At 50.6% G+C, this 70,903-nt stretch overlaps 1 protein-coding gene across 1 annotated transcript; it reads right to left on the bottom strand.

Moving 5' to 3' along the window:
* Nucleotides 1-22,535: 22,535 nt before the first annotated feature.
* On the bottom strand, nt 22,536-52,366 carry RSPO4 (R-spondin 4). The gene is made up of 5 exons (XM_082743759.1): nt 52,212-52,366; nt 25,848-26,036; nt 25,035-25,175; nt 23,430-23,615; nt 22,536-22,750 (listed from the first exon to the last, which is right to left on the bottom strand). The coding sequence occupies exons 1-5, from the start codon at nt 52,288-52,290 to the stop codon at nt 22,650-22,652; spliced, it is 696 nt and encodes a 231-aa protein (XP_082599885.1). The 5' UTR covers nt 52,291-52,366; the 3' UTR covers nt 22,536-22,649.
* Nucleotides 52,367-70,903: the final 18,537 nt, after the last annotated feature.

Raw genomic sequence — 70,903 nt, 5'->3', positions numbered from 1 at the left:
GATGAAGTTCTATGGGTGACAGAAAAACTCAAACTGGCCTATTTTCCTAAGTAGGGTATTTTTTTCATTTCATGTTGGTGTGAGCGGAATGTTCTTGGCCTAGGAGTTGCTGTATTAGGTTCATTCATTAATTTAGGCATTCCCCGTGCGTAGGTCATGTAAGACCAACCTGGGGGGCTCTGTATTTGCTGTTCCTTCCATCTGGATCACTGTTCCCCCTGTGGGCATCTTAGCATTCTAGCTAAGCTCAAATATCTGCCTTTAGAGGGGTCTTCCATGGGCACCCTATAAAACAAACTCTATCCCTTCCCCACTGTGGTTTCTTGATGGCCCTTTTACTATCTGACATTGCGTTTTAAACACATTTGTCTGTTTGCTCTCTGTTTTTCCCATCAGATCGTGCACCCCTGAAGAGACAGACCATCTCTAAGCCATTCACTTCTGTATCTCCATGGCCTACCACATATCTGGCATACAGCTGGTACTCAATAAAGAGTTGTTAAATGGATGCATGAAATACAGTATGCTCTAAACCGAACATTTCCTGAGCACCTATGCTCTATGGGCTGTGGATATGGAAATAAATCAAATGTAGTCCTTGGCCCCAAAGAGCACTTTGTCTAAGGGAAAGGGATTTTTGACAAATGCCATAGTAAAACATTGCTGGGGAATCCATTTCCAGCTTCTGCAATCTTCATATAAGTGTGTGGAAGGAAGGAGGGAGGCAGGACTGTGTGCTGAGAGCCCACTCCATGGCAGGACCTTTCACATTCACGTCTGACTCAGTTTTCACAATAGCACATTCTACAGATTAATCATAGGGTGAAATGACTGAGGCAAAAATCAAATTCACAGCAGCACCAGGATGGAACTTGCGTGGCCAGGTACTAAACTCTGAGTTCTATTTCCTCTGCCACCAAGGCCCCTCTTGCTCAAGAAAAAGAAGTTAAGTCCAGGCTAAGGGGGCTCAAACAAAAAACTATAGATACCATTTTATATAAAATATAGGCATTTTGTACATAAACTACTCTGTTAAGTATTTTATCAAATATATTCTCATATTTAACATTTTACATTAATATAAAAATTTAGAATATAAATGTAATAATTTATTATTATTATTTATTGATAGAACAGCTATATCCAGGAATAGTGGCCTTCAGGCCCAGCTGGTTCTAGTATCTCAAACAACATCAAACAACAAACTGGCTCCATTCCCAGATGACCTCTCAAGTCATGGGGGCAAAATGGCTGCCTTCAATGCCTGCCCTCCCAACCGTCAGAACCAAGAACAAGCCCCAAAGAATAGACCCAAAGAACCAAGCCTTGAGGGAAAAAGAGCCTCTCATTGCAGGCCTTGGGGTTGGCTAATCCAGTACCCATTCCCATCAGCCTCCGCCCAGCATGGAAGCTGTATAGCTAAATACTGATCTTTCCAGTATCTTCTACAGCTGGGGTGGGGGGCTCGTGACACAGTGTTAGGTGATGAGACAAACTAGGGTCAGCTGGCAGGAGGAGAGTTTGTGTTGCTCCCATAACAGGGGCAGCTGTGGCCAGAGCAGCCCCTCTCCCCGCTTTGTCTTGTCTTGAGCATAAGCCTGGTGTTGGAGCATAGAGCATCCTGCAACCATGAGGAAGGGAGGGTGGGAAACCACATTACTCTTGACACAGCTAAGCTGCTGGATTTCTACCTTCGGACTTCTTCCTAAGAGAGAAAAATAAACCTCTACTGTTTAAGCCAAGGCATTAAATTCCCTGTTACTTGTAGCTAAAAGCATTCCTGCTGCTACACATCTCTGTCAAGTCCCCATAAAATCCTTGTGGAGGTGACCCATTGGCTTCGATGGCATCCTGTTCCCGTTGCTGAGCCAACCATGATGGCCCGCAGGGATGGGATACGCCAGCGACCACTCCAGCCAGCACCCTCGCCCCATAGACTGAGCATGGGCAGGGACGGATCCCCAGGGAAGTGTGGGGGTCTGCCAGCAGAGGAGGAAATGCTGGCTACGCTCCCTCCACCCCAGGATCTGTGGAGACAGCAGACACCTTGCTCTTGGCTTAAGATTTCTTCTGTCATTTCCTGCAACATGGGGCTTGTTCAGCTTCCAGGCTTTTCACTGGGTAGGTGGAGGGGATGATCGGGGAACTGTCCAGCTAGGGGATCTTTCTGGGGATAAGGGACAAGCCACACAGTCTGCCTTAAATGCAATGTTTGCACAGTGCCCTTCTGTGCCCTAGGACCAGGCCATGACCTTGCCCGAATACATTCTATCCCGCCTCCATCCTTGCTACCCTGAAAAAAGAGGAAGGCAAACCTCTCCCCTTCTCATTCCTCTCCCTTCCTGAAAGACTTTGCCTCCAGACAGGTTCAAGTTCAAATCCACCTCTGTCATGGCAGCACGTGGGCAGCTTCAGAATATTATCTTAACTCTCTGTACCTGCATCTCTAATACAGGGGCTTCAGGGGACAGAAGGACCCTCCACAGGGGAGGACAGCGTGAGAAAGAGTACACCAAGTGTCTGGCCCACGTAGCCCTGTGGCCAGCAGCGATGCCTAGAGCACTTTCCCTGCAAACCCTTCCTGATGATCCCAGGATCCCAGGTAGAAAATCTGCAGCTGCCTGAAGCACAAACCACCCAGTGGTGAGCAAACCCAGGCACATGGCTAAACCATAGTCCACAGCCTCCCTTGCATGTAGGAGAGGTCACGTGACTGAGTTCCATCCCATGCCACAACTTCCCCTTCCCTGGGCTTGATGCACACAGGCCTGGAGACTTCAAAGCCACGGTACAAGACGGTGGGGCTATGCGATGGAAAGAGCTTGAGTCTTGGGATCACTGCTCGAGAAAGCTGCTCACACTCACCGGGCGTTCCCGTGTTGGACTTCTGATGCATAAGAAATAAACCTCTATGGTGTTTGGTGCATTTACACTTTGGGCTTACGAACGTTGCCCTAAGTTATCCGCTGCCCAGGGGGTGACCTAGAAAGGCGCAGAGGATGGGGGATGCATCTCTCAAGGAGAGGCCTCCTCCCAGGACTGCCAGATCCCAGGCGTGATACCAAGCCTCGAGTGAGTCAGTGTGAAGACTGAGAACAACAGTAATAATGATGGGAGTTGCTGCCCCTTCTTGAGAGCTCTCACCACTTGCCAGGCGCTGGGCTGATGGCTGCAGACTCTGATCTCTCTCACGGAATCCTCACGATGACCCAGCAAAGGAAGGCACTGCTGGTGTCAGCCCCCTTTTGCGGAAGAGCCCCATAAGGTGTCTGGGGGAAGGTTTCCGAAGGATGGAGTCTTTGGAGGAGCGGCATTTCCCTGACATTAGCCTCCTTTGCCCTTTCTGCGGCTGGGCCCTCCTTCTTCTACGTGCCGGGCATTATTCGTGGGGCTGGCGACACAGCAGCAGAAGAAACAGATGGAAATCCCCAACCTCGTGATGCTGATATTCTCATGGGGAAAACAGGCAATAAACACACAGGCAAATAAACAAGAGGAGTTCAGATGAGGACCAGTAACATGAAGACAGTAAGTCAGGAAGCTGCGAGGGGGCCAGGGGAAGACATGGTGCCGTGAACTTGGATGTCAGAGGAAACCCCCACCCCTGCCCCCGACACAGAGTTGAGAGGGAAAGGAGGGAGCCACATAAAGATATGAGGAAAGGTGTTCCTGGCAGAGGGAACAGCATGTGCAAAGTGTGAGTACAAAGGCCCCCCGAGGCTGAAATGAGCTTGTCCTCAGGGCACAGAGGAGGGCAGGGTGGCTGGAGTGGAGTGAGTACAGGGGGAGGCGCATGATGAGGCTGCAGAGGAGACCCGGATAAGACAAAGGGCAAGTCTGGGTGGGCAGTGGTGGGAGGGGCAGAGGACTTTGTTACAGGGTTTCATCTGGGTGTCAGCTCTGAGGGTACCAGGAGGGAGGATCGAAAGCAGGAGAGAAGAGAGGGGTCTCAGCCCAAATTTACCTCCCCTGCCCCACTTGACTTGTTTTGTCTTTGTGTTTTCCTTGGCACAGTGGAAGCTAAATCCCTTGGGAATATGAGGCCCAGGCTTGGATCCACAGGCCCTTGGAATGACGGGGGCACACTCCTGCCCTCCTGGAGAGCCTGACGTGGAACAGAGGGAAGGGACAGGCAGCGTTGAGAGAAAGGACCCTCAGAGCCCCTCCCCTGCCTCTCATTTGCTGTGACCTGTGACCTGGGGCTGGTCACTGACCTTCTCTCCGGGCCTCCCTCTTCTTCCCTGTTTAAGGACAGGGCTGGTCTAGTTCCACTGCTTCCCAGTTCCTTGTCCTTGGGCAAGCTCTTTAACCTCCTTGGGCCTCAGTTTCCACATCTGCACAGTGAAGATGGCCCAGTCCTCGGGGCTATGGTGAGAAGTCAGGGTACAATGGCCAGGGTGCTCATAACTGCTAGGAATTCCTATTATTACTACTATTTTAACATGCTATTGCTTTTGTTATTTTTGTGTTAGCATTAACGCGGATCTGTTCTGAGGCCCTTTCTGGCTTTCAGCGTGGCCTGCTTATTTCCCCCACCTCTCCCTCTCTGCCAGCATAAGGGACAGCGTTCACCGACCTCACCAGTGCTCTGTCTGGAGCAGGGGTGGGGACAGGGATTGATGTGCCTCTTGTGGATGGACCCAGCCCCTATCTCCTTTGTAGCTCTTCTGGCCCGGCACCCTTCAGCAGGGACCCAAGCTTTACTCCCTTGAAAAGGATGGTTTCCCACAAGAGGAGAAAACAGGACCAGAAATCATCCCTGAGACCTGAATGACTACTCAGGTAGAATTTTGTGAGAGCCTAGAGAGAGCAGGAAGGGGGCAGGAAGGAGCCAGGGAGGACATAGAGATGGGCCTGGGAGCCAGCTGCCACTCCTGGTCTTCATCAGGGTCCAAGGGAGCAGCCTCCTCTACATTCTTTGTGCTTCCCTGCCCCGCCCTGGCTCCTGTCCCATCCTCCCACTGCTTCCCTCTCCTCTCCTGAGAGGATGGTCCTTCTGTCCTTCCATCCTGCCTCAGCCGCTGGAGAGCAGCCGCCTTGTCTCTTGATGCCCCACTTGATTAAAATGCAGAAGGTGCCTTGGTCCAAAAAACGTGGCTAGGCCCTAATCGCTCCCAGCCTTCTTGGCTGCGCAGCCTCTGGCTGCTGGCTGCCCTCATCCAAGACTGAACAGGACTTGGAGACAAGGGAGCAGAAGCCAGAGTGGACCACAAGCGGGGCTTCAGTCTCCTGGTCCAGTGCAGGCCCAGAAGCAGTGTGAAGGGAGGGTGCGGTGGGCAGCTCATTGGTCCCTCCCTGGGCTTCCATCCCTCCATCTGCAAAATAGGGCCAATAAGGGAAGAGTTCATGCTGAGAACAGTGCCTGGTCCACTGTAAGCACTTGATAAATCCTCTATAAGACTATGGCCTTCAGACTCCCACAATCCCCTCAGATGGCTTTCCCCCACTGTCCCACCACGTCCTTGGAGACCACTGTTAATTGGGCACTTGAGGCCACAGCTGAGGGGAGGAACCTCTGATTGTCCTCTTCTCAGCTCTACCCCAACACTCAGCAGGCCCAGGGGCTCAAAATGCCTTTGGCAGTATTGGCTAAGCCCCCTCCATGCACTGGGCTCTGAGATGCATGGTGTTCTTTGTTTGTTTGTTCCAATAAAACAATGACCAGTTCAGTGAAAGAGGTTCTAAAAGGGTGTCCAGCCACGAGTTAAAACTGTCCAGCCAGTGGCTCCTGGCCCCTTCCCGCCCCTCCCTGACTGCGCGCAAACAGCCCTGGCTCCCTGCACGCATGCTGCCCTCTGGCGCCCTTTGACCGCTGCACAGTGGGACCCCGGAAGAGCCCGTCAGCAGAGCAGCCCTGTGTCAGGCTTTTTCATCACTGCGTAGTTGGCCACAGTGTGGTGGGGCCACCAGCAGTGGGGACCGTGCTCCTGATGGATTGCTGGGCTGCGGCCTAGGTCCTTCTGTTTCTAACAGGGCTGCAGGGAAAGCCCTCATCTGCGGCTCTTTATCCACATGGGGACTGTCTCTAAGACAGTCTCCTGGATGTGAGCTGACAGATGGCATGTGCTCTTTATGTGTGGGGTGCTGCCAGTCCCTGGAGGCTCTTCTCCACCTGCACATTCACTGCCCCACTCCCCCATCCTGGCAGTCCAGAGCCTGCTTGCCCCTTCATTTTCTTGTTCTGTTGGAGGCAACCAGAGGACTGGGCACCCTCTCCTGGCCATCCTCTTGCTGCTTATCTCTTGGTCAGCCAATCCTGGTTGAGATCAGCATTCATCTCTACCCAAGGGGACTGTATCATAGGCACCCACAGGAATTGGGGATCAGTGGGGAAGAGCTTTGGATCCACAGAGGCAGTAGAAGGAGAGCTTTGGAGTGGGGGTTCTGGAGACAGATAGCCCAGGGGTTCAAATCCTGGTATGCCCTTTGCTGGCTGTGTGACTTTGGGCAAGTTACTCAACATCTCTGAGCCTCGGCTGTGTTATCAAAGAATCCCAACCAATAGACGCATCTAGCTCAGACGGCGGTTGTGAAATTTGGATGAGTTAGTACATACTCGGTGCTTTGAGCAGCACTGGGCACATTAGTGTCCAGTGTTTGGGCCCCTGTAGTATCATAATGAAACCCAGAGGGGCATGAGAAGATAATCGCAGTGATTGTTTATGGAGGGCGGACTGTGCCAAGCGATTTGCATAAACTGGCTTATTTAATCCTTCCAGCTGTGAAGCCCGAAGCGCAGATAGGTAAAGGGACGGACGTGGAGGCCTGAAACTGGAAACCCACCGCCTGCTGCTCCTGGGACCTTGTTCAGGTCCCAGTGGGAGGGTGGCTGGCGTGAGGGTGGCCTGGCCCGCCTGGGAAATGGGATTTCCAGGGCTGGAGCCAGGGCCATAGCACCAGTCTTGATGAGGAACAGATGCACACAGAGTCGGGGGCCCCGCCCACCCCTCCTCTGCAGCCCAGGATGAGGGGTGGAGATAGCTTCCAGATGGGCCTGGCTCTGAGCAGCCCCTCGAGTGATCCCATCTGGTTCCCCATGGAGCAGGGCTTCGGGTCTCCCTCCTCCCTTGCTCTCAGCCCCGCGGGTCCTGGCAGATACCTGACAAAGTACCTTGCTTTGGGCCAGGCGACCTAGGGAAGGTCTGCTTTGCTCAGAGCATCAGTTTCCCCATCTGAGAAACCAGCATTCTCCATGAAGCTGGCCCGGAGAGCTGTTGTGTACTGGGAAAGCTGAGAAAGAGCAGGAGAAGATTTCCCAAACTGTGGAGGGTTGTGCCCATGGGACCAAATCTCCCAGACCAGGCACCCCTGGAAAAGTGGGGCTTTTAAAGTTGGTTTTACTTATCTGTTTGTATTTATTTTCACACTCTGCAATACACAGCCATAGTACAAAATCTCAAAGGTACAAAAGGGGACAGAGTGAAAAGTGAGTCTCTCTCCCACCCCTGTCCGCCAGACACCCAGACCGCCCCCCCCTTCCCTGAGGCAACCCTTGTCACTAATTCCTTGTGAATCTGTCCAGAGATATTTTATGTTTATTTTATGTTATGCTGGAAATACCCAATGATGGCAAACTTCACATCCTCTTCTGTACTCTTTTTGTTATTTGATAATACACTTTAGAGATCTTTCTACTTCAAACCATAAAGAGTGCCGCCTACCTTCTGACATCTGAAGGCGAGGAGAGCCAAACATCAGACAATTGCTCAGCATGGGCACTGACCAACCAGGACGGAGCCCAGCGGCAGCGCATGCATACTAGTGGCCGGGGCTGGTGGCGCGAGGCAGCCTTGCGCCTGCGCAGTGTTTGCATCGCGCCGATGTGCCCACGCGTAATTCACTAGGCTTCAAGTGATGGCATGTGGGCCGCTTCCAATGTTTTACTTTTTCGATCAGGGTTGCAAGGAATACCCATTTTGCACATTTGTAGGAGGGTAGAAGGTAGGATGATTTTCTGGAAGTGAAATGGCATTCTACATCCATATGTTAAAAAAATTATTTTAGCTCCTATCGCACATCATACATAAGAATGAACTCGAAATGGACCGTACAGCTAAATGTCAAACCGAAATCCATAACATCCAGACAAAAACCTTAGATCAGGCAAAGATATTTTAGACAAGACACAAAAAGCCTGAACCATGAAAGACACAAAAAGTCTGGACCATGAAAGAAAAAAACAAATGATATATTTGATTTGATCAAAATGTGAAACTTCTTTTCTCATGACACCATTAAGAAAATGACAAGACAAGCCACGGATCGGGAGAAAATATTTGCAAAAGTCCATATCTGGTAAAAGACTCATGTCCAGAATGTATTTAAGAGCTTTCGCTACTCAATAAGAAGACAAATAGTCCAATAAGAAGTGAGCGAAAGATTTGAGAAGACACTTCCTCAAAAAACAGATAAAGCTCATGAGCACAGGAAAAGATATTTGACAGTATCAGAAACACCGGCGAAAGCCAGAGTGAGGTGCCGCGGCACACCTTCAGGAATGGCTAAAATGGAAAAACAGGGGATTACACCCAGCACTGGCCGAGGAGGGCCAGCAACGGGAATTTAGTAAACATTTTGGCGATGTCGTAGAAAGCTAAACATGTACTTACCACACGACCCAGCCATCCCACACCCTTGCATTTACCCAGTCGAAAGGAAAACAGTGTCCACACACAAAAATCATACGCAGATGCTTAGCATAGCTGTTCTCATAATCACCAAACGCTGTATAAACAGTTGTCCCGTAGGCGAATAGGATACATGCGGAATACTAACGGGACAGTGAAAAGGGAGGAAGTATTGATACATACAGGAACAGAGATGCATCTCAAAGGTGTGTGAGGAAAGCAGCCAGACTCAAAAGGCATCATACTATAGGAGTCCATGTATAGGACTTTCTGGAAAAGGCAAAACCATTTGGACAGAGAGCAAGCCAGTTGGTGTTCACTGGGAGCACGTGGGAGTGTGGGGGAGACCAAGTGTAGAAGGGTGTGATGGATTGATCTAGAGCATGATTGTGGGGGTGGGTACACCACAGACGTTCCAGCTAAGTTTGAATAACACAGGCTGGAGCTTCCCCCAGACTGCTCACATATGTGGGATTTGGGGTAAATACGGTACAGCCCTATAAATGTATTTCCTCTCCCTTATGATTTTGTTATTACATTTTATTTTCTCTAGCTTTATTGTAAGAATACAGTATATTCTATATACTGTATATAGTATACAAAGTAGGTGTTCATTGTCTCTGTTGTCTGTAAGGCTTCTGGTCAACTGGCTATTAGTAACTAAGGAGACTTTTTTTTTTTTTTTAAGATTTTATTTATTTATTTGACAGAGAGAGAGATCACAAGTAGGCGGAGAGTCAGGCAGAGAGAGAGAGAGAAGCAGGCTCCCGCTGAGCAAAGAGCCCGATGCGGGGCTCGATCCCAGGACGCTGAGACCATGACCTGAGCTGAAGGCAGCGGCTTAATCCACTGAGCCACCCAGGCGCCCCAAGGAGACTTTTTTTACTGCACCAGCCTCGGTGCCTTAAACCCCAAGTTGTTCCAGGTCAACTGTATACATTTGTCAAAACACAATCAGCTTTACATCTCAGAGGGATGGGTTTTTCTACTGTAGTAAATTCTATTTAAATAAGCCTTATATTTAAGAAAACCAAATATCTGTGTGTAAATAGGATGACTATTCTGAATGCCCCACAGAGGTAGAGGCTGTATGGGTTCCTTTGTCCACCCTCCTAGTGTGAGAGTGAGGGCTAGGCTTTGAAGGACCAGCAGGGGTTGGGGGATGGGGCTCAGTGACCAGACTGGGGACTGTCTACTGGGGCCTTGAGGGCAGTGGCTGCTGCTTGCCAGGTAATCCCGGATCTCACTCCCACCCAGAGGTGCCTTGGGGTCATTCATTCATCCCTTCAGCAGTGGCTAGGTCCCACCCTGTGTCAGAGTGTGACTGGGCACTGGGGACCTAGAGACCCAGAGATGAGTCAGATCCAGGCCTGGGCCTCACAGGGCTCTGATCTGGGCAAGACACACACAGAGTCAGGACCAACAGTCCTGTTGGCACAGAGCTCATGGAAGAGGCACCTGGTCTGCCTGGGGGGCTGTCAAGGAAGTCTTCCAGGAGGAGGCAGAGTCAGAGCAGAAACCTCTAAGGTGGTTGGGTTCACCGGGTGAAGAGGAGAAGAAGGAGGCTTCAGGTGGGGAGCACAGCTGGGTGAAGGGGGTGAGGGGTGTGGTCAGGATCGGGGAGCCCTGGGAGATGGTTTACACACTCTGCAACTATGGGTCCCTCACGTGCAGACAATTTCCTCATTAGAAGAATGAGGCCATAACCTCAACCTCCCCAAGTGGTTGAGATGATTCAGGATAATGTGTATCAAGTAGCCAATGCACAGTGACGTCTGCAACAATGACGGGAGAAAGAGGAGGAAGAATATTTGGGGGTCAGGAGGAGGGGCTATCGGGAAAAGTCTGGTGGCAGCCCCTTTGAAACTGGAAGTCCTCGTGTTCTCAAGTCCAGGGATGTTGCCTCAAAGGAAACAAAGGTCTATTACCAGTCCTTTATTGACTCCTTAGTGTGAAGTTTCACACCCCTCCTCCTATCAGTATTTCTTCTAGTTGGGATCTGCTTTTCTTTTCTTTTCTTTTTTTTTTTTTTAAAGTAGGCTCCACATCCCAGCATGGAGCCCAGCATAGGGCCAGAACTCATGACTTTGAGATCAAGATCTGAGCTGAGATCAAAAGTCAAAACACTTAACTGACTGAGCCACCTAGTCACCCTGCATTTTAAGCTGGGTCTCTGACCAGGGGATAAAGTGTTTGTCCCTTGAGGTCAGCCCAACTCCCATTCCCACTGGCTACCTCCCAGCTGGAGCGGTAATTAATTCTGGATAATGAAATGCCAACAGAAGTCTGCTATGTGTGTGAACCGAGGGTAGGGGACAAGAGAGATGGGAAGGAGCAGGGAGTCTTCTGGGAGAGCTTTCTTGGCACATATGTAGCCTCTTTCTGCTGTTGCCTCTTTCTTTCTGTCTTGAATGTGTGCACAGAGGCAGCCATCTTGCAACCATGAGGAGAAGTTCAAGAGAATCACGTTCCTGACATAACTGGATCACAGAACCAATATCAGCTGCCACCTACCTCCAGACTTTAATATTATATGTGAAAAGTAAACCATTATTCGCAGGGGAATAATTTGTAAACATTGGACAATTGGCATGACCATACATGTGTGTGCTGCATGCATATTCATCTTGCTTATTTATTGACGCCTTTATGAGTTTGGGTTTTTCAGTGCTTACAGTCAAATCATTCCCCACTTAACAGAGTCTTAAATAATCAGGGGCTTATTTTCCACATGTAATGGAGGGTTGGAGGTGAGTGGCAACTGGTAAAGTTTCAGCGGTGCAACAAAGTCAGGGCTGACAGCTTTACTCTCTTGGTCTTTCCCTCAAACTTGTCACCTCATGGATATAAGATGGCTGCTTCAGTGCCAGACATTACATCTACACTTAAGGCAGGAATTAAGTGAGGCAGGAAAGAATAATTCCATCTACTTCCTCTTCGGCAGACCTCCACTGAGGCCTCATTGGCCAGAATTGTATCAGATGGCCACTGGTGGCTACACTGGAGGCTGGGAAAGTGAGTATCTGGGAAAGACATGAAGAAAATTGTGTTCAGTTAGCAAGGCAGAAGTGGGGGATGGTATTTGGTAGACTGTCCCCAATATCTGTCACTCTAGTGTCAGGAGCAGATGGAGAGAGATTGTAGAAGGTATTTTGTAACAGAAGTGTAATTTATATACAGTGAAATACACAGTTTAACTGTACAGTTGGATGAGCCTAGACAAATAAATCCTCCAATGGCACCACCAACTGGAACGAGTTATAGGACATTCTCATCACCCCCCACCAAATTCCCTTATGGCCTTTGAGAAGGAAAGACTAGGAGGTATTCGAGATGAAGAGTCTTTGCAACTGGTCACAGGATTCAGGATGAGTGGCTCTTCTGCTTGAAGATGGGAAATCCCACTGGCAAAGGGCAGAGATATAGGGTAACAGGGTGGATAGGGAGCTAGTTGGGGCAAGGGGCCTTCCTAATGTGGAATGGACAGCACAAGAGACTGCTAAACCGCGCAGGTTAAAACCCAAGCTCCCGGAGCTGTGTGACCTCAGGCAAGGGATGGAATCTCTCTGTGCCTCAGTTGTCTCCTCTGTAAAATGGACACACTGACAATTCCTTCTCTACAAGGCTATCTGGGGAGGGAACAGTGCCTGGCACAGAGGAAGCACTCAGATAGTGATGGATTTGGTACCCCTTGATGCCTTCCTTTCTTCCTTCCTTCCCTCTTTCATTCATTCCATGAATCTTGATTGGCTCTCTACCATGCACTGGCTGCTCTTGGAGGTGGGGGGGGGGGCGCTGGCCGTGCTCCGTGCAGATGTGGCCCCCGTGCAGAGTCTGGTGTGGAAGATAGTCACAGGTAAGGGGGTTAGTCATAAAGAGGTCAAGACTTAGACAGACGAGATCATTTTGTTTTATGCTATGTTTTTCCCTTTTAGAAAGGCAGACTGCCACACGCAGAGTCTCATTAAGTTGTGTCCTGGAAGCTTGACTAGCCTACCTTCGCTTACAAATGGACCTCAAGAGCTTGTTTGGAGCTTCCAGCAGTGGAGTGCAGCTCCTCTGTGCCCCTGAGGGAAGAATGGGCTTCCTCCTTTGGGGAGGGTCGTCCTCTTAGACCCAGCAAGACGCCCCTTCTGGAGGGATATGTGGGGAGCCCTGAGGGAGAAGGGGACACTGGCCAAGGCAGTCAGGTCAGCTGAATCAACAATGCTGGTGATCAAAGGGGAGACAGATGTCTCAGCTGGATGACCCCCTTATCTAAATGAGAGCATTTTAAATCACAATTAAGGCTACAAAGAAAGATTGAAACATTCACTAACTAAAGCAGAGAATGCCTTGGGGCTGGGCACAGGCTATTGAGATAAGATCGTCTGGGAAGCCTCTGTGAAAAGGTAACATTTGAACTAAGACTTAGAGAAGGAAGTGGGTGCCTGGGGGGCTCAGTTGGTTAAGCTGGCTGCCTTCAGCTCAGGTTGGGGACCCTGCTTCTCCCTCTCCCTCTGCTGCTCCCCCTGCTTTTACTCTTTTTCACTCTCTGCCAAATAAATAAATAAATAAATAAATAGAATCTAAAAAAGAAAGAAAGAAAGAAAAAGAAAGAAAGAAAAGAAGGAGGAAGCCATGTGGAGATCCAGATCTAGAGGGAGAGCATTCTGGGCGGAGGGTTAGGATAGCAAGTGCAAAGGCCCTGAGGCCCGAATGAGATTGGCAACTTTCAGAAACAGATGAGGCCAGTGGAGCTGGAGTGGGCAAGGAGGACAGGTCAGGAGACAAGGTCAGAGAAGGAACAGGGGCTAAATTGGCAAGGACTCTGTGGCCATGAGGAGTATGGATTTTATTCTAGGAGTGGAGAAACATCTAGCTTGTACCAGTCCTGACACAGGGCAAGATGCCCTCCAGATCCTTGTTCCTGGTATGTCCTTGCCTCCTGCTTCCTGCTCTGCATTCATCAATGTCACTGGGCAGCTTGGCCATCCTGATTCCTCCTTATGCCTCCTACCTGCCCTGGCTCATCTAGCAATGAGACCCACCCTTCCCAAGCCCCCTTTATACAGGTTCCCAGGTCCTCGTGAGATTCTCTTGCATGTTGTTGGGTTAACTAAGCCACTGCCCTTGACCACAGGCCCCTGAGATCATGAAGGAAACAGCAAAGTCATTAACTGAGTAAAAAATGAATGTATTATTGTTGTTGTTAGAGGGGCAGGCCAAGGTCAGGGGCTCCACCTCTTACCCCTAGGCCTGAGCTGCCGTGGTAGCATGGTAACATGGGGGAGAACGTCACAAACAGAAGTGGGAATCAATGCTCCTACACCCTCAGCGGTCATCAGAGACATGGGAGTTCACAGTGAAGAGGCAGACCTCCTTTTCTTGCACCAGTTGGTCTGGCACAAATGAGATAGCCTGGGGCACCTGGGTGGCTCAAGGGGTTGAGCCTCTGCCTTCGGCTCAGGTCATGATCTCAGGGTCCTGGGATCGAGTCCCGCATTGGGCTCTCTGCTCAGCGGGGAGCCTGCTTCCTCCTCTCTCTCTCTCTCTCTCTCTGCCTACTTGTGATCTCTGTCTGTCAAATAAATAAATAAAATCTTAAAAAAAAAATGAGATAGCCTGGAGCTTTGTGGGGTTAGCGAGGATGTGGCAGACAGGAATTCTATGTTCTGCTGGATGTTAGGACTGGTGCAGGACCCAGGGACGGTAAGAAGGAAGCTACCAGTGGTCCAGCCACCATCGCCCTGCATGTGTAGCCCAGAGAAATTCTTGGGCAGGCCCGGGAGGGGGCCCAAAGAGGCAATGATGACCGCGACACAGCTGAGGAAAGGAGCTATGTCTAACGCCAGGGGAAGCGGGCGCAGAAGCAATACAACTGGATCTAAGAAACAGCAGGTGGATGCGAGGGGGAAGGAGACAGGAGGGACTCTGGCACAAATCCATTTCTGTAAATAAGAACACGCAAATCCAAGGATTCATGTACACGAAAGGATACAGAATGAACTTGTGAGAGTGGATACCTGGGCAGGAAGGGAAGGGGGAAGAGCAGGGGGCATCAAGAAGGAAATTAAATAAAACAAGAGAGGGTTTACCTGACTTGAGAATGAATAACTCAACTCTCTAGGCAGCCACAGTCTTACAAAAAATTAAAAAAAGGGAAAAGGAGATAAAACGGGGATGGGGACGGCAAAAGGCAACCAGTGTAGGGCCTTCCTCCAGTGAGGTAAAGTAAGTAGAGGGCTCCCAGTGGTATCTGGAACACAGTAGGGCTTCAGAGGTAGGAGTCCCGCTATCACGCTGTGAGCCTGGCTCCTCCAGCTTCTTGGATAGTGCTGCCCTCTTCTGGCCAAAAGAGTTACAGCACCCAGGCCGTTCCCCAGGGCATCAAACAGAGGGTGTGAGAGGAGGGAGGAGGACTGAGTCGCCCAAAGAAGGGAACTTCTACTGGGAAGAGACAATCAATTAGGTAAAGCTTCCTAAAGGAGGAACATCTGTGCTGCAGGACAGATGCAATTTTTTTTAAAGAAGATATTTATTTATTTGATAGAGAAGACAGAAAGAGAGAGATCCTAAGTAGGCAGAGAAGCAGAGCAGGCAGTGGGGGGGGGGGGCAGAGAGCCCGATGGGAGGTTCAATCCCAGGACCCTGAGATCATGACCTGAGCTGAAGGCAGAGGCTTAACCCACCGAACCACCCAGGAGCCCCAGGACAAATATGATTTGGAGTGAAGGAGATTGATAAGCAAATGAAGGGATGAATGGAAAGACAGTATCACAAGCTACCACCGTGAAGCCCTACTATGTACCCTACCACAACCCCTACCATTTCATCTTCCACCACCCCTGGGAATGGGTGCTATTGTCTTTGGCCACATGTACAGTTGCAGAAAGGGATTCTCAGAGGCTAAAGTGATATGCCGGCCATTGTGTTCTATATCTTCTATTTTGCTGTGGACCTGGGAATTCTGGTGAGCTTGCGCACAATTCACTCCTGCGCTTCGGTGTCTGGACCATGTCTCAGCAGAACATTCTGCTAGGTTTGCATACGGAGTGGACATGGAACCTGCATGAACAGGAGAAAGCTCACGGGATCCCTGCTCTTTGGCAGCTTAGGACACCCCAGTGGGTCCTAGCTCCGTCCTCAAGCTCAGTCCTGTGTCTCCAAAACCCTTTCTGAAAAATGTTTATGCAAAGCCATGCGAATCTTTCTTAAGGGTATTTAAAGTCCCATTTGCAAAATGTCTCCAAAGAATTTCATTTTTATTTTTTGAACTTGGTAGGATATTCCCATGTCTTACTGGTTAAAAGGAGTAAAAGAGGACAGCAGGTCTCCTTCCGCCTGCTGTCATCCTAGCCCTCTCACAGGCTGCCCATGGTTCTGCAACTTGCTTTTCTCCATTCATCGTGCATCTTGGCCATTGCTCAGTCATACATCAAACCCTTCCTCAGGACCCCTTCTCAGCTGCATGACGTCCCATGGAGCGCTATGCGACTATACCTTAAAGGGGTTTCCTGAAGAGGTTTGGAATGTTTCCAGTTCTCTGTGATCAAAACCACTGGCCACAGGGAACAGTTGGGTGCACGCACACTTGGTCTGCACACCGGTGAGGCTAATCAGAGGATAAATCCCTGGGAGTGGCTGGCTGAGTGCGGGGGAGGAGAGTGTTTTCATTTTAATACACATCGTCAATTTCCCTTCTCTAGAGGTTGGGCCGTGCTCCTCCCCCAGGAAGGCAGGAGAGAGCACCAACTCACCCACAGCCCGGCCAAGGCCCTGTGGTTTCAAAATCTGGCTCTCTGCCACTCAAGCAGGTCAAACGAGGTCACTCTGTGTGATTTGATTGTCATTTAATTTCAGTGAGGTGGACCATCTTTTCTGTCCTACATATAAGGGCCATTTGGAGTTCCTTTTCCATATGAAGCTCTTTTGCTGTCCGGGAGCAGCCCAGAGCAATGGGGCTGCAGGTGCATCTCTCACGGGATGCAGGTCTCCCTGGGGTGGCATAGGATGTGCCCCCCTAGTGGGGGGGCCATGCAGTAAGTGGCCACCTGGTGGAGGGTGAGGTTTTTGAGTTCCCACTCCTGCTATCTTTCTTAGCCTTGGATTCCCCATCTATTAAAAGTAGGAATAATAATAAAATCTACTTCTGAGGGTGGGATGGAGAATGAATATAAGTTTGTAATGTGAAATTCCCTATACAGTTCCGGGCTCAGACTCGGGGCTTAAGAAATGATTGTTGAATGAATAAATGAAATAGATCTTAAAATAAAAACCGTTATTGAGCAGTTACTGTGTCTTAACTCTCATGTGCTATTAAAACTGAATTAAACCTCACAGAGACACCATGAGGGATACTCTTCTTATCCCCTTTTACAGATGAGGAAACTGAGGCACACAGAGACGTACAGGATTTTGGCCAAGGGCTCGGAGCTGCTCAGTGGTGGAGACGACATTTGTGGCTTTGCTATGTGGCTCTTCCCCGCCCTCCGCCCTAGGAGAATGACTCCACTATCAATCCCTAGTCCAGTTGTCTATTGCTATGAAACTAACCTCTCCAACCTCAGGAACATAAAGCAACACCCATTTTATTACATGTGTGGGTTCTGAGGCCCAGGAGTTCAGACAGGGCAGAGTGAAGCCAGCTTCTCTCTGCTGGGGTGTGAGCTAGGAGGACGGCAGTTGGGGGTGGGACAGGCTGGGTGTCGGCAGCCCCTTCCCAGCCAGCTTCTTCAGCCCCAGGTCTGGCTGGCTGGTCTGTGCCACCTTGTGGGTGGTGGGTGGCCGGTTGAATGGACACTATGGGTGAAGCTGGGAGTCGGAGAGCAAGGTGGGGGAGCAGCAGATCCTAGGGCTGAGTCTTCTGGTCCCCAGTCGGGCAGCCTAGGAGGCTTGCAAATTCTGGGCTTGATACCCCCATGAGCAGCTTCTGCTCCAGGCATTTGCATGTGCTCTTTCCTATAGCTGGATCCTCCCATCCAATGTCAATTTTAAGTTCTCAATCTGCCTAACTGGTCCTGGAGGAGGTGCTCCCTGAGGGCTCCAACACTCCCCACCACAGGCTGGAGACAGATTAACTGTCCCTGCTCCCAGATCCTCTCATCTGCAGGAGGACTTCTTGCCCCATTGTAACTGACTTGAGTATAGACAGAAAGCTCTGGGACAAGACCTGGGTATTTATCACTGGCAGCCAGCACAGTTCCAGGCACCCAGCAGCCCCTATGTGTATATTTACTGAACGGATGAGGAGACGAGGCCGGTGGATTTTGAATGGCTTTTTTTTTTTTTTTTTTAAGATTTTATTTATTTGACAGATAGAGATCACAAGTAGGCAGAGAGGCAGGCACAGAGAGAAGGGGAAGCAGCCTCCCCGCTGAGCAGAGAGCCCGATGCTGCGATGCGATGTGGGGCTCCATCCCAGGACCCTGGGATCACGACCCGAGCCCAACCAAGGCAGAGGCCTTAACCCACTGAGCCACCCAGGCGCCCCAAGATTTTGAATGGCTTTAACTTGCGCCTCCATCTCCTCTTGTGTAAGTGAGCTTGCAGGCAGAGCTGCCATGAAGCTGCAGGGTATGAGCGGTGGGACCAGGCCTGCAGACAGGAGGAAGCCAGAAAGATGACCTGTAGGGAGCGGAGGGAAGCAAAGGAAATGAGGCACTGCCCTTAGAGCCCTTAGCCTGCTCAATACATTTAAGATGTTCTTCTTATTAATCATTATGATCATTACTGTTGTTTTGTTATTACAAGAACGCACATTTCCTGAGTCTGAGGGACCACACAGGATCGTTTGAAATGTTCCTCTAAGTGAAAATGGGAGAACTTCAACTCCAGGAGTCCCTGGAGGCCCGGGCCCGGGATGTCTTGGCAGGAGGTAGGAACTGCGGCAGTCAGGGTGACCTGCTGTGGGATATGGAGCTCGGGTCCTCCCTTGAATCCACGTCCCCTCAGTGCCTGGGAGAGGGGGAAGCCAGAGTCCTGGAGCCTCTGCGGTAAAAGCCACTCGGCAGAAGCCACCATCGCAACGGTTCTTGTTCAGCCTGAGGCGGGAGGCAGCCTCCCCCCTGTCATCCACCCCCACCGACCTTGCTGGGAGTGAGAAGCCAGCCAGAAGTCCCCGCCCCCACCCCACCCCACCCCCAATTTCTGAAAAGGGCGTGGTTACTAGCCGGGCTGCTGCACTGTTCTTAGCTCGGCAGCGCCCTCTAGGGACAGGAGGTGGGAAGGACATGCAGGCGGAGCTGGGGACCGAGCAAGCAAGCTCTGGGGTGGGGTGTCTGCCTGAAAGAGGGCCATCTCGTGGTGGCCTCTGGAGCCGGGTTGGGAGGTTGGGGGAGGGTTGAGCAGGGAGCTCTCAGCATGCGCCAAGCCCTGTTTGCTTCCTCTGGAGTAGCATCTGGCCAGCCCCAAGCCTCCGTCTGCGCTCTGTCTCTCTCTGGCTGGGTGATCCTGGCCAGTTTCAAAGATTCTTTCTGAGCTTCATCTGTAAGAGACAGTTACATGGGAGGCTCTCCTTCTCAGTAAGGTGGCCTGATCCTCCAGAGAATGTAGGAGAGGCTGGGTGAGAAAGGTTTAGGAGCTGGAGGGAACGTCTGAGATCCAGTTTATAGGCCCTCGAGAAAATAATCTCCTAATTTGAAAACTTAAAAAAAAAAAAAAAAAAAAGGGACAACCTTGTCCACAGCCCTCTTCTGGGAACAGAGGACCAGGCCCCTGAGGGAAAGAACATGGCTTGGGGATTGCAGGAGGGGAAGCTTCCTCTCCCGTCTTGATTTCTTAGAATGATGGATGTTAGAACCTCCAGCATCCTAGAATTCAAATCTCACCAGAAAACATACTAGAGAAGAGGTCTATATTTGGAACCCTATAGAATCGGATTGCAGAGGCTGGTGGTCTGAAGCAGAAAGGCAGATGCTCCAACTTAGGCCTGAGTGTAAGAACCTCTTTAGAAACTGTCCCTGCTCCCCTTCCCCCAGGAAATTTACTTGGAGACAAGTCCCGGAAAACAGCCTCAGGTAACAAAGCTCAAATACAGGGGTGGGTCAGGCCAGGTGGAAAAACACGATCTGTAGGGGGTTGCATACTGTCTCCCTAGCTACCAAGGAGTAGCCCCCCACCTCCACCGCCCTTGGGAGCCTTTTTGGCGCCGATCCTAATCCAGGTGTAATAGGCTGGTTCAAATGTCTACTAGGGTAAATTGTAATTCAATTGGTCAGCTGGCATCACTGTGGAGTTTCCTGTGTGTGTTACAATCTCATTGGCCACCTGTGCGTGGCCAGGCCTGACCTCATGGCCTTTGCCCTTAAAAGCTAGTCTGTGAAACAGAGAAGGGTTGCCCTCTCTTGTAAGAGGTGCAGCCCGGAACGTTTGGTCAGATTTTTTTTTTTTTTTAAGATTTTATTTATTTATTTGACAGAGATCACAAATAGGCAGAGAGAGACAGACAGACAGAGAGATAGAGGGAAGCAGGGTCCCCGCTGAGCTGAGAGCCCAACGCGGGGCTCCATCCCAGGACCCTGAGATCATGACCTGAGCCAAAGGCAGGGGCTTTAACCCACTGAGCCACCCAGGTACCCCTATTTGGTTAGATTCTTGATGCTTGGCTTGAAATAAAGCTTTGCTTGACCTTCGCTTTATATCAGTCTCGCTCCTTTAATCACGGACCCATTATTGGGGCATAACACTGAGCACTGCCACTGCAAGGCCCCTAAGAGAGCTATCGTCTCCACTGAGCTGGTCCTGGAATGAGTAGTTAGCACTCCCTGTCTGCCCCCAAACTTGTTCACAATTAGTAGGCCTGGGGTAGGACGCTGAAATCTGAATTTTTGACAAGCGCCCCAGGGATGCTGTTGGACCACCCAGATTTGGGCAATGGATATAATCTAGTCATGCCATCCATCAAACTGGGGGTGGTGGTGGAGGCCTGAGGTCCAGAAGTAAAACGGGACTTGGCCTAGAGCCAGCAGATAGCTGGTGCCAGGCTGGGACTCAAACCCCGGCCTCCAGGGTTTGAGAGGCCACTCTCACCAGCAGTGAGATCACTATTCAGATGGCTCCTTGGGAAGGTCACACCTCCTGGGTGTCCCTGGCCCCGTGGACATGTCATCCAGGGCACAGATGGTTTCCTGAGGCCACATCTGTGATTCCTGGGGCCGAGAGGCCTTGGGTGGGGAGCACAGCGCTGCTGTCATCAGCCTGTGGCTAAGTTCCTTTCTTGAGAGGACCCTGGCTGTGAGGGCTGAGGGTCCCTCCTCTTCTTTCAGTGCCCCCTTCGTCCCCAGCCCTCCCTTCATCCTCGGAGGCCTGAGCATTCCAGGGAAAACCGCCCCACATGGTTGAGATTCACTTATTCCAAACTCATCAGCGTCCTGGTTTTATAACACCCTCCCCATGCCCAAGAAGCACTTGCAAATTTCTTTTTTCTTTTCTCTTTATTAAAAAAAAAAAAAAAACAGTTGGGGTCTTGAAACAACAACAATAGAGCATTTCAGAGGCACAAACTTTTGCAGGAGAAGCTGGTGGTCTGGCCAGGTGAGGAAGGGCAGCAGCTATGAGGGTGGGCCTGGCGGGGGTGTGTGTGTGTGTGGGGGGGGAGGATCAAGGGATTATGCCAGAGAGAGGGAAGCCTGAGGGTAGGCACTTCTTGGGGGGTGGGGGGTGTGCTACCTCATCACCTTTAACCTCTCTTCCAGCCTGCGGACCCGCCCCCCTTCCCCAGACCACCCCGGGGCCTCTTGGGCCTCAGGTTCCCAATGCTTCTAGCTGCTGGGACCTTCTGAGTTCAGGCCAGCCTTGGCATGACCGTGCCAAGGCAAATTGGGAGCACCCCTTCCTGGTGACTCAGGGAGACCAACGAGAGCTGGAATGACAGGCAGTGAGAACAAACTGTCTTCTAAGCTAAGTCTTATTTGAGACTACCTGATGTTCTTCTCACCTGGTGTGGTGGGGGTGTCCCAGTGAAATGCAAGTGCTCAGGGTTCCCTGGGGGCTTGGGGGATGGAAGAATCTTCCCTCCCTCTTGACCCTTCCCTTGCTCCTTCTTTCATCACCTCCCCAAAGGCCCCCAAAGTTTCCTGTGGGTGTGCTGCGCTGGGCAGCCAATAAGTAGAAAGCCTAGCACCTGGGTTTCCTGGGTGACCTTGGGCAAGTCCCTCCTTGGGCCTCAGTTTCCCCTGGGTACAAGGGGTAGGCAGCACCAAGGTGGGGAACCGAGCAGCTTGGATAATCTCAAAGTTCCTTTTGGCTTCGATGGCCTCTTCTGGGCTGGGCCCGTGGTTCCCCCAGGGATGACAGTCCTGTCGGAAGCAGTGCTTGGACCCCCAAAGGACAAGGGAATATGGTCAGTTTGGGAAGAAGGGGGCAGGGAACCATGAGGGAGGGCAGTCATGGAGCACCAAGGGCAAACTCTGTCAGGCAGGCTCAGGGCTGGCTGTCCAACCGGAGGCCCCATCTGTGTCCACACAGGGAATGGGGAGCCCCCAGAGCCTCTTCCTAGGGGTTCCCACAGGAGCCGGTGACCAAGGGCTGTGGAGATGGCCTCCAGGGATTGGCCTGAGCAGGGGGCACTGGCAGCCCTGGGTTCTGGGGTCTCCTCTGGAGCAGAAGCAGGGCCCTAAGGACTCGCACAGCCTACCTGGACGGCGGCCTGGGCCCCGCCCTTGGACACCCCTTCTCTGCGAACAGGGGTCCCAACAGGGTCAGGGAAAGGCCTAGAGAAAGACGTCTGCTTTCTTTAAGAAGTAGAGAGAGCAGGACACAGGGAAGAACAGGAAAGAAAACAGGAGACAAGGAAAAGAAAGGCAGACAGATAAGAGATTAAAGAGAAGGGAAAAGGACAGGAGGGAGGAGAAACGGAAGGAAGAGCAGAAATGAAGAAGAGCTGGAAAGGCAGGACGCGGGGAGGAAGGGAAGGGTGGGGAGAGAGAAGGATGCGGTCCCAGCGGCCGCAGCAGGAGGGGGTGGCGGTGTGGGGGTTGGAGGGCTGCAGGCTGCGGGAGGGTGGGTGGGTGGGGGCCGCGGGCGGCAAGCCCCGGGAACTCCTCAGGCCGGTGGGCGGGGCCTCACGTCCAGCGTGCGGTCCTGCCTCCTGTCCTTGCGCGGGCGCCGGTCTCTCCGCCCCTTCTTCTGGCTGGGGTTCCTCCCTGCACCGAGAGCACAGGGCATTGTGTCTGCGCCCCTCGCGGCCCAGCCCGGGGAAGCCCTTTCATCCACTTGCTTTTGAACACTCGCGCTTGAATGGCCCGAGGCTGCCGGCGGCGTGGGGCCCGTTTAGAGATCAGAGGGCTTACTTGGGCTTTACTAAGAGCTGGTCCCCTCTTGGGAAGTCGCATCTCTGTGCCCGGACGGGAGCTCTGACGTTTGCCCTGACTCCTCTAGGTGTTCGCAAGTTGTGTTGAGCCCAAGTGTGACCACGTGGGAGAATTTCTTTTATTTCTCTTCTATATGACAGGGCATCAACTGATTTTTTTTTTTTTTTTTTTTTTTTAATGACCCGTGCAAGGAGATCACCTTATCCATGAACTTTGGAGTCATAAAGAGGGCGTTCTGAAATCCTTGCTATTAAAAGGGAGGTGGACATTCTGCAAGGGCAGAGAAGTCCTGATGAAGGCAGGCACGTATCTCTCCGGGAGTTGGGACTGATCCCACCTGCCTTTGAAAGGATACCAGGGAGGGCAGGACTTAACCCACAGGAAGGTATGGCTAATCTTGGACTTACCGGTTGCCCTATGGGTGCTATTTGGGCAGGTAATGTCCCCAGCCCCCCAGGGTTCCCCGGGGGGGCCCTGCCTGCTGCAACCCCGAATGCGGCCCGGTGCTTACCTGCTGGGCATGGCCTCTGGATGGGACATTTCCTTGACTCGGAGAGCACCTGGCAGGTTGCTGCCTCCTCCCGACCGGCCCGGCCGGCCTCCCGCACGCGGGTCTCCAGACCCCAGGCCGAGCCGCATGCCTTCCCGTTGTGCAAACAGGGGCCCCAGCTCCCCCAAGGGCCCAGCTCACATTCTTCTGTTGGGTGGAGACACAGACAGACAATTTGGATCAGCTGGCAGGGAGATCCAGGGGCAAAGTCGGGGCGGTCCAGGTCCCTGAAGACAACAGCTCTCACCAGGAGCAGAGGGGAGACACTTGACTATCTATTTATGAGGGCCTGGGATGGGCGCCATACTAAAGCACACCTGGGCCAGAAGTGGAAGTGATAGTGGGCTTTAGAGGGGAGGACTTCCCGGAGGAGGTTACTGAGGAGCTAGAGGGAGAGGAGGTGATCCAGTGGAGCGGAAGGAAGGATACAGGCAGGTGTATGCAGTCTGGGGGGCCTGGCAAACGCGAGGGAGGGAGGGCAGCTGGTGGGGAGGCAGGGGGGAGGCTGGGAGGAGGACAGGTAGGCCAAGAGGCCAGAAGGTCTGCTGGGAGGCCCTTAGGGCCAGGACATCGCTTTGACCTTGATCATGTGCCTCTGATGGGCTGGGGAAGGCAGAAGCTATTCCGTGATATTGTGAGGAAAAATGAGGTCACGGGCCAAGAAATTTCTTAGCAGGAAACAATTTTAAAATACACACACACACACACACACACTCACACATACATACAGTTTTTCACATTTGATTCTATTAAGAGTTCCCGAGAGGTAGGCAAAAAACAAGGTGGCTGTTAATACCCGTATTTTGCAGAATAGGCCAGTAAGGCCTAGAGCAGGTAAGGGGCCTGCTAAGGAAACACAAAAGGGAATCTGCATCAGAACATGGCAAGTGTTTAAGACCTATTTGGGCCCAGAAACCAGATCTCCAGACCTGAGAACAGTGGTCCTTATGCTGATGTGTTCATTTGCCAAGTAGGGACAGAGCCCCTATTCTGTGCCTCGTGCTTTGCTAGGTGCAGAGCGGCAGCGGGCACAATACAGACCCAGCTCCGACTCCCGGAGTTCACCACCGAGAAATGTCAGGCTGGGACGGCAGGGTGCTTGGGCCATAATGGGGGAAGCACAGGCAGCCACCGGAGCCCGGAAGAGGCGTGAGTCCTGGGGGCCTGGGGGACCCGGAAGGTTTCCTGGATGAGGAGAATCCTGACCTGAAGCTTGAAGTAGGGGTGGGGAGATTAGGCTTCAGGGAGGGGCAGAAGGGAGACGTGAAAAGGATTTGAACCCAGGTTTGTCTGATTCTAAAATCGGTGCTCTTCTTGTGAACTCTGGGGCCTCCCCTGGTAATAGCAACGAATCTGATGTTGGTAGTGATGGTGTCCGTGATAATGGTGCTCAATGTAATAATGGATGGCTCTAATGTATAGAAGGGTCCCTGTGTGTGTGTCTGATGTCCCCTATTGGGCCTCCCAGCACCCTGGGAGGACATTCTTCTGTGGTTCTTCCTGGTCTCCTGACAGCCCTCACCAGCCCCTTAGGGAAGGAGGCGGGGCGAGGAGGCCCCCACTCACCCTGGCACTCCCGAGTGCTGGGCTGGGCGGTGGTGCCCAGCGGGCAGGAGGGCAGACACTTCCCCTTGTACAGGAGAAACCGCCTCTTGCACTGGATGCAGAAGTCCTGGCTGAAGCAGCTTTCACACGTGGCCCCGCATTCTGCAAGAAAGCCAGGGCCACCAGTGGTTAGGGTGGCCACGCAGAAGGGGGCCTTCTGCCTTTGAGCAGCCCAAGCTCTGTAGCTCTGGGATCAGGATTCGGTCTCCTCTGAAGCCCAGACCTGTGCGGGAACTGCATTCCAGAGCTCCTTTCCTTGTCTGCACTGAGGCTCACTGGGGGCAGGTGCCACAGCCAAGGTAACGGGCTTCCTTGGATTGAAAGGTCAAGATTCCCTTTCTCATTTGAGCCAAGGCTCAGAGAGGGCAAGTGACTGGTCTAGAGTCACATAGCAAGTCTGGGCTGTGATGGAGGACTTCTGCTGCATTTCCATCAAAGCTCAAACATGGGCATGATCTATCCCAGGTCACAGTGAAAATCAGAGTAGGAGTTAGGACTCCTTTTTCCCTTTGAGCTAGGCACAGAGAAGGGGAGTAACATGCCCAAGGCCACACAGCAAGCTACGGCAGATAGAGGTAGATAGATAGTGCCGAGAGCTGCTAGGGCGCTGTCTTGCTTAGGGCTTCTGAGCCAGCCTGAAACCAAGCTGGTATCTTGGAGTCTGGGCTTAGGCACACACTGCTTGCTTGCGGTCATGTTGGGGTGAGAGGTGGGGTGTGGGCCAGAGGTCTCAGGAACCCAGCGCTAGCATAGGACGAGGGGGAAGCCACGTACTTTTGCACCTGTTGACCTCCTGGCCACGGACGCCGAAGTAGCCAGAGGGACAGTCATGCACACATTTGCCGTACTGGCGGATGCCTTCCCGGCGGATGAACAGGAAGAGCCTCTGCTGGCAGGTGGAGCAGCCATTTTCCTCTGAGCAGATGACACAGCCTGTGCAGTTGCCCCCTGGACCAGTGCCCACTGCCAGCCAGACCAGGGAGGAAGGTGGGGGAAAGTGGGAGAGAAATAGTCAAACCATGTACGTGAACAGCACGGACCATCTCATGGGACATATTAACTGAACACATGGCCACCTGGACAAACCACAACATTTCCCAGACAACTGGGTACGGTCATGTGACCCCAATCTGGCCAACAGTGTATAAGCTAAAGCAATGTGTGCAACTTCTAAGAAGCTGCCTTAAAGGGCAGGGGCATGCCCTTTGTTATCCCCTCACCCTTCCTAGTGAGTGGAATGTGAACACGATGGCTGGAACACATGCAGCTACGTTGGATCATGAAGTGCTATCATGTAATGATAGAGATATAAGAAAAAAGAGCCCAGGTTCCCAAGGAAGGTAGAACATGCTATACCAGCCCTGGGCTGCCCGTGTAGACTTACAGGAGAGAAAAATCTCTGTTTCATTTAAACCACTATTATGTGGAGTTTTCTAGAACTCACAGGCAAACTTAGCCTTTATGGGAATAGTGTGTGTTTATCAGTGTGTGGAGGGTGCGCATGCAGGTGGGGGTAGGGGAGACCTTTGTCCTCTAGTGTGTGTGGGGTGCGCATGCATGTGGGGGTGGGGGACACCCTCGTCCTCCTGCGTTTCCTGTGTTTCTGAACAAGACTCCCTTCCTCCCTGTCACCATCATCAAATACTCCCAGCATCATCAAGTGTAGTGAGTTGAGGGAAGGAAAATTTGTTGCCCCAGAGTCAGCCAGGACCCAAAGCTGGGAAGGAGGCAGAGAATACTCTAGAAAGGAAGCCTCTCCAAGGCTCACAGGGGGTTTCTGCTTTCCTGATTGTTACCTGATAAGCTGACCACTTAGAGAGTTGGGATTTGTCAGCCTGGGGTGGGGGGCTGTGACTTTCCCTCTGTTCCCAACCCCCGAAACCAAGTGAAAAGAGGGGCAAGGTGCCCCTCCCAGAAATGGGGTGCCTGCAACAAGGGGTGGCCAGCTTCGTATGCCCCTGTTGGGCATTCAATTCTGTCACAGCTCTGCCAACCCTCTCCTTCCTGTGTCTCTCTGAGCGGAGTAAAGAGGCCAGGAGAGAGATGGGCAGAGCTGAGAGAAGAGGCAGCCGCCAAAGAACCTGTGCATCCTTCACGGCAAGCCTGGAGGGCTTCTCAGTGGCGAGGGCCCCTTAGAAGTAGCCGGACTTTGGGGAGGCTGTGGCCTCACCCAAGGAGGGTGGTTCCTGGCAAATGTCTCAGCAAGAGGCAGCAGGGAAAACCACTGGAGGTAGGAGGTGGGGAGAGTCCGCGAAGGACCAAGCAGCTTCTTAGGGGCAACTGGGGACATGTGAAACTGTTCTGCATTTATACCCCATCAAGGTCACTCTGTTTAATAAACCAGTTACATACTTTGACTCCCCTTGAGCCCACAGCCACCCAGCATAGGACCTTCTTGACTCTCCAGGTCTACCTGCCCCCCCCCCTCTTTCTATTCATGCCTCATCTGCCTTTTAGAGGAATTCCCTATTGTGTGAGGACCCGGAGAAGGGTAATTCCTGGGGCCCCTCCCCAGAACAGAAACCAAGGAAGTTCAGCCCTTCTTCAAGTTGGCAGTGATGGGCATTGACCAATCAGATACTCATTCCCATGACCCCAAGTCCTGGGAGCTAGACAAAAGAGTGAGGGGCTATGTAGGGATAAGGGTCACTGTCCAGACCAGTCTGGGCCTTTTCTGCCTCCCCTCCCTCCCACTCTGGGATGGGTCCTGTCATTTCTCCAAGCCTGATCCTCAGCTACCTGGATCTGGTGAGCCCCCCACAACCTGCTGATATCTCCCACTGCTGTGGCTTACGCCCGAGAACCCCGACTGATCCAGCAGGCTTGCTAATGCCCCTGGGAAGAGAAACAGCCACAGAAGAGCAGAGTAGAGGTTTGTGTGTTTCCAAAGCTGTAGCCCCGCAGGGACCTGAGGGCAGAGAGAGAGTGTGCGCGGTGTCATAGGAGGGATCTCCAGGGCCAGAGAGAGAACATCAGCTGAGAAGCGAACAGAACCCAGACCTCCCATCCCAAGGGAAACAGTTTAAATTCTGATAATACAGAGTGCTGGCAAGAGTGACAGGCAAACCCTCCCTTCTGACAGGAGAGTAAATAAGCCCTGGAGAAAAGTCCAGCAGCATCTAGTAAATTTGAGAATGTGCCTTTTCTGAGCACAGCAATTTGGCTTGTGCCCCCCCCCCCCAAGAACTGTGCTTCTCAAACCCTTGTCCCAGCCTCTCCTACAGGTCTTCTTCTTTTTTTTTTTTTAAGATTTTATTTATTTATTTGACAGAGAGAAATCACAAGTAGATGGAGAGGCAGGCAGAGAGAGAGAGGAAAGCAGGCTCTCTGCTGAGCAGAGACTCGATCCCAGGACTCTGAGATCATGACCTGAGCCGAAGGCAGCGGCTTAATCCACTGAGCCACCCAGGCGCCCTCTCCTACAGGTCTTGTTGCAACACACAGCGCTGGGTTCCACCCCGAGTGTCCGAGTGTCCCACTGAGTAGATCGGAGGTGGGGGGACTGAGACTTGGCATTTCTAACAGGTTCCAGGTGACACTGCTGTTGCTGACCCGTGGCCATGCTCTCAAAGCACCAGCACAGAGAAACCCTTGTGTCTGTGCCCAAAGAAGCATGAGCCAAGATGTTCGCGGTGACATCATTTAATAGCAAACAGGTGTAAAAACCTGACTATCAAAAGAAGAGATAAGCTCACTAGGGTGCAGTCCCATATATGACCCACGATACGTGACTGGGGAGGGTTTGCAGCTGACCTCATGGATACTCTCAAAGACAAGGCTGACAGCAAAAATGCAGATTGCACAATGAATCACAGAGGAAGAAGCCATTTGTGTAGAGTTTGAAACCCTGCAAAACAATATTCTTGGACTTGTGTGATACTTAAATTTGTATCAAGAGTGAAAGACATAAGGGGTTAATAAACACTGAATTCAGGATGTGGGGGAGAAAAGGGATTCAGGAAGAAGGCCAGGGACTCCTCTTGAATCTGTAATAGTTCATTTCTTCACATCTGAAGCAAATATTAAGATGGGAAGATTTGCAACAAGTGGCTGGCAGGTATACAAATGTTCATTGTGTTTTTTTATTCTTGACTGTAATTTCAAAATACTTTACAATAAAAATATATTTAGAAGTATTTAGTCTCTATTGTGTCTGTGGATTGGGGAGGGATAGGTAAGGAAAGAGGACTACCTTCTACTCCTACCCCTCTCAGTTTCCTTCCCCAAGCCCTGGCCCATTCTCAAGCTGAGATCTTGGGCAGGAGGTGACAGAAGTTCTGAGAGCAGCAGAGACCTGCACCTTCGAGCCCTGTGCTACTTATGCCTCCAGGTCCTTTCTCTCCTCAGTAAGGGAACCTTATGTTTAGCCAAAGTTATGTCTTCCAAGAATGAAGACTACATTTCCCAGGCTCCTTTGCAGAGGTATATGGTGCAGTGTCTAAGTTGTGACCAATGGGCTTCAAGTGGGAGTGTCCTGTCCACACTCCAGGAATGACCTTTAAAGAAGGGTGACTCTTTTCTCCTCCCCTTCTTCCTCTGCTGGTGGGATTGTGGACTTGGAAGCCAGAGCCAGGGCGGATGCCGGGGACAGAGGGACTTGGCAGAGAAGCCATGGTGTGGCCATGCTAACCCAGGGCTGTCTACTTGTATAGGAGAGGGGCGAAAGTGTCACCCCTCTTGCTTAAGGCATTGGACCTTTCTATCAGATCCTGAGGACTGCATGAGAATGACTGATGCTGTGGGGTCTTCAGCCTCACGGGTGGGCACAGGGTGACGTCAGTGAGAACAGGGTACCTCTCCTTAGTGCCTCAGTGCTATGTCATCCCACTGGACCTGAGATGTGGCCCCACAACAAAGGGCAAAGGGACCCTCATTTGGCTTGAGGTGATCTCTGCCTCCCGGCAGAACAGGAGTTCCAAGTAGAAATTATGTTCAGTTACAGAAAAACAGAATAGCATTTGCTGCACACTGAGTGCGTGGACAGAGACTCACACCTGACTCAGGTGTCTCTGCCCACTTTGCAGCGGAGGAGACCACGGGGCCCCAGGGTCCTGCAGCATCAGTGGAGGCAGGGACCTGGGCAGCCAGCCCCCTACTGCCCTCGTGGAGCATTTGTTCAAGGCTCCTCCATGTCAGGCAGAGCCTGGGGCAGCAGGGATGGCCCGCGCATGGCCCCTGCTGTCAGAGGACCTCACAGCCACTGGGAGGGCTGAAGCCCACAGGAGGGACTGAACGTAATGCAGACAAAGTAAACTCTTTCTAACTGGTCTCTGGGAAGAATTTAGGAATTCTTCAGTCTGACCCCTGCAGGTGCATGGGGATTCTGAGGCCACAAGGGATGGAGACTTCCTCAAGCTTAGACAGCCAAACAGCAACTAGAGCTACAGCATTTTTCTAGAGTGACATTTCCACATGCAGAAGACAGAACCTGATAAGGACCCTTCTGTGACCTCGGATGGTGTGTGTGTGTGTGTGTGTACACATGGGTGTGCAGGTATGGGACAGAACTCAACCCTTCTTTCAGGTTTTTGAAGTTAGCTCTGCGTCCTGCCGCGTCCTTGGTCCTGGTGGTGGGCTAGGGCGCCCCCTAGGGGCTCTGTACTATAATGGCATGCCTGACTTAGAACTCTGATGGCCTCTGGCTTTTCATCACATCTCTGCAACTTGTTGGACAGGGCAATGCTATTTCTCCTCCCCAAGGTCACGGGTGTAGAGACTTGAACGATAATTCTATGAATCATAAGTGATGACAACTAGCATTTGTACAATGCTTCTTTAGAAAGACCCAAATGTGATAGTTCTTAAACTTGACTGAGCCTAAGAATTCTCAGGGAGGCTCGTAAAGCATCTGGTTTAGGCCCAGGAATGTGCATTATAATAAGTCCAAAATAAATGTAATAGGCATTTTGGATAGGTCTTCCCTGCTCACGAACTCCTTTCCCTGACAACCAGATGTGGAAACCATGCTTGAATTGCATGATGCTGTCCCTTGGTCAATGCCAGACAGACTGAAGTAGGGACTGACTGCTCTTTCTGGCTGAACGAATAAGACCATCTTTCTTGGGAATTTTGACTCTGGGCCAACAGACAATGGTCTGTGTTGGGCTCTTGATCTAAGGACACTTGCAGGAAGGCAGGCTAATGCCCATGTATGAGAAGCTTTTGTGGCCACTAGCATCTGTCGTCCCCCTCTGTGCTCATAGAGACCCCATCCGTCCGCACTCTCTGACTTGGAGGTTCATGGAGAGACTCTCCAGCCAGATACACTTCATCACAGGTCCCCTTGACTCTGGTGGCTGGTTCAAACCTAGGCACATGTCTCAGCAAGAGCTAGTCTTCAGATTTGGGGGTGGGGGGTGGTTGACAGGCATGTGTGTATGCATGCACATGTGTGCATTTTCTTTTCCACTCTATTTGGATTTGGGAAGATGTAGACCAGGGTTGGTGGGCACTGCAGGGTGGGAGGGAGTCCCGCAGGTGGGTGGGAGGTGAGAATAGAGGCCACAAGGCAGCAGCAGAGCCGAGAGATTATGTGTTGCACCTGGACGCCCCCCTGCGAGGGTCCATAAATTCTCTTCTTTTCTCAAGCCACTCTACAGTAGGTTTCCTGTCACTTGCAACTAGACTCCTAATATACAGAAGCAAAGAGAGAAAGAAACACATCAGATGCAGACAGAATAAAGCTACTAGAAACCTTTTGGGTCCCAAAAGACAGAGTTTCTTACCATGATGTAAGTCCAGGTTCCAGTTCCCTCCAGGCCAACGGGCCTGGAGCCCCAGCCCCCCAGCCTGCTTACCGTGGCTCCCCAATGGGCTTCTTGTATACCCCAACCGTCTCCTGGCCTTCATCACTGGCCTCTCCCAGCTTAGATGCACACTTCTAAAGGAAAGCATTAGAGCTCTCCTTGCAATACCTTGGGTTTGCAGGGGACATCAGAAGAGATGGAACCCCATGCGATTTCTATATCAGTGGTCTCCCATGATCATGACCATCCTCCCCTACTCAAAATACCAGGCCTCAAATACATGGGCCTGTTTCACTCCAGCAGTTGGATGGGTTTGGAATGACATCTGAGTCACTTCGTCTTTTCCCAAAAATATGATAGTGGAATGGATCACATCAAGCTTTGCGGTTTCCAAAGGGAGGCAGGCTTATAACAACTCTGAGAGCATGAGTTAGCCCGGGGCTGAGCAATCCATTCATTCATTCACCCACGCATCCAGCCAATATCACTGCGTCACGTCCACTCCGAGGGGTTCTATAGTTATGAGCTCTGGGGCAGAGCTGTGTGATTGCGGGCAAAGTGCTTTAGCTCTCTGGGCTCAGTTACTCTAGTGCAAAAGCGGGGGGTAATAAGGCTTAACTTGCAGGGTTGTTGTAATTAAAGGAGACAGTTCCTGGAAAACTCTTGGCTTTGAGCCTAGCACAAAGCAGGCCCCTGATATACCGTGTCTATCACGGTATACCACGGTATACCAGTCCTGGCTCCACCATTCATAGAATGACCTTGGACAAATACCCTCATCTCTGTGGACCTCGGTTTCCCCATCTGAAAACCTGTCGCAGCAATTCCTCTCCTCATGGGCCTGGATATGAGATGTGTGCAAACAAACCAGCAAGTGCCCGGCACACAGTAGGTACTTCTTTATAAATTTAAGTTCAAGTTCCTTGCCTGCCCACACTTGGTCAGTCCACACTTGGACCCTCCTCCCTTTCACAGGTGAGCAAACAGAGGCCAGAGGTGTTGGTGGACAGAAGGTCCAAGGCGATGGTCTTCAGGCAGACACGAGGAGGCAGCTTTGGTCTTGGGTGAAGGGCAGGTTTATCCTTTCTGTTGGGATCAGGGAGTGACCTGGGTCTTCCAACAATGGTTCCCAACCTCAGGGTGACCCACAGCCTGAGAACAACCCCAGGCAACTTCATTGCAATAAGAGTCAATGGCTTGAGGTTTGCAAGGAATCTCCATATTTTTTCTATTTGGGAATTTCGAGTGGCTTCAGGGTCATCTCTGCAATATCATGCCTCCCACCCCCTTTCAGCCTGCAGAGCTTTCCTGGAAGGGGTCAAAAGGCCCAGGGTGACATCTAAGACCCTGAAGATTACATGTTCTCCCAGACAGGTTCACCTCCTCAGCAGCCCACATTGTGTCTGTCTCTGAAAAATCCTTAATACCCACGTTGAGAAATGCAGCCCCATACTTCAAAAAAAAACAAAAAACAAAAAAACCAACAACCAAATAAACCAACAACAAAAACCAAAAAAGAAACAAACAAAACCTCTCATTTGAATAGACTGCTAACATTAAAAAATAAATAAATAAATACAAACAAAGAAAACCCTGATTTCACATAGAAAGCCAGAATTTGGACCTCTCTGGAAAGAATCAGAGGATCTACCAACACTGGGCCTGCATTCCCATAAGGCAATAATTGACTGAAATTTCACAGACAGGGTACAGGCTCACCAGGCTGCCCCCCATCCCCTTTAATGACCCCTGACACTGAGGGCAAAGGTCAGCTGCCCTGTATTATCATCTTGGAGCCTCCGTTCATCTCACACCCACTTCAGTCACTGGTGTTAGGAGGCAATGTGGAGCAGGGGTTCTCAAACATGGGGGCATGCGCCAGATTCACCTTGGACTTGTTAAAACACCGCTGGCTGGTGATTCGGTGGGGTGAGGCCGGCCTTGAGGAAGTGTAATGCCTACAGGTTCCCAAGAGCTGCTGGTGCTGTAGAACCTGGGACCACACTTGAGTGGAGTAGGGTTAAGAACTGGGCTGTGTGGGTTCACATCCCAGCTCTACCCCTTATCCTTGCCTGTGTGACCTTGAACTTGTACCTTAACCTCTCTGAGCTTCAGTTTTCCCACCTGTTAAACAAGCATCGTACTGGCTGACCTTCCAATTGTGAGGACCTGAGCAGGCCGGACACCAACGAGAGGCTCAGGATTCTTACCATCGCCACCTGCCACGCGTCTGTGGGAGTCTGTGATTCGGGGCTTGCTTGGGCAATCGGTGCAGAACTTTTTATTTTGATGTCAACATTTTTTGGGGGGGTGGAGTTTCTTCTTAATTGGGGTGTGTCCAGGGAAGTGTGCCTTGCATGAGAACATCATGTGTCATGGTTGACTGAGGATTTAACACAGCTGTCCTGGAGGCCTCCCTGGGGGGTGCCAAGGATGGGGATGGAGAGAGATGGCTGCCCCTTGCCCCAAGGCCATGCAACCTGAGGAGGACCAGTCCTTGACCTGAGTCCTGCTCTGTCCCTGGGGATGATCAGAACCGTGGTGGGGGTGGGGGGGCATGCAGAGAGCCCTGGGCAGTGCGTCTTCTGATCCTTGCCTGGCAGTTGGGGACACATGTCACCGATGACCAAAGGAAATAAACAACATCTGGGCTCCCGCCTGTCCGCTCAGGCCCCCACATATGGGAGGCAGTTGCTGCCCCTGGAAGCTGGCTCAGAGGAGCCCCACGGCACATCCCTGCCTGGGGGGCAGATTGCACCATTCCCAGCAAGGGAGGCGCCCTGGAGATGACTTCCAGCTTATAGTCTCCCACGGGGTGCAGGGCTAAAGGTCTCCAGCCCCCCAGCCTCTTCTCAGTACCCTGGAAAGGGAACATAGAGGGTCTCACGTTCAGCAGAATGTTGAGGTGGTCTTGGTTTTGGAGCCTGACAAACCAACACTTCCTGGCTGGGTGAGTTTAGACAAGCAGGCTTCACTACTCTGAACCTCGGTCTCCTCTTTGGCAAAATGGGGACAACCGCAGCAACCGGCTCCCAGGCACTTGTCTGGTTGACACGAGCTCATCCACGTAAAGTGCTTAGCACCACTCGTGGCAGACAAATGGGCACTATTTTATTATTTGGTTTCTGTGAGACGCATGGGAGGTGCCCCAAGGTGCTCCCTCGAGGGCCGGAGTGCAGTTTGGGATTTTCTCCTTCAAGTTTCCATAGCTTTGCACTTTGGCCTCAGAGAGTGTCGCTGCAGTGGGAGGGCCAGGCTCATACAGGGCAAAGGAAGTTGATGATGTTCCTTTTCTGCCAGGGAAGGATGAACCCCAGCAGGGCAGGGCAAAACCACAGTGGCCCCCACAGGCGAGTCCTCACCTTGCTTTTGCTCATCCAGATTATCCTGGCAAATACTGTGCCTCGAGACCCCCTTTTCCAGAGCTGCTCACCATCCCACGTGGAGATGTTGCAAAATTCATTTAAGTACTATCGTCACACCCACTTCAGAAGCGAGGCAACGGAGGTTCAGGGCAGTGCCGCTGCTTGCCCAAAGGCACGTAGTAGGAGCTGTAGTGGACAGTCAGACCCAGGCAGGGTGACTCCAGAAGCTGAAAGCTTCATGTCGAGGTGACACTGCCTTCCGAGTCCCTGTGTACCCCATGCCTCCTTCAGTCCTCCACACTGAATAACACGTCCCCCGTCCCCTTACTATGGCCTTGCTAAGTTCCCAGGGCTGTGCTAAGGCCCTTGCCTCTTTCCATGCCCACTTGACCTTGACCGAGACAGGAAGTTGGCCTGGCTGCCCAGGACAGGCCATCTGGGGACTGAGCCTGCCTCTTCGGTGTATCTCATTCATTTTCTCTTGTGCCGTGCTCAGCCCCGGGATGTGGGGCAAGTCAGCACGTGTGCCCTCACCCAAGGGAGCCTGTCCCTGTCGTTCTTCTGTCAGGTCCCTTCCAAACTCTCTCTGGGGGATTTTCTTGTTGCCCCCACCAGGGCTTTGGGAGGCTGGGAAACGTCCTGCCCCACCCCAGCCGCTGCTTGGAATCCAGAAGGAATCCTTTCCAGACCCTGGGAGAGCAGGCGGGATGGAGTGCGGTGGGGAGTCAGGGTTCACACCCACATCTGTTCTTTCCTCAGATTTCAATCCACAGAGAATCACCCGGTGCTGCTGCTTAAAATCCGAGGCACTACCTCCTCTCAATTAGGGGCTTGGTTGAAAGCTTCTGGTGCTGTGCCTGGTGTCATAGATGTCTGAGCTCAGGCGATCTTCAAAAACCACTCTGCAACTGGGGTGCCTGGGTAGCTCAGTGGGTTAAGCCTTTGCCTTCGGCTCAGGTCATGATCTCGGGGTCCTGGGATGGAGGCCCGAATTAGGCTCTCTCCTCAGCAGGGAGCCTGCTTCCCCTTCTCTCTCTGCCTGCCTCTCTGCCTACTTGTGATCTTTCTCTATCTGCCATATAAATAAATAAAATTTAAAAACAAAACAAAACAAAAACCACTCTGCGGGCTCAGCCAGGGCTTCCCAACAGTAGTGTTAACACAGAGTACCCTGGGGTCTTGGGTTCAAAGGTAGATTTTGACACTAAAGGTCTGGGGTGAGGTCTGAGCTGCTGTTTCTCTACAAAGCTGCCCGGGGATGCTGATGATATTGGTCCCTGACCTCATTTTAAGAAGCAAGGAGGTTGGTCTTGTTACCACTCCTCATTACACAGATGAGCCAACTGGGGCTCAAAGGCCAATCCCTGGAGGTAGCAGAGCTAGACAGAGCTCCCAGACAGTACCTTGCCCCGGAGGCCTGACGATGGATGAGACGCCGGGGTAATATTGGGTAATACTTGGAAGGGGCAACCCAGCTCCTCTTATCACTCACTGGAAGGCTTTCCCAAGTAGCCAGAGCTGGGGACCGTGCCAAGGTCAGCGAGGCAGGAAGGGGAGGCGCCGGGTTTGTCTGCACCCGAACGTGGGCGTGGTGCCGGGACAGTGCCGGGTGCGGGATGGATGGTGAACCCCACCTCCAGAGGATTCTAGTGCTCAGGGTTGAAGCATGAAGTCTTCGCCTTGTGTTGTCTCTGCCTGGCCCTCTGGCCGGGTAGCGGGGCAGACCCATTTCAGAGCAGGCTGCTTGTGCCAGGCTTGCCCCATGCCCCTCGCCAAGCCACATCTCTGCTTTCCTATCCCTTAATGAGCCACCCTGGCCCGGGCAGATGCATTCTGCCCTCCCCTAACCACTCCTCAAGGATGGTCCTGCTTGTGTTCCTGTGGGAGCCCTGGGTGTGTAGCCAGAAGCCAAGGACCCATCTTGCCAGAGTGCAGCTACCTGTTATCTGTGAACACAGAAGCATCACACGACGGGCCCGAGTGTGAAACTGTCAGAAAATCAATCTGCCTACAGTCTTGTCACAAAACCCTCTGTGGGTCAAAGTGTCGTTGTGTCGTCAAGGGTGTGCAATTGCAGAAGAAACGGTCTGGCCTTGCCCTATGTTTAAAACAGTCACAACATTGTCAAGTAGACGAAGTTACCCCCCCACAAAAAAAAATCTTGAGAAAACAGTTCCTTTTCTTTTCCAGCAACAGACACAGGTTCGCTGTGGGAGAAGCCCTGAACAAGCTGCTGAAATACTCTGTGCCTGAGTTTCTTCTGTTTTTAACTCACATAGCTGTTGTGGGGCGGGGGAGGGTGGTTGTCAAATGCCTTATGCTCAAAACGGGGCAGAGCAGGTGCTCAGGAAACTCACGGCCCCTCCCCCACTCCCCCTGAACGGCATGTCTCTGCAGCACGCGTGTCTCTGGCATGTTTCCTCCCAGCTATAGCCCTACACCTGGCACAGCAGGTGCCTGGTATACAGTAGATACTCAGTGAGGACTTGTAAGCTGGGAGTGGACTTAGACAGTTTCTGGCTCCTTTCAGTTCTGGGTCTCTGTGGTTTGCTGTGTGACCTCGGGCAGGTCTCTTTCTTCTCTGATCCTCTCCAAACCTACTTGGCTGCCGTGAATTACTCTGAGACCCATGTATACAGTACCTAGTGGTGCTTGGCTTGGGTTGGCTGCTTATTACCACTCCCTCCCCTGGGACGCTTTTGATTCCCCATTGCTCTTTATCTGTGAAGGACTCTTCTGGCTCTTTGAGAGGCTATACAGCTCTGGCCCAGTAGGAGGATGTTTGCAGCAGTTAGGACCCTGCTGGGATTCCTCCAGCCAATCTGGAGACCCAGTGCAGCATGGGAGGGGGGCCATGCCCACTGGCTAAACCTGGAGGCTCCCACAAGCTTTGAGGAAGATATAAGGGCCAGGATACCCGGGAAGGTAGTGGAAACTTTCATTTTTTTTTTAAGTATTTAAATTCTACTAGCCAACATACAGTACATCCTTAGTTTTGGATTTGGGAGAAACTTCCTAAGAGGAACTGGAAAGCCCAGATTCTGAAAGTTAATCTGAGGAGGGTACAAGGTTTGAGAGCTCTACCTACAACCTCCTTTCCTTTGTCCTGTGGAAGTCCTGTGACTGACAGAGCCCAGCGCTAAGGATGAGGACAGTGGTACCTGTCTCGGGGTGGACTTAGACTCCTTGTATGATCTTGGCAGAGTTCCTCATCGCCCCATGCCTCAGTTTCCCCAGCAGGAAAACAAAAGATGGGGCTTGATAAAGGACTTAAAATATTTTCAGCCACTGAAGCCTTCTTTTTTTTTTTGTAACGAGATGGGATATGGAAGCTGAGTTAATAGGACAGGTAAGGATGGAGCTGCTTTGGCTGAAACCTGGCTGGGTGTGAGGATGAGGATCTTGAGCTTGATCCTTTTCGTTCCCATCCCCCACTTCTGGAGGCAGCCCCTCAGGGCTTGGAGCATCTCTAATGACCTTCAAGCCCCAAAGGCCCACAGTGCCAATGGCAGGAGGAGCAGCGGCAGAGCCGTTAGCAGCACTGGCTGGAGACAGACAGCCTGGGTTTAAGCCTCCACCTAACCTCTGTGAGCCTCAGTTTCCCCATCTGTAAAATGGGATACTACCTGTCTTTTTATGTTGTTGTGAAGGTGCAGTTCATTGGCGTTTGACACAATTAGAACAGGGTCTAGCAGACGGTAGGTATGAGCGGTGTGGAGCGCCTATATGGCCGGACTCTGTCACAACAACCCTATGAGGTATCCTCTTAAAACAAAGAAGTTAAGGCACAGAGAGGGTAGGTAAGTTGCCCAGGATCACACAGCTGATAAGTGGCAAGCTTAGGTTTAAAGCCAGGTGGTCTTAAGAACTGGTGGTTTTTATTAAGTATTAGGGAGACTCTAGCCCTCAGAATAGGCCCAACATAAACACCCTCCTCGCCTCATAAAATGAAGCCCAAGGAAGCGTTGGGTATATGATCGGTGCTCAGCACGGAGAAATCCTGGGGCTCCACTGCCAGTAAGCATCAGGGAAGGCGACCAGGTCTAAAAGTCAGGGCTGGTCCTCATGCCAAACCCTGTCAGTGTTCAGGGATAACCCCAGCTCCTCTCAGCCAGGACCCTGGGGACCAGGAGGCTCTGAGGGGTGACAGAATCAGGAATCCAGTGGGACCTCCAGGCATGGACTAAGTGTCTTCACAGATCTGATTGTGGATCTGGCTTCTTCTCACAGGCTCCCTTCCCCTCTCAAATCCCAGCAAAGGGAGAGAGCCCCAGATGTGGACTCTTGTCCCAGATCTTTGGACCCTAGGGCAAGGTCCTCCCTGTCTCTGAGCCTCAGTTTCTCCATCTGTCAAAACCCACTGTGCGTAAGGGTCCAATATTCATGATCTATCCACCCGTTGGGGAGGTATTTCTTGAATACCCGCAATGTGCCAGGCCCTTTTCTAACCTCCAGGAGCATGAGGGTGAAAACAAGAAGCAAAAAAAAACCAAAAAACAAAAAACAAAAAAACCTTCTCATTTGCTTTCATTTGATTTATTAGACAAAATCAAAAGACAAATCCCAGACCCACTGAAACTTTTAGAAAGATGCACAACATGGTTCTAGTTGAAAGGTAAATTTCCCACGCTCTCTGTCTTTTTTAGCCCTCCTCCCAGCGCCAGGCACCCCTCTGGGTACAAGCGTGCTCTGTAAATGTTTGTTGAATGAATGAATAAACAGGACTTATCTTGCAGTGCCCAAATTGGTGGCAAAGGGTGGAAACAGTCTCTGAGTCGTCCCCGTCCCTGCCACAGTGTTTTAAAGAGAGCCGCCTCATGAGTATGAAACTGGGGCTTGGTAGCTGGCTCCAGGGCTTAGTGTGGGGAGGGGGCAACGATCTTTGCATCCCCTATCTTCCCACCCCACCCCACCCCCTGCCTCTGCAGCCTGTGTAAATGGATTTCTGAAAAAGATCCCTCCAAAACTGTCCCACAGGGGCTGGGGCAGGGCTGAGCACTTCCCCACCTCCCTAAACCCAGCTGGAGTGGCAAGAGAATCACTCATCCTTTAGAGGGGACCCAAGGACCATGGAAATGGCATTTCATCCTGATGGATACACATCCCGAGGTTTGGGATCAGACAACCCTGCTCTCAAATGCCAGCTCCAAGCTTACTTCTGAGACATTTAACCTCAGTCTGCTCACTTGAAAATGGAGAACAATCACCCACTCACTGGAAAATGTGTTCCCTCCTATCAGAGACTTTCCTCTCTCTGCTAGGCACTGTTCTAGGCACTGGCACATCAGTGAATAAGAGGGTCTTCCCCTCATGAAGTGTGCAGCCAGAAGGAGAGAGCGATTATTTGTGGTAGTGACCAGGAGTGAACAAAAGTTAGGAGAGGTATTCCTGCATAGGGACCAGCAAGCACGGAGGGCCAGAGGCTGGAAAGAGCTTGTTTTGGAAGAGGGCAGTGGTCAGGGGAGAGCCATGGCAGGTGAGGTCGGACAGGCGGACGGGCCAGCCCAGGTGCGTGGGCTCAGAAGCGGTTTGCATGGTGCTGGATCTTCCTAGAAGCAGGTCTGCCTGGGCTTCCGCAGGTGCTGACGGGGAAGGGGCACGGTCATCCAGGTGGTCTGGACGAGGCTGGCAGCCTCGTGGAAGCTGTGGAAAGCAGGCGGGGTGGGGGGCGGACAGGCAAGCTCTGCCCGTTAGCTACTACAAGGTAAGTGGCCCAGTCCTGGCATGGCGCATGTAGGGGCTTACAGATCCACTAATCAGTCTCAGATCTAAAGAGACCTAATCTGAGAATCCCAGGATGGGATCTACCCCACAGCCTCCCCGTAAATGCCAAATTGCTTCCGCTTCCCCTTGCCATCACTTCCGGTTGGGCCTCCTTGCCCTGCTGTTGCTCTTGACTTCCACGGGCTACCAGGACCAGGTCCCTGTCCTGGGTCCCCTCTGGTTGTGAAGCAGCCTTGCCCTCCAGTTGTGCTCCCTGCCTCTGCCACCCACGCCCTACCCTCCAGATGCTGTGAACCTGAGGCCCCGCCACGGTGGCTTCCTAAGCTGGGCTCCAAGTTGAGAATAGGTGGTGAGTCACAGTGACCATCTGCCTGGGCCAGGCCCCCAGACCAGCTGCCCGGCATCGGGAAATGGGGAAAGCGGAGACAGCGCCAGGGGGAGGTGGGAGCCCAGGTCACACACCCGAGGATTTGCCACCTTGACCTAGGAAGGCCCTTTGACCTCTCTGAGCCTCAGTGTCTCACCTGCAAAATAGAATGATGCTATCCAAGGTTTGTCTGGAGGGTAAATGGGGTTGATAACCCACAGAGTACCTGGCCGTGTGCCTGGCATATATGACAAAAGCAGTCCCCAAGCGGGAGCCAGACTTTGCCTTATGCTCTGCCCTGGGTTTTAGCTAACCAATTCCTGGCACAGTGAAAAGGAGCTCTTGGGAGCCCCAGCTGGGATTCCAACCTGGACTCTGTGAGGGCGGTGGGAACCTGGGTAACTGACTTCCCCCATCTGGGTCCCATTTTCCCTTCTGTAAAATGGGTACCCATCTTCTAAGGTTGTAACGCACCCAACCTGGCCCATAGTGGTGCTCAATAAATGGTATGCAGCCAAGGGGCAGGGACTGAATGGAAGAAGAGGAAACAGGCACAGCATGTGGTGGGGGTGTAGGAGCACAGGGAAATGGGGAGGTTCATGATCTTGGCTCTAACCCTCTCCTGGCCCCGAGGCACCGTCTCTGCCAAACCGAAACCCAGGCTTGCACAGGCCTGAAAATTTAACAGCCACTGTCAGTGGGCCTCAGTTTCCTCATCTGCAAAATGGAACCATCCTTCTTGCCCAGTTAAAACCAGGACAAAGGTCTGGGACCAAGATGGGTAGCGTGGAGCCAGAGGGGCTGGTCACTGTGAGTTCTGGCAGGTGCTCGAAGGGAACAGGGCTATGAGTGTGCAGAGCCTGGCTCATGTTGGCTGAGCCTCTCACCCGGATCCTTGTGTTCTATCTTTCACACTCACCACAGCTCTGCAAGTCTGGGGTTACACATGCCCCATTTTCATGGAGGAGGAAACTGAGGCTCTGTGAGATAAAGTGGTAGACCCATGAGCTCACAACGAGGAGGTGGGTGGAGGCAAACCTGACTCCAAGCTCTGGACTGCTGGGGATCCCACCTCCTGGATGGCCTCCCGGATGGCCTGTTGGCCACTCCCTGTGGACTCCTGCCCCATGGCTCTCCAAAAGCAGACAAAAGCCCTTGAAAGTCATATGTCCCTTAGGGCCCAAGGTCAACCACAGGGGTCTCTGAGCTGTTCGTGAGGACAGACAGGGGGAGACTGACTCCAGGAAGAAGGGAGGACCTTCAGGGTAGCCAGCTTTGCACACAAATGTCCTGGGTGCTTGTATTCTTTCTTCTTTGGTGGTGGTGGGGGTGTAGGGTGTGGATGCCGGAGATCAGATGATCCACAAACTGTGACCTTGCAGCCAAAGCAGCCCTGGGAGAGCGGCAGCCTCGGGATGGGGCTGCTCAGCCCATGGCGAGGACTCTGAGCCCCACTGGGATGCCCTGCCAGCCAACTTCCCCATCTCCAGGGGCAGGGACTCCAGCTGCCATCTTTCCTCCTCATAGGAAGGAAGGGGGCCCACCACCTCCCTCAGTCCAGGGCCCCCAAGGTCTAACAGCAGGTGCCGGCTGTTGAGGATATGTCCTTGAGGACATTCAAGGACAAGAGTGAACAGAGAAGCACTACCTGCCATTGAGACTTCCAGAAATGTTTCTGGGAGGGGCCTTGGGCTGCTGTACCAGGACTGTCAGCATTGCCAAGGAGGCACGGCTCACAGGAAGGGTGGTCCACTGGAAGGACGGAGAACCAGGGGCTCACACCTTTCTACCGAGACCTCTTATATGGACACTTTCTTTCTTTCTTTTTAAAGATTTTATTTTTAAGTCATCTCTATGCCTAGTGTAGGGCTCGAACTCACAACCCTGGGATCAAGAGTTGCACACTCCACTGACTGAGCCCTTCCAGGGCCCCTTATAAGGACATTTTCTAAGATCAAAAAGCCTAGACTGTAAGGCAGAAGAAAACCCCCACCCCCAAAAAGCTCATATGAGATTTGATCATGTGAACAGTAAGTAGAGATTTCTATTCTCTAAAGGACATCCAAAATTACCAGATGGGTGTCAGACTGAAGAAAAATATTTTCTAGGTCAAAACCAACAGGGGGTCAATATGTAGGTGGTAACACAAGGATGTCCTATAAATTGACAAGAAAAATTCAGGAAACACAATAAAAAAGTGGACAAAATAAAAATAAAATATATTAAACATTTTAAAAAATGAAAATAAGGGGAATGAAAATCAGGTAAAAGTAATTAAAATTGACAAAAATATAAAAGAAATAACATTTTAAAGTTAAAACAGTAAAAATTTTAGAAAAACAGAAGAGTAAAACTAAAACTACATCTATAACATAAATTTAAATGCATTAAAATTATTTTTAATTACAATTAGACATTACAACTACTAATAATGAAAACCTAAAAAACAAAACGGAAGGGTTTACATAAAGTAAAAAAGAAAGAATTTTAAGTAAGTGAAACAGATTTAAGAAGAAAATAAGAACTTGGCAATTCATAACAATTTAAAAAAGAAAGAAAGGAAAATAAAATACAAAACAGGAGCAGGCTCTTACACGACCCCGTACTGATAATATGCTATGAATTAAGGAGTCTGATTGACTCAAATGCCTGCCAGAAGAGGGGCAGGGTGGAGGAGGAAGGAAAAGCATGTTCAAAAGTCAGCATCTGACTGGGTTTTTCCAGCCTGCTGTGGGCAGAGGATAGGACGTCAGGCCCCACGATGGCCTCATCCACAAACAGCCATCACATCATTTATACATTTAAAACACACCAGCACCACGAACACGTACCACACACAACCTTCCATCCTCACTGCTGTCCTCTGAGGGCCGGTTTCATAGAGGAGGGAACAGAGGCTCAGAGAGGGTAATCCTGTGTCACAGTCACACAGCATTTAGGACCACTCTACCCTCTGAATCTGGGCTCCTGAGGACTTCCAAACACAGGCAGGGACAGGTCTGACGTCAGGCTGGAATGTTCTGGATGCTAGCAAGAGCCAACCTCCCATGGCGCATGAGGGTTACCACCATTTATTGAACACCTACTATCTCTCAGGTGGGGTACATGCATAATCTTGATCCTCAAGACAACTATATGATATAGATGCTCTGATCGTTCCCAAGGTTCTGACAGATGACACTGAGATTCGGTAATGGAATATTTTCACCCAAGCACGGCAGGAGCGGAGATGGGAGCTCAGCCCAGGCGTGTCACAGCCCAAATCCCACCCTCCCCGCCTGGTGCTGGAACTCTTGAGAGCTCCCCCTATTTGCTAGAAATGTCTTTTGCAAGTCAGCCAGCGGAGGCACAGAAGGGAGAGATGATATGCCCAAGGTCACTCAGCTAGTGAATGGCAGAGCCCATGGCCTTCGTGACAGCCTGCTGGCCACCCCCTGCTCATGTGGGGCTTGCTAGAGACAGCTGTGCCCCTGTGCCAACACCAGGGCAGGCTCCGGAAGGGCAGCCGTGACATTCCTTCCCTGCGAGTCTCCACCCCTGCGGATGTGGGCACCGCTGTTGGGCTTCAGGGAAAGTGGAGGCTTCTGGCAAAAGTGAGTGGTTTTCCCCATGTGGTCTGGGTCCCCCAGGCATGGGAATGCCTTTCTTTTGAGCTGGTGAAACAGAACCCCCACCATAATGGCAGACTGGGGCCCCCAGTGGGGACCACAGAGAAGGGGGTCCTGTGAATCATGTGGTGTGATTCCAAGAAATCATCCAGGGCAGGTGGTGGTGGCCCAGTCTGCCACAGTCATGCCCAAAAGGAGGGCCTCACCCATCCGTGATGGGAACCAGATCATTCCCTGTGGGACCTGGAGGGATCCCCGGGTTGGGGCTGAAAGGCATTTGTCTGAATGGCACCACTGGCTGCACAGGCCAAGAAAGGAGGCTCCAGCCCATGGAGACGAGAGGCACATCTCAGCCTCTCCCCATCCTGGCTCTGTGCCCTTGGCAAGTCAATTGCCCTCTCGGAGCTTGGAAGGCCTCCACTGTAGAATAAATAGGGTCACACCACCTCCTGGGCTATTCTGTGGCTAAACTGGGAGAAGGCCTGGCGGGGTAGTTATGCACCCTCCTTTGGAATTAATTGTCTGGGTTTAAATCCTGGTTTTGCCAAACTTACTTTGCCAAGCTAGTGGACTGAAGTATATGAAATTGCTAATATTTGGGCTGTTTTTGACCTATAAAAATGGCAATTTTCATACTCTTCAACTAACACCCCCTTCTCTTAAATCAGTTTCCTCCACTCTAAAATATGGATCATAGTCCTCACAGCAACCTATGAGGATTAAGTAAGGCTGGGGAGATAACTGAGCTCAGTAGAGCTCGGGCTCTGAGACCAGGCAGGATTTGAACCTGGGCTGTGTGACCTTGGGCAAGTTAATTAACCTCTCTGTGCCTCAGTCTTCTCATCTGTGGAATGGGGATAATAATAGGACCTGTCTCATAGGTTTATTAAGAAAATTTAACCAGTTCATACATATAAAGTATTTAGAACAGTGCCTGATGTTGTTAAATAAAATAAAATAACAGGTAACAACATCTGGCACAGAGTAAACGTTCGACAGTAAAACCAAATCAAAAACAGACTTTTAAAAACCTTGGATGCCAGCGAAAGTTCAGTATTTTTAAAGAAAAAAAAAGTATGGTTTTAGGAACATGTACGTGTGTGGAAATGCACATGAAGGGCCTGGTCCTGGGTATCCACCATGCCCAGGGCCTCCTGTGTCCGGCCAGGGTCCACAGCCTGCCGTTCTAAGGGAAGGATGAGACTTAAGACTGTGATGGCTCCAGTCTGGCCCGGAGCCTCAGCCGGCTCCTGCTCATGGAACCACACAGCCAAGCCACGGAGCCTGTGAGGCACACAGGTCACTCCAGGGGCCCGTTGGAGGCTCTCAAGCCCAGGCTGGCCTCTTGTGGTGATAGGCACCAGATCCTGGGGGGTGGGGGTGGGGTGAGGTGTTTCCCTGCTTGAACCTCCATTCACACAAGTCTTGGTTTCAAAGGTCTCAACTGGCCTTTTCAGCCCTAGCATTCCATTATTCTATAAAAAAAGGAAAGTGGAACCCTTCCGCAAAGTGTAAAGTGCTGTTCATGGTGTTGCGTGGGTTTTCCAGAGAAGTCTGTAGTAGGCAGGATTTACTCCTGTGGGTCTGGAACCTGGAAGGTCCAGGCCACACATCTGTTTCCAATGTGACGTGGGACAAATCACGTCCCTTCTCTGAAGCAGCCTTCCTTTTCTGGAAAGGCATAGGGAGCAACCATGCTGGCCCAGCAGGATCAGTGAGAAAGGCTCCCACGATGTCTGGGGCTCACCAGCTGCTCAGGAGTGTCTGATGACAGACACAGACACAATCATTGCTCTGTCTTCTGGGGCTACAAGCCACATGCCTTGAGAAGGACAAGGCCACCAATTCACGTCCACCAAAAATAAGCATACAGCTTGTACAATGTGTCAGGGACCATTGCTGCTCATTGAGGCAATCTGGTGTCGCAGGTGGAACTCTGCAGCGGGGCTCCCTGGGTTCACAGGCCATCTGTTCTGGGACCCATGGGGCCTTAGTGTCCCCATCTGTGATACAGGGACCTCCTGGAACCTGTCTCTGAGAGATTTACAAAGACTGTACTGGGCTCAGCTGATCCGACAGCCTCCACACTTCCTTGACGGCGGTAAAAATTCCTGTATTATATCAGTTCACACACAACATTCTGAAAACACACATCAGTACAAACACTCACATGCTCTCACACCCAACTCTGTGCACACACACGAGCATGCACACTCGCTTCCTCGTACACACACTCAACCTGTACGTGTAAATGGAAACACACGTCTCAAAGTAATATTTAATCTTAATACTTGCAATACGTTCTGATATTTTCTAAAAAGGAGGTTAGCTATCTCTAGCCTCTGGGCCAAATCGGGCCCTTGGCCTCTTCATATGGCCTGTGAACTGAGGAGGGTTTCCAACAGCAACAAAAAAGAGTATGGGACATGGCATTGGTGGCCCGTAAAGCCGGAAGTATTTACTGTCTGGCCCTCTACAAAGAAAGTTTTCTGACACCACCACCACCCCCATATTTTCTATCCTACACTGTCATGTTCTGTTCGGCTGCACTGTACTCCACTTCGTTCACTGTTCAGCTGTACTTCCTAAATTAATTCCCTGATCTTGCAGATGGGTTGCAAACCTCAGTTTGAAAACTGCATTCATACCAGAGTCTGTTTTCTCACTAGACGGAAAAATGGGTGAATAAACAGTGAACTGATTGACGGACACAAAGACACAGGAGAAGAGAACAGGTAAGGTGACCTTAGCCAAGCAATATCCCTTTGTTTAGTGTCAGATGGCTCAGCTGAGACCAGGAACACCCCAGACCTGCCACTGAAGGCTGTGTTGAGGGGCAGTGGGGTCCTGTCTGTGTCTGTCTTCCTGACGGGTCTGTAATTGACATCTCAAGGAGACACCGAGCCCTCTGACAGACGGGGACAGCAGAGCACATCTCTACCGTCCTTGTCAACACCTAGACCAGAGCCTGGCCTGGAGGAGGGGCTCAGGGAGTATTTCTTTGGGATAAAGGTGACATGCCAGTGGCATCCAAGGCCCCTCTGTGACTGGATTCTCACCCTGTCTGCAGTTGGACCTCTCTTCCTCTGGCCACACAACCCCTTTTCCACCTGACCAGACCCTCCCTTTCTCCTGCTAGAGTCCCCAGCCCTGTCCCTGCTCCCACCTCTCCTGACAAAATCCCTGTGATGAGGCCCCTCTCAGATGCCATCACCCTTGCAGCCCCTGGCAAGTCATCAACAGGACCCATGTATATTTCTATGCACAGGCTCTGGAGCTTCCAAGACGCTGGGTCCCTGGTCCCAAAGTTCCTGGACAGGTCAGTGGACTTTCTGAGCCTCTGTTCCCTTGTCTGGGAAATGGGTGTCCACTAGGCAGTGTGATAGCGAGGACTCCCACAGTGCAGAACCCCTGGCACGTGGCCAGCCCTCGCTAAGTGGCCTCAAGGCTCTCCTTTGGTGACTGGGTGGGGGCTGAGTGGTTCCCATCCCTGCAGAGGGAGGTGGGTTTCCCCCAAGGATGGGAGATGTGTGAGATGAAAGCAGCATCTCCTTCAAGCCCAAGTTTGGCTCCAGAACTGGCTGCAGAGCGAGAGGGCATGGGATCAGAGATAAGTTTATTGAGTGCCAAACATACTGCTTTCCTTTTCTCAAGCATACCTATTTTATGAAGAAACCCAGGCCCTAAGGGGCAAAAATGACTTGCATTCTGCTGGTAGCCTTCTACTGACATGCAGTGCCTTTCCCGAACCCTCTGGGTATGGGTAACACTCCTTACTCCATCCATTAGCAGCTGGTTCCCCTTCCAGAGCTGCCTCTGATGGGTGTCTTTACCTGGTGTCACCTGGAGGCCGTTAGCGAGGGAGATGCCCCTTGTTCTGGGCCCGGCCCTGGGCCAGCCCTGCAGACAAGAAGCCAGGATCCTTCCCCATTTCTGCCACTGCCTCAGGCACCTGCTTGCTGGGTCTTAGCATCCCTGCTACACACAGGGGACAGGGGGACAGTGCTGCCTGCCTTGAAGTCCATGCGGGACTTTGCAGTTTATAAAGAATGATCATACTCATCCCACTCAAGGGAGCTGCTGCCACAGTCTTTTTATAGATGAAGAAAAAGAGACTCACTGAGGGGACAAGGGCAGAAGTGAGACTCAACGCACATGAAAGCCCCTTTCTCCCCAATCCAGAGAGCACCCTAGCCTGCTGTCAAATGGGAGGGAGAAGTGGTAGAATCTTTACAAAGCACCTACTGGGAAGTCTGTCACGGCCTGCCTTTTTCTTGTTGCCTAAATGAAACTCTGTATCAGGGTTTGGGGGGTGCAGACTGGAGCTCCCTCACGCTCCCTGACTGTCCCATTGCCCGGACACCCCAGCATGTCTCAAGAGAAATGTTTCCATCTGGTTCTGATTCATTTACACTTAATTAATCAACATGTTGTTTTGTAAGAGACACTTGAGATCCAAGAACCTTTCTCAAGCGTTTTCTTTCATTCTTTCTTGTCTTAGAAACAGAAAAATTAAAGAAAAAAAGAAGGAAAGAAACAGAAAAATTGGGTTTCATCGGAAAACAGTGACGCCAGGCTTGAGGAAGCACGGGTCTGCGGGTGCCAGGCCCCACGGGTGGCAGCTTGGGCTGGACAGCTGCTGGGCCTTGCAGAGCAGGCCGAAGACTGAGGCCCAGGACTCGGGGATGGAGTGGGGGTTGGGGAAGTCAGGGAAGGGTTATTCCTCCACCGTGGCAGCTGCTTAAGGGCAGGTCCTGGGTCTTTAGACCTTGGTGTCTGCAAGCTTTCCAGCTTTTGTTGAATGAACAGGTAAAAGGATGGATGATGGATGACACCATGGCCAGGGCCTAGGTGTCTTCAGGACACAGTCTCCTTCTACAGTGACAGCAAAATGTCAAAGCCGCTAAGACCCTCAGGGATGTTGTGTGGAGTTTTCCAAACAGCTATCTCATGAAAAATGGCCCTCTCCTGCATAATTACTTTGGGAAATGTCCTGCTGTCTAGCCCCACTGCTTTACCATGAATGCTCTGATAAGTCCTGCGGTGGAGAAATCTGCTAAACCCAGCATTTCTCAAACCTATTTGGCCAGGACTCCTAAGACCAGTTGCCGAATATGCTCTAGGAGGGGTTTTCCTATCCCTCCATCCACCCACCCAGAGCCAATGGGGAAACTGAGGGTGTTGGCAGGAGCATGGGAGTCCACCGTCTGGGTGCAAAGGGGTCCCGGGGTGGGAGTGAAATCCAAGGCTCTCTCCATTGCACCTGACTGATGAGTGGAGCTACAAGCCTCTCTCAGGAGATGCTGGAGGGGGCATGTTTATGTCCTATACACAAGACATCAATTACTGTGGGGAGGGGCGCCAAGAGCCCCTTTCCCAAACAGGGGCAGCATCGGGAGCAGTCATGTCCAACCTCTTCACCGAGCAACTGGGGATGGGGAGAGGGAGTGGAGGTTTTCTTTTTCTTTAATCTGTGTGTGTGTGTGGGGGGGGGTCTTTTTAGAGCTGTAAAGCATCTTAAAGATCTCCCCAACCAACTCCTCTTCAGATGCGGAAATGGAGATTCTGGGAAGGGGGAAAGGGAAGGGGGAAAGGGAAGGCCAACAGCTCAGGAGCCATCCTGACAGGCACAGTGGGATTCCAGCCTGCGTTGCTACTTACCTGCTGTGCAACCTTGGACAAATCAGTTTCCCTCTCTGAATCCTCATCCAGATCATAAGCATCGCCCTGCCCGCCCTCCCCCCCACCCCTGTGAGGCTGTTGTGAGTAGCCAGGGACACCACACATGGGAAATGACGATGACTGGTACCAACAAGTGCCCCTAGGAGCCCGTGTACTTGGCTACTCACTTAACAAACATACACATTCAGTCTTGCCCACAGCTGCCTGTGAGTCCAATGTTCCAGATTATCATTCCTTTTGTTCAAGGGGAGTCAATGAGGAGAAAGTTTTTATTTTTATTTCTTCGGTCTGTTTGAAAACTGAGAAAAATCTCAGAGATATTCTAAAAGACTGTCGGATGGGTAAACCCAGGTTCAGAGAGGCAAAGTGACTTCCCCAAGGTCACTCAGCTGGTCATTGGGGAAGACACCGTCCAAGGGCCATTCATGGAGGAACATTCCCACAAAGTCCCAAACCTGCCCTAGTTCCCCTGAAGCCCACCCACTGCTCAGACCCCTGGGTCCCTCCATCCAGTCACACCAGGGATGGGAGCTCTTTGGGTCGGTCACCCCCACCCAATCCCACTTCCCCATTTTCCCAAAGTCCCTCTCTGCTTCCTGCTCCACTCCAGGAGTAACTGTGTCCATGCAGGGCTTTTCACTCAAACGAACTAGAAGCTTCTAAAAGGCAGACTCTCTTTCTTATTCCCATGTAGCCTTGTTCGGACCTCGCAGGACAGCTTAGCAAAGTTCCCTAACCTGTAAAGCCTTGGCATCCAGCTGACATAGGAAGTGGTAGGGATTCCCTTAATGAGAGAAAACCTTGGCACAGTGGCTGGGATTCCAAGGTTGCCTCTCAGACTGGTACCAGCTCAGGAGACTTGCTCCCCTGCTCATCCTCCTCAGCCAAGCGGGCTCTGCCGACCCCCACTCTGCAGCAATGACCTCAAACGCACCTCTTGAGGACATTTTGACTCTCACAGTGAGCGACTGGGACATAGGACCCTATGGGCCCCAGGTACATTTCTAGTTTGACCTTGATTTACCTTCTGAATGTTCCCAGGAAGTCAAGATGGAAAAACTGGGGGGACTCTGGGGCTTCCGCTAGGTCATCTCAGAACATCTCAGAATTCTGGTCTCAGGTCTCCCTGAATTCCCAAAGCTCATATCAGAGGGGGCCAGAGGGCCAGAGGGGGCCCATGAAGGAATACTGCCCCCCGCGCCCGGAAGGTGACAAGGTGAGTCAGGGTCAATGATGGGCCTGAGAACGGGCCATCTGGACTCCCAGCCCAACACTATATATGTTTTCTCTCCGTTCAGCATGGATTCTTGGCATGGCTTCTAAGCCACTAATTCTGTCCCTTAGTCCCAGTGTCCTCTGACCTGGCACTTGGGGCCTCCTGTCTTTGCACAGAGCCACTCTCCTTCTCAGCAATGCTGGTACTATAGGGAGTGGGTCAGTGAGAGAGCCCTACCAGCCCTTCCTTCCTTGGAGAGCAAGCCAGCTTGCTAGACAGGTGCCCTGGGCCTCAGTCTACCTGTCTGTAAAGTGGGCCATTGGAGGTGTGAGTGGTCCATGGTGCCGGGACACCATGCTGATGTTCCAAGGGCCATCGACCAGTTTGCCCCGCCGTGTACGCCCTGCCACCAGCCCGCTGCCCCTCGTACCTTGCTTCTTCCTTCGGCTCGCTGGGAGCATGTCCACGGCGTGGGCGAGGAGCAGCAACAGGCAGAGTGGCGCCCGCATCTGGGCAGCCTGGTCGGGGCTGGCGCGCGGGGCTTTCCCCGGAGGCCCGATGGCTGCTCCCGGCGCGCGGACACATCCGCGGGGCGAGGGCTCGATACCGCCGCCAGGCACGCGCCGTCCGCCCAGGGGCCGGCCGCCAGGTCGAGTGAGGGCGTCTGCGGAGCCGGGACACTGCCCTGGCTGGGAGGAGCCGGCGCGTGGGGCGGTGCGTTAACCCGCTCAGACGGCGCGCGCGGCGGGGGGCGGGGGTCGCCCGGCGGGGGTCGCCCGGCGGGGGTCGGGAGGTCGGTCGGTCCGGCAGTCCGCGGTCTGGTGTCGTTCCACCCCCTGCACTGCCGCACTCACAGACCCGCCGCCGGCCGGCCAGACGCAGGTACAAACGCGCGACCGCCAAGTGACCCCCATCCCGGCGCTCTCGGCACCCCGGACACCCTACTCCCCACCTGCCTCCGATTTTCTCCCTCTTCTGTTGCTCCTGGCTCCTGCGCCTGGCCCTTCGGGGGCCACTTCTGAACTTCCTCTTGTTTTCTCTGTGTCTCTCAGTCCCGTACCCTGAGGCCTGACCGTCTGGTGTGCTCACTCTCTGCTCTGCCTTGTTCTTTCAAGAGAGTCCCGGGACCCTTCTGGCCACGGACCTTGCATGTTTCCTGCGCGGCCTGCGGGGAGCCCCTAATCTTTGATGCCAAGTGACCCGCACCTCATAAATTCACTGGACTGTGTTTCCTCCAACCTTATCTACTGGATGGGGAGCAGCTCTGGCCGTTTTAACCCTTTCACAGCCGGATCCCTCCACCTACCAAGCAGACAGTGCACTCCTGCCTCCGGTCACACTCCCCACCTTAACCAAGACCAGTAATAATAATGGTAACTATCATTTTTGATGCCTGTGTGCTTGGGGTTGTGCTAAGCGCTTTACACATAATATCATCTTCAACGTCACCCAGTGAAGGTCTACTCTGATCAGCCCCACTTTACAGGGAGGAAAGAAGCTCAGAGAGGCCAGTGACTTGCCCAAGACCATACCCAGCAGGTCAGCTCCCTGTCTGCGTCCAGCGCCTGCCCTCTGGGCCACTACTCAGGACACAGTGAAACGTAGCTTGGACAGTCTCTTGCTGAACAACTGTCCTTTCCTTTTCCTGTGTGTGTGGCTTGTCCCCCTTAGCCCCTTCTCTCCATCCTCAGTGAGTCCCAGGCCCTCCACGACTCCAGGCCCGCCACCCCTCTGAGCCTTTCCTGTGTGGCCTCTCCATGAAATATTGGCCTACACATCTCATCCCCTTTCTTTGCTGACTCATTCAGGACCCTGCCCTAGATATGCTCCTCATCCAGGAAGCCTTCCTGGATTCTCAGGCCACGTTCAGTTCTTTCTCTGGGCTCCCAGAATTTCTTTATCACAGCTTGGCCCTAGGTGGTAACTCTTGATGTCTCTGACCCTCACTCTACATTGTCAACTCTTGGGAGCCCAGAGATGAGGTCATATTTGGGTCCCAGGAGCCCTGGGCCACACTGGATGTTGTAGAATGAATGAACGGATGAGCTCTCTGGATGGAGGAGTCTCCTGGTTTCTACATGGAATTCAGGTATGGGGAGAAATGAGGTAACCCTAGAAGATCTGGAGGAGGAAGTTGGAAAGTCAGCCCCTATTCAACCACCCCCCAGTCCTGAAGTCTCCAGAGTCCAGAATAGGATAGCCCTGGGGTGAGCAGGGCTGGGGAAGAGCAATGTGCATGGTGGCAGGGATGGGGGTGGTGGTGTGTGCCAAGGCCCTGGCTATTGGACAGACACCCAGCTCTGCAGGCTGTAGCCTCTCAGTCCTTCTCTTCCCACGTCCTGTGCTCCAGCTACCCAGCCTCCTCTCTATCAGACTCTGCTGTGTGCCCTCAGTAGGGCTTTTTTCTGTTCCCACCGTCTGGAAAATCCTTCCGGAGATATTTTCAGGACCTGTCTCCGCTCAAGGTTACCTCCTCTGACCGCTCCAGATAAAGCCGAACATTTCCTTTACTCCCTTACTTTGCTTTATTCTCCACAGTACCAAGTACAGAGTCTTGTTTGAGTTTGCAGTTGGCTTGTTTGTAAGTTCTACGAGGGCAGGAATCTTCTATATTATCTGTATGCGTAACCCAGAAAGTGCTTAATAAATATGTGTGGAATGAATAAAAGAATGGATGAATGAGGGCTCACTCACCCACTGATTCACTGTAGGACCTCAGGAACCTCCTGCTGTCTTGGGCTCAGTTCCCCCTGTTCAGTTTTTGTGTTTTCTGAGAGCCTTACAATCCTTTTAGAATCCGCTATTTCTCAGATTCTGTGAGCCAGAACTCAGACCTCTACTCAGCTGTGAGATGTACCGAGGGTTTCAGGGTCTCTGTAGCTATAGGAGGCTGTCTGGGAATCTTAGCCTGCCATCTGGTCATCCTCAAGACAAGCATCCAGAGAGGTCATCAAGGCCAGTGGCATCCCAGGAGGTGTGCACACTAGGGGCATCAGTTAAGAAACCACAGGACACAGTCACAAATAGATGAAGACGGGTATAATGGCTACAGCACATGACAGTCCTATTGGGTGTTCTGGATCAGCAAATCCTTCCCCTGCGTGGACAGCCTGGTCTCAGGTTCCTTCCAGCTTGTGCTCTGCTCTCAGTACAGGGCTTCAAGCTTGCTGTGGGTGGGGCAAGGCATGGAGGATCCTCTATGGGGGATACCGATGTCCTCCCACCTCCCACGGGCTAGAATTCAGTCACGTAGCCACACCTACCTGCAAGGGTGGTTGGGAAATGCAGTCTAGCCACGTGCTCAGGAAGAAAACCAAAAGAGTTTGGTGAACATTGGGCCATTCTATCACACTGGACCACTCTCATTCTTGCCTTAAAGAGGCAGTAGTTCTTGCCTGTGTTGGATCTGACCACTACACGTTCTTTTTCCTAAACAGCCAGAGGACCTGGATTTTCTTCCAGGTGAAGACCAACGTTTTTCTTGGGTCTGCAAGGGCTGAAGGATGGCTCCTGCTAGAGTGACCAGTTGTCCCAGTTTGCCAGGAATTGCAGAGTTTCCTGAGATGGAATTCTATTTCATGTACAGCTTTGTGTAACCGCCACCACATCAAGATACTCAACTGCACTGGCAAAAAACTCCCTTGTTACCCCTTTTGACTCCATCCACTCTCTCCTTTATACCTCAACCCCTAACAACCACCAATCTGTTCCCCATTTCTACAATTATGTTGTTACACAAATGTTACATAATGGAATCTTGTAGCAGGTGTCCTTTTGAGATTGGCTTTCTTTATTCATCTGAATTTCTTGAGTTTCGTCCAAGTTTTGAATGATTAACAGTTGCATTTTAGGGGCACCTGGGTGGCTCAGTCAGTTAAGTATCTGCCTTCAACTCAGGTCATCATCTCAGGGTCCTGGGATCGAGCCCTATGTTGGGTTCTGGGCTCCCTGCTCAGGGCGGAGCCTGCTTCTCCCTCTGCTTGCCCTTCCCCCTGCTTGTGTTCTCATTCTCTCTCTGGAAAACAAACAAACAAACAAATAAATAAATAAAATCTTTAGAAGAAAAATAGTTGCATTTTAATGCTGAGTAATATTCCATTGTATGAATGTACTGGAGTTTCTTTAGTCATTCATTCTTTGAAAGACATTTAGATAACTTCCAGTTTTTGGTTATTAAGTATAAGGCTACTATGGATGTTTGTCTACAAGTTTCTGTATATCGTCTTTAGCAAAATGTCTGTGCATGTCTTTTGCACTTTTCAAAAAATATGTTTAAATTTTTTTTATAAACATACAATGTACTATTGGCCCCAGGGGTACATGTCTGTGAATCACCAGGTCTTTTGCACTTTCTGATTGTAATTTTTTAGTTTTACTGTTGCATTTTAAGAGTTCTTTATTTCATACAGAAGTCCTTTGCTGAGTATATGATTTGCTAGTATTTTCTCCTAGTCTATAATTTGTCCCTTCATCTTCTTTCCAGCATCTTTTACAGAACAAAGGTATCTAATTTTGATAAGGTTCACCTTGTCAATTTTTCCTTTCATGGATTATTCTTTTGGTGTCAAATCTAAGAACATTTGCCTCGTCTCAAGTCTCAAAGATTTTCTTCTATCTTTTTTCTAGAAGTTATATCTTTTTATGTTTAAGTTCACAATCCATTTTGAGTTGATTTTTGCATAAATAATGAGGTCTACATCCAGGTTCATTTTTTTGCCTGTGGATGTTCAAGTGATCCAGTATGATTTGTTGAAGAGGCTGTCTTATCTTCATGGAATTGCTTTTGCTCCTTTGTCAAAAATTAATTGGGCATATTTGTGTGAATCTATTTCTGGGTTATCTATTCTGTTCTGCAGACTATGTGTTGTTCTGTCTGCCAATATCTCACTGATTACCTCACTTGTCCTGATTACTGAAATCTTGAATTTGGGTAATCTGATCTCATCCACTTTATCCTTTCTCAAAACTGTTTTAGCTATTCTAGTTCTTTTGCCTTTCAATATAAATTTTATAATAATTTTGCTTATTCTTACAAAAAATCTTGCTGGGAATTTTATCAGAATTGCATTAAACATGTATATCAATTTGGGGAGAATTGCCATCTTGACTATATTGAGTCTTCCATCCATGAACATGGTATATCTCTCCATTTATTTATATCTTCTTCAATTTTTTTAAGAATTAGTGTTTTGCCATTTTCAAGTCCTAAAATTTTTATTTGATTTGCACCTAAGAATTTTTCTTTCCCTTTAAAAAAGGATTGTAAATTGTATTGTATTTTCAATTTTGTTGCCCCATGTGTTCATCCCTAGTTTACAGAAATACAACTGATTTTTATGTATTGATCTTGCACCCTGACACCTTGCTGAAATTACTAGTTTAAGAAGTATTTTTGCACATTTCTAGGGTTTTCCAACAAAGATAACATGACTCCTGCAAATAGGGACAGTATTCTTTCTTTTGTTCTGATTTGTGATCCTTTTATTGCCTTTTCCTTCTTTATTGTATTGGCTAGAACTTCTAGCACTGTAGTGAATAAGTGTGATGGGAGAAGACATCCTTGCCTTGTTCCCAACCTTAGTGAGAAAGCATTCAGTCTTTCATCGTTAAATACGATGTTGGCTGTAGGGTTTTTTTTTTTTTTTTTTTTTTTTTTGGATGCTCTTAACAAGTTGAGAAATTTTCTCTCTATTGCTATTTTTCTGAGAGTTTTCAATCAGGAATGGGTGTTGAATTTTGTCAAAAAAATTTTTTGCATCCGTTATTGATATAATCATGTGATTTTTCTTCTTTAGCCTGTTGATGTAGTGCATCGATTGATTTTTGAATATTGAACTAGCCTTCCCTCCCTAGAATAAACCCCATTTGGCCATGGTGTAGGATTCTTTATATATTTTGCTGAATTCTACTTGATAATATTTTGTTAAGGACTTTCACATCTATATTCATGAAAAACATTGACCTGTATATAATGTTTGTACCATCTTTGTCTGGTTTTGGTATCAAGCTAATACCAACCCCAGTAGAACCAGAAGTACAAAGCACACCTGAATAGAAATGCAAGGGTTCTGGAAACTAAATGGTCATTGTAACTCCAGCCTCCAAAAGTATATAAGAACCTACATACTACACCTAAAAAGTGAGACTGCCAGCCAAATAGGGTAGGGCCTTAAATAGGGCCTGAAGTTGCCTAATATGCTAGCTCAAACCACAGTTCGAATGAGAAAAGACAATCCACTAATGCTGAAACCAGGATGATTCAGATGTTGGGATCATCTGACAAGGACTTTAAAGCAGCCATCCAAAAAGTGCTTTGGCAAGAAATTATAAATTCTTTTGAAATGAATGAAAACATAGAAAATCTCAACAAAGAAAAAAAGTTATTTAAAAAAGAGCCAAATTGAAAGTACAAAACGGAACAATACAATAATTGAAAAAAAGAAAAAAGAAAACCTTGAGGACGGACTCAGTGGTAGAGTGGTGATAACCAATGATGGACAATGACCCCAACTTCCTCCTTCAACAGGTGGGATAGCCTAGGCTTGTTCTATGCTCTTTTCCAGAACTCCCCAGCAGGGTAGAGAGCTCCAGATGTCCCAGTGGTACCTGTCTTGATGTTCTGCCTTTCATGGGCTGGCCTCCCACCCTGTTTCACAATTTATTCCCAGCCCCGCACTTCCCAGGATCAATTCCCAAATAAACTCTTGAACTCCAATCTTCGTCTCAGTGTTTGGTTCACAGCAACCCCAAACAAAGACAGTATCTTAATTTTCATGGCCTTGCATGGGGTAGTAAAGGTAAATACAACGTCCAATCCAGAATAAGTTCTCACTAGTAATATGCATTTTCTGTGTCTCAGTTTCCCCTCCTACAAAAGAACAGCATTGAATCTTCCACCTTCCTCTGCTGAACTTTGTCTTGTTCTCCTGTTAAACCGGAACCTTCACCTCATCCTGTCCTGATTCTTCACCTCATCTGGTTTTTCCCAAGGGAGGGCAAACAGCCCGGTCCCTGGGTTGTTCAGGCAAACAAAGGAGCTGCTTTAGGCCAGCTGCCCCTCCTTCACCAACCCTGGTAGAATCGCAGCCTCCGTGGTGGGTTGGGTTGTTGTTTTTAATACCAGTGTGAAATAAATTGAAAAATTACCCATAAAATACAGGTTTTCAGCAGCTGGCCTGAAATTTCTTTCCATAAACAAACAAGTTTAAAGAGATGCCTTAATGCCACCCGCCAACTCCTCCCCCAGCCTTTTATGTCCCCCGGTGGGAGTGGGGTCTGCTAAGAGATGGCCTCCTGGGGAAAGGCAGCTGCTGGAGGCCACAGGTCATTGCCCGGCCTGCTGCTGACTTGCACCTCTCACCCCTATCTGCTCCAGGAAGAATCCCCCAGATTCGTCCCCCATCCCCAGTGCCTACACTCAGTGTGAACTTGGGAGCCAAAGAACCTAAGGTTCAAATCAGAGATTTTCTACATACTAAGTGTGACTTTAAGCAAAGTACTTAGCCTATCCCTGCCTCAGTTTCCCCATCTGAAAATAGGGATAGAGTCAGTACCTACTTCATAGGCTTGTTTGAAGATTAAATTAAATATACATAAAGCTTAGAGAAGAATGCCCAACACAAGGCCGGGCTGTGTAACTCTTAGCTATTATTAGTTTTACAGGGCGGAAGAGAAACTAGGATAGAAGGTGGAGTAGGAGGTTTAGTGACATTTGGACTTTTCCACCATCCTTCTTTGGGGTTTCTCCTGGGGTGTTTATATAAACATCTGTCCGACACCCTGCAGTTTGCAAGGATTGCTGACATCCGCTATTTCGTTTGGCTTGACATTTAACTATGGAAGTATTCAGGATGGGGGTTATAATTATTCCCAGCTCACAGAAGAGGAAACTGAGGCCTAGAAGGTGAACAGACTCACCTGTGGTGTCAGGCATTTCTTTTTTGGGGGGTTTGAAAACCCAAGATGCATCCTGATTCTGGTTATACATAGAAACCTGACTCATAGTAGACTGAGTCCTGGTCATTCATCACACACTGAAACTTGACCTTGATCCTAGACCAAATACAATCCTGGGCCTAAGTAGGGCTCTGATCCCATTTGTGCTTTGGTCTGAGCCCCAGACTAGCCACATCTTGGTTTCAGTTAGACCCTGAATGTTGTTTCCTGCTAGGCCTTGACTCTAGCTTCAGACTGAGCCTTGGTCTTGAACTTAGACTGAGCCTGACCCTGTGGCAGACTGAGCTCTAATCTTTTTTTTTTTTTTTTTTTTTTTTTAAGATTTTAGTTATTTATTTGAGAAAGAGAGAATGAGAGAAAGCGCATGAGAAGGGGGAGGGTCAGAGGGAGAAACGGACTCCCCACTGAGCAGGGAGCCTGACACAGGACTTGATCCCAGGACTCCAGGATTATGACCTGAGCTGAAGGCAGTCTCTTAACCAACTAAGCCCCCCCCCCCCCCAACAGGTGCCCTGTGAGCTCTGATCCTTGTTATAGACTGAGTCATACTCCTGGTTCCATACTGACTCATGATACTGGTTCTGTACTGAGCCCTAGCTCCGTGGGGTCTCTAACCTAGAACTCCACCTATAGCCCCAATATGCATCTGTCATCTGAACCCAATTGCTCATCTTCCCCAGACTCCAGTCCATCACTCAGGAAATGAGAGAGAGAAGAACTTTTCTCATCACCATCAGGAGAAGGTCCAGGCACCACAGCAGGATTTATAATCTGTTCACAGAAGCCAGACCCCCATCTCATATGTTTGCAAAGCCCCCAGCCCTATCTGGGGGGCAGCCTCAAAGACCCATGTCCTCCTGACGCCAGAACTCTGAGGAGCTTCATTGTTTGGGTGGTTTTCAGTTTTGATTGTTTAATGTAGTCGTTTCTGGCTTTACATGTGCAGCCCTGGTCCTCTGGGGGTAAGGTTTTTCCTCTCCCTGCGGTTGGAGCTGTAGCTCTCTTTCAAACAAAGGAAAATTTTTTTAAACAGTGAAAATATTTCCAAAATATGTCCACAATCAAGTTGATCTCTCAGTCATTAGCTGCAGGAGACAAGGGAAGGACAAAGAGAAGGTTTTTGTAACAAAGGTCGGGCAGGTCTCTGGTGGGCTGGGGACAGGGGTATGGGGCCAGCTTTGGCTCTGCGTGGACACAGATGTGGCCCTGGGGCACAGAGATAAGAGAACGGAGTGCAGGAAGGTGGAGGAGAAATGCCCATGTCCAGGCCTCCAGATGCCCCCACTCTGGAAGGAGCCAAGATCCGGAGCCACTTACTTGCTACATGCCATTAACTCTGACCCTTGCTTTTCTTGCCTTTGAAATGGAGGCAGTACCATTCGCCCAAGGAGGACTCTGGAGATCAAAAGAGCAGGCGGTCCCTGAGCATCCAGCCCAAGTCTGACACTGAGCAGGTGTACCTAATAGCAGTTGCAGCCCTTGTGATGATGTGTATGCTTTGTGTGTCAGCCGAGAAGCAGCAGAGGCTGGTGGCACGTGGGCTTGGAGTCAGGCTGCCGGGTTCAGGTCTCACACGACCCGTGTGACCTTGGGCAAGTTGCTGAACTCCTCTGAGCCTGTTTCCTTATCTGTGAAATGGGAGTGGTAATCAAGTTAGGTGAGGATTAAATGGGTTACCCCAGGCAAAGCACTTAGAACTCTGCTTGACACAGAGTAAATGCCTCATCAGTGGGAGCTATTAGCATCTGTTCAAAAAATATTTCATGCATTCCTACCCCATTCGGGGCAGTGTTAGAAAAATTACTTCACCTGAAGAGCAGTGAGGGTCACTGGACCTCTAGGTTTTCTTGCCCCATATTCTCCATCTTGATTTTGACCATTAGTGGCTGATAATTGATGAATTGATGGATTCATTGTAACCAAGCACCAAGTGTGCGCCACGGAGCAGTGAGAGTTAAAGACACGAGGCCCTCATAGACTGGTGGGGAGACAGAGAAAGAGGAGAAATCACAACCAAGTAGGGGCACTTCTCAAATCCAGGCACGTAGGAGAGGTTGTGGGAGATCAGACGAGCTGCTGGACAGGTGCCGGCAGGAGCCAATGTCTGAGCTGGGTCCTGAGCCGCTTGCAGGAATTAACCCAGTCACTCATTGAACACATACTTCCTAAGGGCTGGCCCACATGCCCAGGACTCAACAACGGTACACTAGATCCAGATCTGGCCTTCTTGGAGCTTGTGGCCCTGGGGAAGACCGGGAGCCATAACCACGTCCATCTGGAAAGTGACCTTGGTGATGGTGAGTGCCATGAAGAAAGCTGGAGCTGGACCAGGTCAGGGCAGGGAAGGCTGCTCTGAGAGGGGACATGGAAGAAGAAATCTGAATGAGGCTGCTCTGAGAGGGGACATGGAAGAAGAAATCTGAATGAGGTGAGGGAGCAAGCTGTGTGGAGATCTGGGTAGAGCATTCCAGGCAACGGGAACCGCAGAGGCAAAGGACAGGAAGCAGGAATGAACTTGGGGCCGAGGCAGTGAAGGGAGGCAGAGTGGCTGGAGCAGAGAGAGCAAGGGGTATGTGGGAAGGGGGGCAGAGCAGTCACAGGGGTGGTAGGGTTGGGAGCAGGACCTTGTCTGAGTGTGTTCTAGGGAGATGGGAAGGGGAAGATGCCAGAGAGCTGGGCTCAGGACAGATAGGGCGGAGTCCTTCTTACCCAGGAAAATGTGCTGTAGTTTCCAACCTTCTCTGAAAGCCATCGGCAGCCGCTAAGGGGCACTGGATAGGGGAGAGACAAGATGGGACGCTGGCATTAGAAAGTCTTGAGTTCTGGGTCCTTCCACTCTTTCCCTTAATCCTCATAACAATCCATTTCACAGGTGGGGAAAAGTAGGCCTAAGGACACAGATCTGAGAGGACACAGATCTTTCTCCAGCTTGCCCGCCTTCTCTGGCCTCGGCCTCCCAGCCCAAGGACCCTCCAGACTCACAGCCTCCCCCCCCCCCCACTGAGTCCTTAGCCACTTTATTTCCAATGGCTCAGCCAACGTTGGACCGAGGAGGAAGTAGTAGGCACCACCACTCTGGGCTTCCTCGGCTCCTGAGTCCCAGGACCAGTCCCCAATTGCCTGCGGCTCCCAGTACCTACTCCAATCCCTCTAGACTTATGGGTTCAGCTCCCGAGAGGTCCTGGCCAAGGTATTATCTTCCAGGTCTCCTCCTTGTGAATTCTCTAGATCCTCCAGTGGCTGCCCTGCACATACCAGCTTGGCATTCACCATCCAGGTACCTGCTGGCCAGAGCCAGGGAACAGCCGCCCTCCGGTGGGCTGGCAGTTCTGGTAAGTTTATGCCCCGAGGAACAACTCCCGACCAGGGGTGCTACGAGTGTGTGGTGAAGCCCCTAGCTCCTGGCCATCTGTAAAATGGGGTTTGTGACTTTGCTGGCTGTGTCCCTGAAAACAAGGACCTGGTCTGTGTATGTGGGGCCTCTTGCGCCCCAGGCCCTCTGCTGGCCTTCATGTTTAGCTGTGAGTTTGGTGATGTCCCTGCCCTCCTGGGTTGGGTGGTGGGGGCAGTCTGGCTGGTTGGGGGTTGGGGAGGAAGGCAGATGATGGGTCAGTTATGGAAAATGCCCAGGAGTCGGGGGAGAACCAGGAGAGAGGCATCCCCCATCCCCCAGCAGTGGGTGGGCAGTGGGAAGCCATGCTCACTTGGGTGGCTAGCTTCTGTATAAGAGCAGAGAGCCGGGAGAGGAATGATTTCATTGAGGTGCTGGTGTAGTTCTCTCCCTTGGCTGCCCAGATGTGAATAGTGCTGCCGGTAGAAAGTCTCCATGGTATCTACTCATTTCACGTGGTAGACCCTTGGATCCTCGGGGGCTGCCTGAGATAGCCCCTAAAACATCCATGCTCTAGCCAGTGTGGTTGGGACATGGCCATGTCCAGTCCCAGGGGAGGCTGGAAATGTAATATTCCACAGGCAGCCATGGGCTCAGCTAAAAGGCAGGGGGAAATGTTATTACCCAGGAGAAAGGAAGATTGGATGTGGAGGATGCCTGGCGGCCCTTGCCTCAGGTGTCAGCCACCAGCTGCCACTTCCTCTTCTCTGCGTGTCCCTAATTGGTCCTTGTTGGTGTGAGGTGGAAGGAAGGATGGCTGCTCGTGGTCCTGAGTGAGCCTGAACCGCACCTGTGAGCCCTCACACCCTCCTGCAGAGCCCCAGCCCTGCCAACCTATGTCCCCATGCCCCGTCAGCCTGCAGTCTGTCCTCTCTATCCATCTTTGCTCCAGCCTTCGTTCCACTTCTCCCTTCTTAGGAAACATCTCAGAAGCTCTGCCCACACCTGTGGGGGCTGTGTTCTCTCTCTCCTCCCTCCACCCTGTCTGGAAGCTTGGCCTCTCTAGTTCCTGCTCCTTGGTGTAGCTTAGCCACTCTTCTCCCCAACCTCTGCCCTGCTGGACACCTTCCAGATGTTCTTGGGGACACTTACACCCATTAGAAACACAGAATGTGATACCTTGTTTGGGCAGAACAGGAGCAAGGTCACTTCACCTCTCTGAGCCTCTGTTACTCCATCTGTAAAACGGGGTTAAGAACATCCACTAACTAATTAAACAAATTTTTACTTGCAACCACACCTCACCAGGCATTTACATAAACCCATATAAATGCATCTGAAAGGGGGATAACAAAGCTGGTAACTCCACCCCCAAGGGCTTGAGAGTCCATGTGAAGCCCCTGATGGGCATCAGCTCAGAATGCCGCCCTTCTCAAACCACTTTCTCTCTTTCTTCCTCCTTTGCAAATTCATCTTGCCCTTCCTGCTCCTTGCTGCACACCTTGCTGCATTTCTGAGTCTGTCTGGGCTGTGTTCTCCCTCCATCTGTGATCTGACGGCTCCATGGGAGGTCCTATGGGCACTTTAAGCCCAGGGTGTCTGGGGCCAGACTCAGCTTCTCCCCCTCCTGGCTTATTGCTCTGGGAGGCAACCATCCACCCACTCACTGCATCTGTGCAGCCAAGCTGGCCCTCAATCCGTCTTCTCCAGCCCGGCCCCAAGTGTCTGCAGCCACTTCCCTATGTCTCAGGCTCTGAGGGCTCCTCCTGCCCTCTGTGCCCGTCCTACACCGAGCACTCAAGCATTCTTCCTAACCCACTACTTTTGTCACCCTACCTATAGCACTTGCTGTCCTTGCTCCCTCAGTACTTGACTTTCTCTGCTCAACAGGCCTCCTGCAAACACCTGCAGGTCTCCACCAAGGCCAGAGGAGCTTGGGAATTAACAGAGCCAAGCGTCCCAGCCAGTGATCAATGGGAGTTGGATATATGCCCAACTTCCTGTCTTTAGTTGGGATAGCGCTAAGCTATGTTCTTCACGCTCATCCAGGAGTCCCCAGTTGAGATCCAGGTGGGATGGAGCTCACATAGCCCACATGAGCAACCTGCTTGATTATGCATCATTTTGGCTGTCTTTCCTTCCAGGCCTCACTTTCCTGTGTTTCCCTGAATCACTTCCCAAATTAACCACTTGCTTGACTCCTCATCTAGATGTCTGCTTTGTGGGGAACTCAAACCAAGATACCACCTCTTCTGTTTAAAGTATAAATCTTCACCATACTCCAGTGTCTTCATTGTCTCTGGGTCACGAATTTTATGAAAGCCACAGCTTTTCTCCCTAGAGCCCATTATTAAAGCCCATTTGCCTCTGTCAGGATGACAGCTGAGCCCCTTACCAGGCAGTCAAGACCCACATGCACCAAACTTTCCACTGTGTGCCTGCCCTTCCATCCTTTATTCATGCTGTTCCCTCTGGTATGAAATGATTATCCTTGTATTTAATATTCATCTGAGTTATACCTACCATCCAGAGTTCAGCTCAAGTCCTCCTCCTTCAGGAAGCCTTCCAGATCCCATTAATCCTTGGAGTGTTTCCACAGCCTCAAGAGACAGCTCCCCTCTTGTGGCACAAACACTGTCTTGAGTTTTACTTAGTTTGTTCTTCCAGAACACAGTTAGGTTAGCAATTTCTTTGTGCATGGGTCTGAGAGCTGGGAGAGGTGGAGATGTGGAGGTGAGTCAATGTAGAGCTTGCCCTGAGGTCTGAGCAATCCTGTGGAGAAGATGTACAGGAGATGGGGTTGGCCTTCTAGACAAGACTATCAATTCCATGAAGACAGGAACTATTTGTATACACTATGAGAAAGGCATGAATCATTTATGTTAGTGACTTAAAATAAGGATTGGAAAAACATGGACCCAATTGGGTCCATCATTTGTTTTTATAAATAAAGTTTTACTGGAACATGGCCACATGTATTTCTGTATTGCCTATGGCCCACTTTTCGCTACAATGACAGAGACCACATGGCCTGTAAAGACTAAAATATTTGCTATCTAAACTTTTATAGGAAAAGTTCACTGACCCCTGGTATAGGACACCAACAATTATGTGTTATCTCACATAGCTTCTAGGGGCCAGGAACTTGGGAATGGTTTAACGGGGTGGTGGCTTGGTGTCCTTCAGGACGTGGCAGTGCAGAATTTGGCTGGGACTGCACACATCCTAGGGTCTGGCTGGGAGAAGAGGACCTTCCTCCAAGGTGGCTTACTCATACGGCCGGAGAACTAGTGCTGCTGGCTGGGATCTCAGTTCCCCGCCACAAGGTTGCTTGTGTCCCCTCACAGTGTGGTGGGTGGATTCCTGTACTATCTGTGCTCACTCTACAGAGCCTCATTGAATCTACACAACAAGCCTCACTGAATCCTCATAACATCCTTGAGGGACAGCAATGACTTCTATCTACATCTTTCATTTGAGGAAATCAGAGCTCAGAGAGAGGAAGCATCTTGCCTGGAATAGAGACAGACCTACCTAGCACTTGACCACCGGTCTCTCTGGTTCCAAAGTCCTGTTCCTAACTACTGGGCTGCCTTTCTGAATCATCACACAGTTTCAGTGAATGATCTATGGCTGGGGAGCCAGGATGACTTCAGCTTGATGTAGACCTTCCCTTGTTGGGGTAAGTGGTCCCACCCTCCGTCCAGTTACCAGATTTGTGTGTAGGCTCTACCCTCTCTCAGACTCTCAAATCAAGTGAGTCACTGGTCCTATCCAACCTCCCTTCCTTATATTTTTGCCATCCACCTCTTCTCTTTCCCATCCCCACGGCTTTAGTCTTGGCTGTCTGGTCTCCCACTTGAAGACAAAGTCAGAGAAAGCAATGCTTCCTGCTGATGTCCCTTGATTTTACCTGGCTGGCATACCCTCAGCTCTCCCTCTGGCCATCTTCTTGGAAGATCAAGATATAAAGGATGACCCAGAGCCATAGGAAGGCCCCAAATGTATCTCAAATCACCACAAATGGTACTACCTGGTCAATTCCTATCCCTGATAATAAAATTAATAATAATAATAATATAGTCTCCTTTGTTCATCCCTCCACATTCATAAACACCTGGATCTTGGTATCAGGTGAACTGCTTGGGTTCCTTTTGGTCTTTGCTAACATATATCCACAGTCAGGCCATGTCTTTCACTTTGACCTCAGCCTCCTCATCTTAGGGTTGTTGAGGGGGTTAAAGGCATTCGGCATTGCACTTGGTACATAGTAATTGCTAGACACTTGATGCAAAGAAAAAGTTTGTGTAATTTGCAGATGTGGCAATAGAGGATCAGAGAGCATGATCAGATGAGGTCACATGGGGAGTGGGGAGAGTATCGGGACAAAAACCCAGGTCTGTCTGATTCCAAGTCCAGAACTCTCTTTACTCTATTCATTGACCCTCTTAGATCATGAGCCCATCTTTCCATCCATCAATTGACCCATCAACCCATCCTTCTTTCCTCCCATCTACCCCTCTTCCCATCCACCAACCGATTATTTTCCAATCCACCTATCTTCTCACCTAGCATCCACCTAACAACCCACCAACCCATTGACCCATAAACTTATTCCCTAATCCATCCATTGACTTATCAATTTTTTAGAAGATTTTATTTATTTATTTATTTATTTATTTATTTATTTATTTATTTATGAGAGAGAGAGAGAGACAGAGAGAGAGCGCGCACAAACAGAGGCAACAGAAGGCAGAGGGAGAAGCATATTCCTGCTGAGCAAGAAGCCCAATGCAGGACTCAATCCCTGGACCCTGGGATCATGACCTGTGCCAAAGGCTAACGCTCAATCAACTGTACCACCCAGGTGTCCCAACCCAACAATTTATTATCCCATACTCCTGTGCACTTATTTTTCCATCTACCCACCCACCATTTTCACATTCATCTATCTCCCCCTCTACACATCAACCCATTGACCCATTGATCTATTGACCCAACCTCCCATTCTCCTGTCTATCCACCCACCAATCTATAATAGCCCCTTCTCTTACACTCCCATCTATCCATCATCCTCCAGTCCATCTATCCTTCTGTCCTCCTATTCACCCATCCACCCATCTATCCATTTATTCAATTGTTACTGAGAACCTGCCATCCATCAATCACTATTCTAGGGAATGAGACACAACTTTGAGCCAGATCACATCTTGCCCTCATGGAGCTCACATTCTGGTTGTGGTAGGCAGACAAAAAACAAATAAATACACACTATGCAGGAGATATAAGTGCCACAAAGAAAAATAGAGCAGAGGAGCCATGTTGGGAATAACATGGGCAAGATGGTAGTCAGGGAAGTCCCCTTTGACAAGACGACATTTAAGCAGAACCATGAAGGAAGTAGGGGAGCAAGCCCTTTGATGACTTGGGAGAAGAGCACTCCAGGCAGAGGGAACAGCTGTGCAAAAACCCTGAGGATCAACAAGGAGGTTAGTGGGGATGAATCAGGGTAAGGAAAGATGAAGAGGCCAGTTTGAGCTAGAGAGCATCAGGCCCTGTTTGTCATCATAGCTAGATTTTATTTCAAGTGAGCTGACCAATAGCATCTCCCCCAAAATGGGGTGATTTCTCCTCTTCCAGGGAAGGGGTCACAGAGTTCCAGACATCAGTACTTCTGATCTCCCCTTTATCAACCATCCAGCCCAGAGGCTTTCTTGAGTGCCATCGAAGCTGGGTCCACTGAGGGAGGCTCAGGAGGCTGAAATCTGTGCATTGGCTTCCATGGGAAATGAGTCTGTCCTTTGTTAGATAAAGAAATGGAGGGGCCAACCACCACTAAGTGCCATTCATATACCTTAGCCCGTCCCATCCTCATGACTTTCTAAAGCTGGCATCATCTGGTCCATTTTACAAAAGAATTTGAGGCTCAGCATGATCATGAGCTTGCTGGAGGACACATGGCCAGGAGGCAACACCAGATTGGCCCTGCCTTTTCAGTCTACTCAATTAAATCTCTCAAAATTTGCTTGAGTTTCTACTAGGGGCTGGACTCAGAGTGAGAGACACTTGTAGTGTCACAGCCAATTCCAAAAGGACCATCCTACTGATGGGGGGTGGGCTGAGGCTTTGAGAAGGTTCATCCCTTAGGTCACTCAGCTTAAAGAAGAGGAAACAGGGATATTCAAACTCAGCTTATTTTATCTCAACTCAATGTGGAAGGAAAGGGAAGGAGCCCATATTTTTCTCCACAGTTTTAGTGGTTTGATTTGGAGCTTGACAAGAGATGTGTTCTCAGACTGTTGGCTATAAAACAGAGCAAGTTACCCCCCGGATTGTTGTTGTGTTTTGTAGGATGGAGTCTAGGACTTCACTAGGACTTCACTAGTCTAGGACTGCAGTTTGGGTCAGTAGCTGCCCCAAACAAGCATATCTGGTAGAAGTGGGAAGGTATTAATTTCATCGACAGGTTCTTAATGGACAGATCAATGGATTTCTATGTCCTTATTACACAAAGGGTTTGAGGCATCTTAGGAAGGAAGGCAAGGGTAGAAACTGGTCATCTTATGTCTTCTGACATTCCACTCATAAGGAGGATCAAGAAATAGAAAAATAAAAAAATCCAGCTGTACCATAGCTAGAGAACAAACTTTTGGTATGGAAGTAATTCTAAGGCTGACCTCCTCAGAGGACATTCCAAATGCTTTTCCTATTTTCAAATTTAATTAGGAGACGTTTCTGTAGTGTGAGTCATCACTTAATAATGGGGGGTAGTTTATTAGGGAATGGGTGGAAAGAAGACAGGAGAGTTGGACAATTTAAATCTGGCTTCTGCAGATCTCTCACTGGTGGCTGTGTGATCTTTGGAGGCCGCTTTGCCTCTCTGAACACCAGTTTCCTTGTCCTAGTATTTACCTGACAGATCTGGCGAGGTCTAAACCCATAAAAACTTAACCACATATTCCCTGCCTTTTCTTCCTATGTATCTTCTCACTTAGTCCCTAAACAACCCTGGGGACCACAGTAGAAATGTTGTTTGCTTTCTTCAGCATGAACTCGAACCTTCAAGAAGCCCTTAAGTCACCTCTCTGAAATGGCATTTCAGGTCAAATCTAGTGCACCTTCTTACACTGGCATATCTTTTTCTCTCCCCATGGAGTTGAGCACACAGTTGTTACTGTAAAAATGTCTTTGGATGGTGTGGCAAGTTCAGAAGAGGGAGGCATCTCCTGAGTTGGGGGCTCCAAGGACAAAGGCTAGGATTTGGTTAGGAGACAAGAAGGGGACATTCAGGAGGTAGAAACAGCAAAAGCCAGTGTATGCAGTCAGGGATGACATGGAAGATGTTGTGGTTAGCAATGATGATAATATATCAGCCCCTAAAGCCACCGAGAGTTCAAGAGCAGGAGGGAAAAAGATGAGTTTCCATTAAACCAAGACCAGTAACTCATGGGCTAATTCATTCTTTCCTCCTCCATGGAGAGATCTGCTTCCCTGGGACAAAAGGCATTGGTCCGTGCAGACTTTGTTTTCCCCTTTCCTCAGTCTCTGGGGAACTCTCTCCAATTCCAGGAGCCTGGTAGAGCTTTCAATCAGGATGCCTGTCATTCTGATGAAGTTCTAGAACCTAGGTGAGGTTTGGTGGGCTGAGGTCCGGAGCCGATGACCAAGAAAGAATTCTTGAGACATCTTTGGTGCAAAATGGTGGTTTATTAAAGCACGGGGACAGGACCCGTGGGCAGGAAGAGCTGCTGCTGCCCCGGGTTGTGAGGGATGGCAGGTTATGTACCCTGCTGTTGGGGGAAGGTGAGGGGAAGGGAGGTTTCAGTGGAGTTTTC

Source organism: Mustela nivalis, assembly GCF_964662115.1.
Source record: "Mustela nivalis genome assembly, chromosome: 8".
In the NCBI taxonomy this organism is placed as follows: domain Eukaryota; kingdom Metazoa; phylum Chordata; class Mammalia; order Carnivora; family Mustelidae; genus Mustela; species Mustela nivalis.
This window is presented reverse-complemented; position numbering and strand designations above follow the sequence as displayed.

Bases quoted from the DNA above. Each gene is read 5' to 3' on its own strand.
- RSPO4 (XM_082743759.1), bottom strand. From the start codon at position 52,290: ATGCGGGCGCCACTCTGCCTGTTGCTGCTCCTCGCCCACGCCGTGGAC. The intron at 25,176-25,847 runs GTACGTGGCTTC...GCTTTCTTGCAG, and splicing joins GGAGGTCAACAGGTGCAAAA to AATGCGGGGCCACGTGTGAA. The intron at 22,751-23,429 runs GTAAGCACCGGG...CTCTCGGTGCAG, and splicing joins CCAGAGGCCATGCCCAGCAG to GGAGGAACCCCAGCCAGAAG.